Raw genomic sequence first — 71,193 nt, 5'->3', positions numbered from 1 at the left:
TTCGCTCGAAATTAGCTCGGGCAGCGCGGCCAATTATTACATCTTCGTTGCATCCAGAGACATTGCATCTCCAAATACTCCCCCGCTACACCATATTCCTTCACAAGGTTGAACGTTATGACAAGGACGTTCTGCCGGCGAGTTGAAAGATTAGCTCTGCTGCTTCGTATGCTTGTTGTCATAAAATGACGATGCTCATTTACCTTGGAATCTGAAGGTCATCCGTTCCCAATATGGAAGCGACGCCAAGCGATATTGCATGCAGTTACTCGTTAATGTTCTGTTAATTTATTCCCTTGGGGTCCATCATGATGTTCGCTATGACGCCAATAGGATGTGACATCTATAGACGCCATAGAATAACTGCATCATATATCTGCGTCTGTTTTGAGAAAATAATCCCACCGGAGTACTGACGAGGATTGTGGTTTTGGCTCCTGGAAAGGCCGAACACAGGTCGCGAAGCATAAATGTTTCTTCAGAAGCATTTTACATGTGCCATTTATCAAAACAATGTACGTATTTGGTCAGACACTCTCTTTTACAGTTTGAATACATAACGCGAAACCAACGGATCACAATGTCTCATTTTTTTTTACGTTGTAATGTTGATATTTTTAATTTCAATCGACGACCTTTCAAATCAGAGATAACGTACCGTGAAGTAAAGGTTAAAAGCAGATTAAAAGAAGACAACAAGTAATTTAACTGCAGACAAATCACTTTTGTAGTTTCTCAGTAATTAGCTCCACGGACCAAGGTTATTATGGTGACATATATCCCAGAAGCATGCACAACTCAATCAAAGACCAATGTCGACAGCTGACATCTGTAACGCAAACTAACTACGTCATCATTGGATGCCGGATCATCGTTCTGACGCACCTGAACCACAAATCCGACGCGCTTACGTCATTCACCTAGACTTTTTGCCAGGCTCATCGCACAATATGCCGCGCTATTTATATTTCAGGCGCGCAGAACGACCAACTCCAATATCCACCATCGTAATGAACAAAATAGATAACAAGTCATCTGCAATATCTAAATAAGGAGGTCTAAATATAACACGCTATGCAAAACAAGCCATCGAGCGTGAAACAGTTAAAATCTCTAGCTTACCTTCGACACACACAGCTCCATTGGGGGTGTCCTGACAGATATAACCAGCCGTCTCACACAGTTTGTTGCCCATAGAAGCACAGTCCGTCTTCACTGAAACAAAAAAGAACAGTCGTTAGTATTTGCAAGCGGAGTTCAATGTTTGCATTTCTCAATGATTGTGATAAAAAGTACTCAATGAATGAGTGGCTATCAATTAATTCGGTCATCATAATTGCGCGGTAGTGCAATCATCGCTATGGCTATACAAACACTGCGGCTTTTTTACTACAGCTCAGTCATTATTCGCGCGCTGAATGTTGTTGCACAACACGTTCTGTACACCGACACACCCGCGTTTCTAAGCGCATCAACACACTCCGTTCATTACAAACTTCCTGTTTGGGCGTCTGTTTGGGTCGCGTCGCACACACGGTCACTCGGAAGTTGTCTTACCCACCCACTTATGATGCGCATAACAGCGTTTCTTCACCACCCGGGCACATTCCTCGGCCCCTCGCGGCGCCTCATTCGGCAATCGCATGACTGCACACTCTCACCCGCCTCTTCCTCCTCTTTATCCCTCGTCTCCTCTTCCCTACTTCTCTCCCCCGTGAACACTCTGATGCTCTCTCGCTCGCAAAAACACCACGAGTCCGTGTGGGGTCGCCCTTCAGTTCGGCTGACCCCTGACTGAGGCCGGGCGACCCGTGCCTCTCACGAGAAGATGAGCTTAATAGCAAGGCCGGTCGGCGCTAGACGGGGTGGGACGGGGAGGGGGGGGGGGGTGTCGGCCAAATACGGTCAGTGTCTGCCGCAGCCAGACCCGGTGGAAGCTGCCCAACCGGCCAGGGCACTCGTAGTTGTAGAGGTATCTCAAATATCCCGTCAGCCGATAGTTTTATGACTAACTGATAGGAAGAGCCGAGAGAGTATCGCTTTCAGTAGTGAGCATTAGAAACAGGTTCATGACAAGCGAGTTTTGGCTGTCTTGTCAAAACAGTCACCTAAGAAGTGTGCAGTTTGCATAGAAAGGTGAAAATCACATTCTTGGGCTTGTGGAAAGTTTACTGGCTGTGACACACCTTGTTGTTAACTATTATGCATTTCAGACCCTATGGAACAGTCCTTTTCGGCTATTTCTCGTTGTATATGCGTTTGATCTTAACCAAATTTTGGCATTGGTAGTTTGAGAGCCCTACCTACTGTTAACGCCAGACCCCTTGAGACCCTAATTTTTCGCGATTACTTTTAAATGCGTGAAGGAATTTCAACCAAGCTCAGGACATGGCCGTTTCAAGACAGGCCGAAACTTTTACAATTTAGATATTTTATCGCCATTTCAATATTTCAGGCACTTGTCATTGACTCGTAATGTTAAATTTCGAGCAAGATTTTCATCCGGTGTGTAGAGGCTATCACCAGTCAGTCTGTGATACGTTATGACGTCACAGCTAAGCCCCGCCTCTGTGGTCTTGGCCTGCGGCGGTTTCGGGCCGGCGCGCGGTCACTCTCGCTGTGGCGGGGAGCGGGGACGGGCGACGGTCGAGCGGTGCCGAAAGCTGGCGGAGTTGTGCGTAGCGTCTTGGCTGACAGTGCCCAGAGAGCGACATGATGACTAAGGAGTCATAAATGCTCAATGCGCATTGCTTCTACAATGCTGATATGTTCGCTGATATATATATATATATATATATATATATATATATATATATATATATATATATATATATATATATATTTTATAAGCTGCAAATGACGGGCAGATGGCATATAACTGACATAAGGTTAGGAAATATTCACCTGTATTTAAAGCCTATGGCGTTGCAGATAATGCGATAATGGGATGTCGGATGTCACCAAGTAGCTGCCGATTTGTACATCGCTATGCAACCATCGAACAACGCAATAATAAGTTAATTGCCTGAGCTTCACATCATACGGCTCGCTCGTATTTCAAACAGATACCCTACATCGAAAATCGTATTTGTTAGGAATCGTTAACGTTTGTTCGAAGCACGACTGAGTAGTAGGTTGAGGAGTGATGGTCCTCTTGGTCCTATATACGAGTACAAGAGTCAACAAGAGCCTAACATTTACTTGACCGTCTGCTGCAATTGACTCATAGCACGTGAAGCGTCAGCGAAATTCATAGTCCTTCACAGATGGCAGGGGTGTCGTTTGTACAGAGGTCGCTGATGGGCACGGGTCAATGCCGCAGTCGTGGGCGGAGCCTAATGTCATATGACGTAGAAAGCCTCTATCCAGGATGGAAAAACAGTTAACATTACAAGTCAATGACAAGTGCCTGAAATATTGAAATGGCGATAAAATTTCTAAATTGTAAAAGTTTCGGCCTGTCTTGAAACGGCCATGTCCTGAGCTTGGTTGAAATTCCTTCACGCATTTAAAAGTAATCGCGAAAAATTAGGGTCTCAAGGGGTCTGGCGTTAACAGTAATTTTTATCAATATGGTCTATTAACAAAAATGGAAATATTAAGGCACTTGTCATTGACTGATAATGTTAAGGTCGTCAGAGCCCTGCTTAGAGGCTGGCACAGACTGGGCGCTGTCTCCCCTCTGATTGGTCGTCACTGCGGCTTGGCTCCGCCCACTTGCGGTCCAGCCTCGGGTCATGTCGGCGGCAGACGCAGTCTGGCCGGCCGGCGTGCGGGCCGCGCGCGCAGCGCAGCAGCGAAGTGGAGCACTTGTTCGCACGTCATGAACTTTTATTATTAAGGTGTTCTACGACAAATAAGGACGGAGGAAGAAAGAAAAAGGAAGATGAGACAAAGTGACAATGAGACTAACGGTAGACGGTGGCCAGGCTAGTGCACAGCAAACAATGTGCATAAACGCTAGAGCAGAGACAGGAGACCCGAGACAAAAACGGTAGACGAAAAACATCTTTCTCTGTTTTAATGTTTTTCAGCCCTAAGATCTATCAACGATATCCTCAAAGCATTGTGGAACTATTATGGAAAATTGAATATTTTCACACCCAAAAATAACACAATTTTATTCTAAAAAAAAAACACGAAATGCAAGTACATGTGTGGATATCCTCAATTAAATAAGGCCGTTGAATGTCACATTCCATAGCAAATACGTATCTAAAGACAATCCAGTAGATTCTGTTTCGTTGCTCCTTAACCCTATTCCTGGCGGGGGGGGGGGGGGGGCCTCAGGAGCCCCCCCCCCCCTGAGGTTTTTTGGTTATTTCTCCCAAACGCGTTGAGCTAGGAAGCTCAAATTTTCTGACTTTTCCTAAAAGGCTTCTACGCAACATGTCTGAAAATTTTGAGTTGATCTGACCTCAGGTCAGGTCACCAGAGGCGGTTTGGTGACCCTACCTCAGAAAAGTTTGCAATCACGCCAGAGCTAGAGTTTTTGACCGATCAATTTCTTCTCTTCAGGCTTTAGTTAGCGTACCAGTATGTGCAATTTGTATATCTCGGAATTTTGATATCGGTGACCTAAGGTCAGGTCAGTTTCGCGACCTCCCCATTATAAGTCAATGGGGGAAAAATCAACTGCCTGTTTTTACCACTAAAACGGGTCGGAATGGCCCCATATACCATACATGACTTCATATACGATCAACCTTCACTACCTTGAGGTCTGTTTTGCTGTTGGGCAGCTGTGAGGTCATGTGACGTCATCAAAGGTCACCAAAGGTTTTTGGCCAATAACTCCGTACAGGAACAAGATACAGACGCGTGGATGGTCTCATTGTGTTCAGCTCGTCAAGACGCATCGAATGATATACATGATGACCTCGAGGTCACGTGACCTGAGGTCAACCTTTGACCTTGACCTTTCGAGGTCAACATCTATATCATTCGATGCGGATTAACGAGAGGATCACGATGATGCCCTTAGTTTGTTCCTATCTTGACTAATTCGAAAGTTATTCGAGAAAAACTCTCTCCATATCTAGCGCCGCCATTTTGACTTTTTCGACCCCTGTGACGTCATCTTTGACCTGACCTGAAAATGACCTTAGTAAAAATTGTAGATCTTGACCGTGCGTATCCGATGCCGTTTACCGTTTGTCGCTGCGATGTGTAGTTTTTGAGATCTGAAGGGGGGCCGAATCGGCCCCCCCCCCCCCGCCAGTTTCTTGTCCCGGCGGAGCCCGCCAGGAATAGGGTTAAATGCACCATAGCCTGTAGGAAAACAGGGCAGCGGAGAAGCTCGTTATAAATTATTGAAAGTAAGATTCCTTTAATTTTGTAGGCAATAACATTCTGGAGCTTACTCTGTAGTTGGAAGGAGTGCTTATCGCTTTATACATGCACCGATCTGCATTGCATTGCGTTCTTCATCCTCATTCTCTCCGCGCGAGATGACACATTCACGCAAGGGCACCTGCGTTAGCGTGCGTCTTGTTCCAGTCCGCCAGAGCTCCGCACCGCCCTGACCCCGAGAGGCGAATGACCGGTCTCTGTGTCGCGGCGCAGTGGGCGGAGCTTAGCTGCGGCGCAACAGCTGACGCTGCTACGCCATGCTAGCCTCTACCACGGCGCAGACTTTTCCGATCAATTTTTACCATTACAAGTCAATGACAAGAGCCTTTCATTTTAACAATTTGTTAAAAGACCATATTAGTAAAAATTAGGTAGGCCCTTGAAACTCATTGTGTCAAAGTTTGGTTGAAATCAAGCGTATAGGTAACGAGAAAGAGCCAAAAAGGACTGTTCCAGGGGGTCTGAAATCCATAGTACGTAGCTGAAAATAGCTGGCCGTGGTCGCACTAGCATTACAAGCCATACCAGTGGCAGGAAAGCCGCCTTTTGCGCATGATATTCCGCAGTCTATTCGACTGTAGGTGCTTTCACGCAAAGGCGTTGTAATCAATTGAAATGAATATTTGGCATGTGAATACGAATCACCCATACGCAGTGAACTTCATGTCATGCCGTGAACCCATCATTCAAATGCGTTCTCTTATGTAGTTAAAGGGACCCTCCCACCTTCAAAAAAGTTTATGAATTGGCATGAAAGTGATGTCGCTCGGTTCAGAAAGAGCAAAAAGGAATACCTACCAAATTTCACCGAAAAATATTCACTGGTTTTCAAGATATTAGACTTTTACTTTTGTTTACTTTTTGGGATCTCCGCTGTTCCTAGCGACTTTATTTGGAAGCAATAGTTTGGCAGCTGAAAGTGCGGCACTTGTTGCGCGCAAAGCAGCATATACCACCGCGTGCTACAAAACGTTTTAGTCAAACATTTAAAAATCGTTAGATATCTGCGCTGACGTCACACATTCAGAGGGGTATTCCTATGCATTAGCCCCTCTGAATCAAAATGCTGCAATTTTGAAATTCAATATATCCGATTTAAGGCATTTCTCGATGTTGTGAGTGCCGAAACCGGTAATTGTGAGCCAGGGACCCCATTTTGGCTATCTCAACTCAAATCTAATGTTAAGGTGGGAGGGTCCCTTTAACCACCTTAGCTATACGGGCGGTAGTATGAGTCTATATGGCCTGACACTCGCCCCTCGTGGGACATGGTTTGACACAAGTATAACGCGCACTTACGTGGTTTGACGCACTTCCGGCTGCACCCAGCGGTACAGCAGATGTTGCCTCCTTCACAGTCCTCATCCTTCTGACAGAGAATGCGGGACTTCTTACAGGGTCGCAGCGGGGTGGCCGCCAGCGGACACTGGCCAACCTTGGTGTGTGCTGCCGGACAGAGGTCAGCGGGTCAGTTGAGGTCACCACGAGGTCACGAGGTCAGCAGGAGATCGAGATCGAGATAAGGTCAGTAAGCTCACCAATAGGTCAGCTGAGGTCACCGCTTAGGTCAACCAAACCGGATAGGTCACAGGTCGTGGCACCAAGTACGATGCTTGAACCTGTGTGGTGGGTTTAGTGAGACGCGGTATTTAGCACAAAACGGCAGGCAGAATACGATGTTGTTGTTTAGCAGGTTTGGATTAAAGCATGGGGAGAGTTGCTGGCATAAATATGTAGATAAGAACTGGAGGAATGGGAGCGGTTTGCGGCTCACGGTAGATCAAGAGGATTTGAGTAGCGCAAAAATGAAACATGCTCGTGGGCGGGCTTACGTGTAATAGGGATACGAATTGTGAGGATTTCAAGAGGCTGTATATGGCGAGACTCATGGCGATGCATGAATGAACAACCGTTTAAGTTTGGCGAAATTATCTCACAGTACTCTAATCCGTTAAATTATCTCACTGCGAGTATTATCCCTCCCAGCAATTATAAATACGACATTTACAATATCGTATCAACGACTCACTTTGTTCCCCGTACGGAATACCAGGAAGAGCGTTGCTTCACTAATCACCGACTGGACTAACTCTACTCTCTCAGTACGACCCCGGCTGTCTGGCGTTTACACGTGTCGCGTGTCATGAACTCACGGACACAGACGGCCTTGTCGTGTCGCTGCAGACACGACGAGTTCTCCTCACACTTGATGTCGGCGCACGTCGACATAGGCTCTGCAACGGGGGAGCGGCGGTCAGTGTCGGACGGATATGGAAGCTACAACTTACATACATGGACTGGAGGTCACAGGTGTTCATGGGAGGACACAGGTGTTGACTGGAGGTCACGTGTTGACTGGAGGCCACAGAAAGAGACAGACTGGAGATCATAGAAATAGAATGGACGTCTCCTTTGTGGACATGAGGTCATAGGCGAGACTGGCCGTGATATTAACAGAACGAAATGCATAACTAAAAATGATAATTAGAACAGAAAAGATGCCGTCTATGACAGTGGTGCCTCCGTAACACCGAGTAAAAAGTAAAACTAATGGAATAGCGATGAGTGGACCTTGCGTGTAGGCAGTACATGTCTTTTATTCAATGGTTTGCGAATTACATTATAACTGTAATTCACTTACTGTTGACACATTCGGGTCCTTCCTCCATATCCACGCAGTAATATCCCGGCTTTGTGCACTGCACATTCCGACAAGTGGTCTTGTATTGAGCTGAAAAGAAGAGCAATTTTTATGGTGAATTCGAACACAAGATCTGGTATAAGCACGTTACACAACCAAATCTCAACATTATCGAATCGACACCAACCATACAGCTCAGCACGCATTTCACTATGGCTCGAAGCCATGCCTCTCTCCACAAACCCCTTTATCACCCATCTCACAAACGTCTAAAACACTGCCTTCCACATTCAACCCAACACCTTTTGCCGCACGCTGGATGACCCTTTGACCCTACGTGAACACCCTAAACGTCGGACCTCTGGCAGATACTGGGTCATCTCGGCTGACACCAGAGGAACGTGAGCGTCCGCGTTTGAAGGGGTCAGGGGTCAACAGTTGGTCTGGCCGCCCACCATAACCGATTGAAGTCGGCAAGGACGTTCAAATTATGCACGCCTCTCGAGTTAGGGTTGAGTAAGTAACGACATGTAGATATTTTAGACTTTGAGGAAGATAAATGTTGATGAGCAGCGTCGACGTACCAACACCATCACGGAAAGCAGTTTCTACACATAGCTATCCTATCACCAAACTTTTTTTCAAGAGCACTGCGTATTTGCGTGGAAACCGAGAGGTAAAATGTCTGACGCATAACACCACTCTTATGCCAGTGCTTCACGCAAATAACAGCGCGCCAGACACTACCGCATATGGATGAAAGAATAATAACACTCAATCGTACAGTAAAGCATCGACAGTACGAGAATTCAGCCAGCCACTGATTACTGGCATGGAGGCCCAAGAGAGGATAAGTGACCATGCATAGTAGCATCATACTCACTGGGCTGCGTGCACCCTACGTCGCCTCGTTTGTTTCCGCAGCATTTGAGGTCGCGGGGGCAGTGGTGGTCGCTCTTGCAGAAGACTCCCTGCTCGAGAGTCAGCTTGTCCGGGTTGGGACACAGACCAGGCTTCTCCGACACTGAAACAGCGGGGTAGACAGCATTAGCGGATTCTGAGAATAATAAACACATTGCCTACGCCTAGTTGGATATGGGGAGCTTACCTCGTCCTTTTTCTGCCAATCTTTGACGGATACATTGGCTCAGGATGCCGTGTCATTTTTCGTGTAGGGTTATTCTGAAAAGTTCGCACACCGGTACTTGATGTACGACATTACCATTCCACCAAGAGGATTTGGTGATCAATGAATGCAAACAAATAAATGTCAACACCAGCCGCAAATCTTCTTAGGACTGTTGCAGAGCATAGCAACAGATGCCACTTCCTTTAACTTGATGACATTTACTGGGTTGAGGGGATCAATGCCGCATTGATAGGCATCCTATAATGCCGGGTAAGCCTCGCCGGCATGGGATGATGTAATTTATTAGATACTTTTGAGCCTTCAGGGGGCATTCAGCAAATCTAGAAAACAAGAGATAAGCTCGAAGGTTTTTGTCGATGACTTTTGGAGACGGACGGCCAATGTAATATGCAATCCATTTCTGGACACAAGAATCGCAACTAACCACCAAGTGTTCATCGGGGATTATACATTTACATGGCTGAGCCTCACGTGCGTTCTACGGTGGGCTTATATCATAGTCATGAGTTCACTAAATGGTATGATGTCAGTATGACATAAGCAGACCTTCCAAGTGCAGATTTACTAAGCAAGTAGTGTATAAGAATAATCAACATAGGTACGCTTAATGGGAGGTCCCTTGGCACTAGAAGATTATATCGCAAATCCGACGGTATTGACAACTCTACCATCAGTAGTGTCAGCAATATATCCTTCATATCTGGAATAAACAGGTAGCTTGGAGAATCCACATTGAATTCCACTTAATTCATCCGCCGTCAGTCACTAAGAACCCACATACCACTTAAAAGTCCGTTCTACGCTAAAGCAGCAACACGAATATCGAGTCCATCGTTGTTTCAATCATGAATTTTTTAAGAACATTTTTTAGAACATTCTTGTCATCGGTACCGGGGTAATAATTGGACCAGGAGCCTGGGCAGCTGGCCTGACATTCTACTCATCAAATTATTAGTTAAAAATGCGCCCGCCATCTCATGAATTCCAGACCATCAAAGAAACAACATGTGAGCATAAGCGCTTTTTTGAAAATCAAAGAAACAAAGGTTTTCGAAACTTACCTTTCTTGGAGCACTTTTTGCCGCACGATGTGTCGCAGCACACCTGTCCTTTTCCGCAGTCGAAGTTCGACGAACACTCATTCTTACGGAACAAGCAGTTAGGGGAAGCCGTTTCGGCTGGGCAGAAACCGGGCTCATCTGAGGGAAGAACAAACGAATTAAGATGTAACATTACCAGGATACCGTTATATCGCATACTGTCATGTCGCTCCTTTCCTGTCCTAATGAAAGCTAACAGCAGTTCTTATAGCATAATCATCTAATGCAAGCCCTCTCAGGCAGCTGAACCCACCTGGCGGCTTGCAGGTGCGTCCACAGCCGGTGAGACAGCACTTGGAGCTCTGTGGACAGTCAGAGTCGGTGTCGCAGAAGTCGCCGCACCGATCCTGGCCCTCAGCGGCTGGACATAGGCCCGGCTTCTCCTCCGCTGCTCGGGAGAGAGGAGGGAGAGGGGGAGATATTTGAATTTAACTGGGCACGGACATTGAGTTTGAACTGTCGGTGTCAGACTTAACCCTCGCCCGTAAACGGCGATCTGCCACCTTCGCCCATGCAGGGGGGGGGTTGGTGCGACCCCCCCCTTGGCGTTTGAAAACGGAGCGTCGTAGAGCTTAGCGGAAAAGACCAACGGATTGCTCTCGCCGAGATCTCGCGATTGGTGGTATATTTTTTGGTCCTCGGTCAACATTTGACCTACTTTTGACCGGTCAAAGGTCAAATTTTCGGAAAAATAGACTTTTTTCAACTTTCCGCGGCGATTGCGGCAAAACGGTGGGAGATATCGACTTGAAATCTTCACTATCGTGTTCCTTGATCAATTCACTATCGTTTGGTATGTATTTCGTTTCCCTAGCTCTAAAAATGGCGCGTTGGGAGCGCCGGAAGTCTGCAAGGTCACAGTCGGCGGCAGAAATTCGAAAAATCAAAATTTAAATTTTTGAAATCTGATTGTATTTTTGGATTTGGAAGGTCCATTTGCTCCCTATAGAAGCTAATATGGCTGCATATTCCCATTGAGGTGACAAGAATTAGCAAAATAGTGGTTCGGGCGATTTTCAAAAATAGTACCGGACGCTGTTCCTCTTGTGACGTCATAGCTCCGTGACCTGACCTGACCCGGTCAAGTTTCTTATACCATATGATAGCCAATACTTGCCCCAACATGCATGGGAAGTTTCATCACGATCCATCAACCGATGTCCGTACCACCGGCAGGAAACTTCGGGCGTTGGCACTCAGTTTGTGAAAATCCGGCCGGAGGCTGTTCCCTTTGTGACGTCATAACTCCGTGACCTGACATGACCCGGTCAATTTTTTTTTATCAAAAGATGCGCAAGGTTTGCCCCATAAGGTACCCAAAATTTGGCGGCGCTGCGCGCCGCCGTTTTTGCACTATTTCCGAAAAACCTCAGGGGGGGGGGGGTTGCACCAACCCCCCCCCTACATGGGCGAGGGTTAACTATGTAGATTGGTTTCTGCAGTCTTCACATAAAACTGCAACAAGATATATCATTTTCAATCAGTTTCATTTCTGGAAGGTGCAAGCGGTTTCAAAGCCACTAATGACCATGTTTCTGGATTACATCGAGTCGGATAAAGGAAATTCCACTCTTGATATCTGACATGTCTAAAATATTATACCCGTACACAGTTTCAACCACTTAATACCCTCTCGCCCAATTTGAAGTAACACCATGGCACTAACGCCCATCCTACAACAGAATAGAAAAAAGGTCACAAATAAAACCTGTAAGTGAAATAGCCCAAATAGCTACCAGGCTTTAGGATCCAAAAAGACTGTTATCTCTGCCAGACTAACTCGCTGTCATAAACCACAGAGTGACGGTGGTCCGCCTCACCTTAGCAGAAAGATAATATCTATGGCTGGAACATCACTGGCCATTGGAAATAAAAGACAACTTCGAGGAATGTCAGGGACAGTCATTAAGGACAGAGGCTCTGAGCTAAGACGTTCTCGTTACCTCATCGCAACAAACATGGAGATTTAGCACAACTAAGTATAAACTCAGTTCTTAGGAAACCTACAAGTCACTGCAAGTGGGCAGCTACCATAAGCATTATCGAGACATTTTTCTAGATTTAAGTCCTTTTTTAAATGCTTGGTCCTACTTGTGATAGAGTAAAAAGTTGATTTTTTTGCTTAAACAGCCTTATAAAAAAAGTCAAAATGAGAGAAAATGCATGCCAAAAATATTTACCTGGCGGGGTGCAAATCGGTCCACAGCCGTCCGCCTCGCAGCACTTGCTGTCGCTCGGACAGTCGTCGTCTCCATAACACTTGTTCCCGCAGCCTCTGCTCCTCAGCTTGGCAAGGAACGCCTTGTTCGGACAGGAGCCAGACTTCTCTGAAATGGTCGGTCAAGTTGGTTTAATGAGTTTTGGGCGTGTTAATCGCGCGGTTACTGTGTTCAGTGACGATTCCGCAAGGCATGATTCTGGTCCGACATACATAGATGAAGGGTGAAGTAGCTTGTTTGGATTTTCCAAGGATTATAGCAAACGTATCCCGACTCTTCATATAATTGGGTGGTGATATGAAACAGGAACAACAATTATCTAATACCAGTAAAACGCCTTTTGGGCGAAGAACGAGCGAGCGAGATAGTAAGCCCTCCACGTGCGGAAGGGCGAGAGGATACTTCCAACGGGCTTAAGCAAAGCACCCTTTTAACCGGTCGCTAGCAGTGTGCCAAATTTGAACGCAATCGGCCCAGCCGTTCCTGAGATCTGGAAACAGCATTCTGCACGTGCGCACGTGCAAACGGGGTCCAAATTGACTTTCGCACGGCACCCTACTAACCGGTCCCCAACCGTGTACCAAATTTGAGCGCAATCGGCCCAGCCGTTCTCGAGATCTGGAAGCGCCCCCTGAACGTGCGCACGTGCAGTAGCACCCCGACCGCAACACATGGGATTGGGAATGCATTGCCTGGTGGGTGCCTACCTGTATGCCAAGTTTCAGCGAAATCGCCCCAGTAATTACCGAGTTATAGAAATGGGAACAAATTTGGCACCTCTTCTTTTTGTATTTTGCACGTGCAGTGGGGGTCACTCACATAGATCAAGAGTATCCGAAATTTGGTAGAAGGGATGCAGCTACCCTATAAAAATTACCGCAAGACAATCGCTCAAGCCGCTGCTGAGATATGGGCCTCTCAAAATCATTACTTTTGCAAAACTGCTTGAACACCCTTGACTTTTCACGTGGCACGTGCCACGACGGTCACTGAGATGTATCAAAAGTAGTCAATTACGGGGTAGAAGGGATTTGACTACTTTTGAGCAAAAAAACTTAACTTAACTAAAAAACTTTACATTACCTAGCAAAAAAAGACCGCAGGCCAATCGGTCCAGCGGTTGCTAAGCCTCTCAAAAGCGTTACAGGCCGGGCCGGGCCAGGCCGCTCAACTGAGATTTTTCCGTTATATTGAAAAGACTCGCTTCGCTCGCTGCGCTCGCTCGCTCGTAATTACACTCGTGTTTGAATCAGTTAAGAACTGCAGAATCGTGCTGGGCTGGTTGGCTGTGAATGAAGCTGATTCCTGACGTGAAGTTGAAGCTTGAGTGTAAATACTGATAAAATTAATCTTGTTATCGGTCAACAGCAAACCACTTATTTAACAATGTCCCATAAAATACGATAAAAATGATACCTCTACTGTTGCTTTTCATCGGGCAGTCGATCATACTAAGACACATTGTAAATACCCAAAAGTAAAATTAGTATGACTATGCTTTTGGTAATTAAATGTCGACAGAAGTATGAACTTTAGGTTGCATTGCGATTCTCCGAAGCAAGCGATTGCGCTCCCTGGCATTAATTAGCATCCGGCCCTGTCACATTGACAAATAACCGAAATATTTGCATTACTACCAACAAGCTCTTTCTAACAAACAATTAAAAGCATCTTGCTAGGAGATGTAAAACGTCGAAACAACTTGTGAAAATGTCTATTTGTCGTACCCTTCCTGAAAAGTAATTGCTAAAAGTACATAACCCCAAATATTTGTGTGTGATTATACGGCAAAGCATATGATAATCGACCGCCGGCTTTCAGTTGCAAATTCTATCAAATGAATTCCTTTCGTAAATCTCATCAAGCCACCCACTCCCCGCTATACCTCGACACACTCTCCCCATCTACCCTGCCTCCTCCAACTAACCTTTTGCGCAGATGTTGGTCTCGCACTCCACCTTGCCGTCAATACAGGTGCACCTGTTACACTTGTTGTAGAAGCTGGTGCCGTTGGGACAGAGGGCTTCGTCTGAGGGCGCGCTGCACGTGCGGCCACAGCCGTTCGAGCAGCACTTCTGGTCGGAGGGGCAGTCGTGATCGAGCGAGCACTGGACGGCGCAGCTGGCGCCCCGCAGCTGAGGAGCGGGGCACGACCCGGGCTTGGCCACGTCTGGGGACGAGAGGGATAAATGCTGAAGAGAATGCGTCTGCATTATTCGGTGGTTTACTCAGTAGTTCCGTATCTAGTTCCACACATCATATTTACGCAGACTGATCTTTGGCCGTGGAGAGTGGCTTCGTCTAACTGCCCACTATCTGAAAAGTTAGATGATAAATTTTGGGGCAATAGCATTTTGGATAGACTAAAAACCAGCCCATTTTTAAGAAAAAACGAAGCAAAAAATGATTATTATATCAACGAATGATGTAACAGATCATCTAATAGCTAAAGCAACTATGATAATCCTATAATTGTATACGTGCACTGCGCACAAGAAACATCCGTAACCCAGGGTCGTTCGCATACCAACATCATAATTCATATCGTTATATTAACAGCACGCATCACAAGTCAATACAGGAATAGTCTCACTTCTCAGCAACCGCACCTTGTGGTTATGCTATTCCGCACAACACTGAATTCTGCGGCTCGTGTGCGGGATGGATGCCGGCGAACATTCAAACTGCAAAGCTAATCCCTGTTTTACTGTCGGCATGATAATATGCAGGCTTGGTTATTGGTATGATGTGATTCATACGCTAAAATGTGATCCACCGTCACTTGGTGATATTGCTAAGCTGGTATTGCTAAGTTCGAAATCTTTTATCCTTTTGTATTCTATGATCACTTCGTCTTTTTTCTAGAAAAGAAGAATATCGCAGTCTCAGTATTCAACACTCACAGGGAGAGGAGCAGACGGCGCCACAGCCGGTGTCGCAGCACTTGCTGTCCCCGGGACACTCCCCGTCTTGGGAGCACACGGTAACACAGGGGCCGAACGAGAGCCGCGCCGGACACAGGCCCCGCTTCTCCACCCGCTCCTCTGAAACAAGAGAGGAAGGAAAGCCAGTGGGATGGCGCTGATGAAAACAATGAACGATTGTACTTATGCTTGGAACATAACGAATGCTGAAAAATACGAAGCAATTACAAATGTCATATGGCGTGTTGACTTTCAGCGGTCATTTTGCAGACAAATAGTGGAAAATACTTTTTGCAGCTTGAGTGAAACGTCTGGGTTTTGAGTAAATTCAAGCAAAGCTGTGGAACTTCGTGTAGCATAATTATGTCTCAATTAGTTATCAGCATTGTCCTCGGTAGTGCGGTATGCTGATCTCCCTATAGCAGCCACAACTTCCTGTGGCCTGCGCTCTAAAGAGTCACTCGTAGTGCGCCTAAAAATTGATGACCGAGCTAGCAGTCCTAAGACGCACGATCACAATTTCAACAGCGACAAATTACGGACATCTTAGCCCGGATGTGCTAATGGAGAGGCTATGGACTTCAAGATGAAGAGTTCCTCAGAACGCTGTTATATGAAGGTCGACCTCTCACCGCTCGGAGACGGGAACAGCACAAAAGTCAAGGCTCAAATCGTGAGTTATAGCCCATGATTCGTCAGTGTTTTGCATTCTCGTGAGGAGACGTTCCTGTGTCGGAGCCATGCAAAGTCAGCCATCAATAAAGCCCTTCGTGAAGTGGCTTTCCCTGATCTTCACGGCTAACTGGTCGTGAGACAACGCGACCTTCATAAAGATAGCCTTCACGAGTGTCCAGAGGGACCGTGACGGATGAGGACCGGCTGAAGAACTGTGACGTGGGAATATTATTAAAAAAGCAAGTAGGTGCGTCGCGTTTTTTGTCTGGCAAAAATAGAAACGAACACCCGCATAATGAATAGCCTTTTTTCGTATTTTTCGTATATTTCGTATTTTCGTACATCGCATATTTTAGTTGTTTCTCTCGAAGCTGTCAGATAACAAATCGCTTCTAGCAATTCGAGACCATCACACGTTATTGATCGTGCTATCCATCCCTGACTTGTGGTTGCCCTTGCTTCATTTCACTCATGAACAAATCAAGGTTCCCTCAGTTTATATTTTTATTACCAAACAGCCTAAAAACCAGTATAACGCCTTTTGGGGCGACTAACAGAGCGAGCGAGAGGGTGAGCCTTGCACGTGCGAAATTTCGAGGGGGTACCTCCAGCTGACTTGTGCACGGCACCCTACTAACCGGTCTCTAGCGATGTGCCAAATTTGAGCACAATCGGCCCAGCCGTTCTCGAGATCTGGAAGCGGCACCCTGCACGTGCGCACGTGCAAAATGGGTCCCAACTGACTTTTGCACGGCACCCTACTAACCGGTCCCTAACCATGTGCCAAATTTGAGCGCCATCAGTCCAGCCGTTCTCGAGATCTGGAATCGACCCCTGCACGTGCGCACGTGCAGCAGCACCCCAACTCTGGCACATGGATATGCATTGCCTAGTGGTGCCTACCTACATGCCAACTTTCAGCGCAATCGGCCAAGTAGTTACCGAGATATTGCAACAATTGCAAAAGTGACATCTCTTCGTTTTGCACGTGGCACGTGCATAAAGGGTCACCCACATGCATCGGGAATAGTCCAATACTTGGTAGAAGGAATGAAGCTACCCTACAAAAACTACCGCATGTAAATCGGTCAAGTGGTTGCTGAGATATAAGCGTCGCAGAATCGTGACCACGGCCGGCCGGCCGGCCGGCCGGCCGCTCATACTCAGAAATTTCCGTTATTCTACGTACCAGTATAACGCCTTTTGGGGCGACTAACGGAGCGAGCGAGAGGGTGGGCCTTGCACGTGCGAAATTGCGAGGAGGTACTTCCAACTGACTTGTGCACGGCACCCTACTAACCGGTCTCTAGCGACGTGCCAAATTTGGGCACAATCGGCCCAGCCGTTCTCGAGATCTGGAAGCGGCACCCTGCACGTGCGCACGTGCAAAATGGGTCCCAACTAACTTGTGCACGGCACCCTACTAACCGGTCCCTAACTGTGTACTAAATTTGAGCGCAATCGGTCGAGCCGTTCTCGAGATCTGGAAACGACCCCTGCACGTGCGCACGTGCAGCAGCACCCCAACTCTGGCACATGGATATGCAGTGCCTAGTGGGTGCCTACCTACATGCCAACTTTCAGCGCAATCGGCCAAGTAGTTACCGAGATATTGCAACAATTACAAAACGGACACCTCTTCGTTTTGCACGTGGCACGTGCATAAGGGGTCACCCACATGCATCGGGAATAGTCCAATACTTGGTAGAAGGAATGAAGCTACCCTACAAAAATTACCGCGTGTAAATCGGTCAAGTGGTTGCTGAGATATGAGCCTCGCAGAAGCGTGACCACGGCCGGCCGGCCGCTCATACTCAGAAATTTCCGTTAATCTAAGGAAAGACTACGCTCGCTTCGCTCGCTCCGTAAAGACTCCGCTCGCTTCGCTCGCTCCGTAATTATGGAATGCAGAGCAACAATCACTCAAAAACACTGATGTGAATGAACAAAACCCACATCTTTTGATAATGTTTCAAAGGTTCAAAGGCTCGTCTCCTTTAGCTGAAACCATGAGCCGCGATCGGATCATTCGACTCTCGGCGTTATTTTACACACGATGGAGTAACTATGGCACCTTACTGGATCGGATGAGACTGTAAGATTCATTAGAACGGCGAGGCCCACAGCCATACACACATCGGCGCCGCAAACGCCCGTACGTACTCGGCGGCGGCATCGTGCGAACCCATGACTCATATGAAACACCCAGTGACACCTAGCGGTCGGCCAGACATTGCACTGACGTGGAAGTGACTACAGGCGGCGGCGCCCCACGAACTGCACCCTTCCCTTTGCTGACAAACCATCACAGAGGGAACATCTTTGTGCTGCCTGCCGACGATTGCAGATTGCCACTAGGCGCAAATAAGGTGGGTCGTATCCTGCATTTCCGCTGACGCCCTACTGGCCGCCATGACCGACTGGCCCTAGGACAGGGTTGCGCGTCGGCAATTATTGTTCAGGCCAGAGCTCTCCAACGGCCGACAGTATCACCGACCGTATACGCAGTTATGCTCGTGCCCCATTTCAGGGAGATACGATTTATGCTGCCACCAGACTGCTAGCCTCGCATCTTGTTGTGTTCATAGACCTGTCCACGTGCATGACCTAATGTCTCTGTGCACCCAAGGCCAAGCCACCCTGACGCCATCTTGGCGGGAGCGACCAGCAATCGTGTGACCTCTGCCCAGCGATCGCGTGATCGTGACGTCAGTGGTAGGTGTGGACACCTCCAGCGCTGGTGGCGCCGCGGCGGCAGCGACAGCAACTGCTGGTAGCCACGTGGCCGCCAGCGGCGCAGGCGCGGGCGTGTCACGTAACCGTCACTGCGCTGTGAGGCGGCCCGGGTGACTCATCCGCCGTGACGTCAGCTGACCGTGACCGTGGCGTAGCGGCCTTTGGCCTGGCGCCCGGACCGCAGGTCCGCAGCTGATCGGGGGTCGTCTTGCACCGGGTCTGCAGCGGGCCATCTGGGCTGGAGTCAGGTCACTGCTGGCCGTATGCCGCTCTGTGGGTGCTAGAATGACTGCATGCTGCATTGCCGCCACGAGCATGTCCACTGACCGTCACACCTACACCGGAGTCGCAGTGTCGCACTCCCACTGAACTCATCTGTCCGCTGGCAGTGTGTATGGTACTGAGAAGCCTGTCCATCGACGCAGCCTGTATTAAGTCCTGGCGCTGACTGACCGGCGCGACTCACCGGCCGGTTGCGATCGGCCACCGTGTGCCCGAGGCGCCGGACGTGCACAGCGGTCAGCGTCCACGCAGGGACGCGGCAGGGGTGTGCACAGATGTCAGTGCACACAGACAGGCCGCCAGCCGGCACCAAGTCCCTACACTGCCCTTCCCGAAGAAAATGAGCCATTGCGCCGCACACCAACACATAACTATGAAAAAAATCAGTTTGTTTCCGCAATCGGCCCAACCGGCGATCACCAGCTTCGCTAGCACCCGACTCCGCCGGTACGGACGTTAACTGCTTCGCAGCCGTCAGCCCGCCGCTATCGGGGGGCACCGCCACTTCGAGACAATCATCGCCTGATGGCGCAGGCGCCTTCGCTAATGGCACCTGCGTGCCCAGTCACAGAAGTTTCCACCGGCAGCCGCCGTGCGGCAGGATCCAGTCCGGGTAAGCAGGTCGGCGGTCGCTGGGAGGCGGAGCTCGACATCCTGAGCAGAGGCGCGTGCAGCTGGGTCGGCGGCGTCGGCTCCTCTGCAGCCACACTCCTGGTTCGGCCACGGTCTCGGCTGCACCAGCAGTCATCGCAGGAGGTTCTGTAACCGTGTTTCCGTTTAGTCTACGTCTCAACTGATCAGTATGCCGTCGCCATATCCTGCCGTCCTCTAGCTCGATCGCGTACGATACTGGCCCGTCGACACCAACGACCACTCCAGCAGCCCATGGCGACCCAACACCGTAGTTTCTGAAAAAAAAAACACGAGATATGACACACCAAATCTTCTTTCAGATCTTACCTTCCTGTCATGAATTCCTTCTGTTTCACCCGATGCTCAGTCACTCCCTTCCGCATGTCCGGGTGAAGGAGATCCAGCCGGCTCCGGATGCTGCGTCCAACCATGAGCTCTGAGGGATAAACTGAGGTCGTGCTGTGAGGTGTGATATTCTGACAGCGCAGCCAACGAGACAAAGCATCTTCCCAGTTGTCGTCAGACCTCTGCTAGGCAAGCTTGACATCACGCACAGCATGCTCAGCCAGTCCGTTGCCTTGGCTGTGGCGGGGTACTTTCGTCCTGTGATGTCTGCCATTTCCCTGCATAAAACATTGAAACTCGGATGAGGTGAATGATGTGGCGTTGTCAGTCACAACCGTGTCTGGTAATCCCCATCGGGAACACATTTCCCAGCCTAGTAATCGTCGACTTGGAGCTGACAGTGGTGCAGCACTCTGCCTCAATCCACTTAGAATCAGCGTCTACCACGCCCATCACGTACCTTCCTTTCGTGGGCTCGGCAAAGTCGATGTGTATCCGTGACCAGGCACGATCCGGCCAGGGCTACATGCGGAGGGCAGCGCGATCAGGTGCTGGCCTGCTCTCCTGGCATGCCCGACACAGGCTCCCGACCCGCTCGATGACCTTGTCCATGAGCGGCCACCAGACGCAGCCTCTTGCTAGAGCCTTCATGCAACGTACTCCAGGTTGCGCCACGTGGAGCTCGGCCAAGATCGCTTTACGTGCCCTGCTCGAAATAACGACTCGGTGACCCCACCTGAGCACGCCGCAGCATACGGACAATTCCAGCCGTTTACCTGCAATGCAGACAGTTCCGAGTCCGTGCTGAGAGGCCGGCCACCCCTTTTGGACAAGACGCTTCACTCAGGACAGCACTGGATCCCGTGATGTCAGCACCGCTGTGAGAATTTGCTTGGCGCTGGAGACTTCGGCCAAGGATGCACACCTCATGTCCGGCAGCGGCCGTGCGGCAATGTCAGGTGGTGTATGGTACTGAGAGACTTGTCCATCGACGCAGCCTGTATTCGGTCCCGGCACCGACTGACCGGCGCGGCTCACCGGCCGGTCGCGATCGGCCACCGTGTGCCCGAGGCGCCGGACGTGCACAGCGGTCAGCGTCCACGCAGGGCCGCGGCAGGGGTGTGCACAGATGTCAGTGCACACAGAAGGCCGCCAGCCGGCACCAAGTCCATACACAGTGACACACACCGGTCCGCTGACCGTCCCACTTCCCCGGCCCGCTGGCTGGATGCGACCTCCTCTGCCCGCTGGCAGTGACACTCAACGGTCCGCTGACCGTCCCACTTCCACGGCCCGCTGGCTGGTAGCGCCCTCCTCTGCCCGCTGGCAGACACTCAACGGTCCGCTGACCGTCCCACTTCCACGGCCCGCTGGCTGGAAGCGCCCTCCTCTGCCCGCTGGCAGACACTCACCGGTCAGCTGACCGTCCCACTTCCACGGCCCGCTGGCTGGAAGCGCCCTCCTCTGCCCACTGGCAGTGACACTCAACGGTCCGCTGACCGTCCCACTTCCACGGCCCGCTGGCTGGAAGCGCCCTCCTCTGCCCGCTGGCAGTGACACTCAACGGTCCGCTGACCGTCCCACTTCCACGGCCCGCTGGCTGGAAGTGCCCTCCTCTGCCCGCTGGCAGTGACACTCAACGGTCCGCTGACCGTCTCACTTCCACGGCCCGCTGGCTGGAAGTGCCCTCCTCTGCCCGCTGGCAGTGACACTCAACGGTCCGCTGACCGTCCCACTTCCCCGGCCCGCTGGCTGGAAGCGCCCTCCTCTGCCCGCTGGCAGACACTCACCGGTCAGCTGACCGTCCCACTTCCCCGGCCCGCTGGCTGGAAGCGCCCTCCTCTGCCCGCTGGCAGTGACACTCAACGGTCCGCTGACCGTCCCACTTCCACGGCCCGCTGGCTGGAAGCGCCCTCCTCTGCCCGCTGGCAGTGACACTCAACGGTCCGCTGACCGTCCCACTTCCACGGCCCGCTGGCTGGAAGCCCCCTCCTCTGCCCGCTGGCAGTGACACCCAACGGTCCGCTGACCGTCCCACTTCCACGGCCCGCTGGCTGGAAGTGCCCTCCTCTGCCCGCTGGCAGTGACACTCAACGGTCCGCTGACCGTCCCACTTCCACGGCCCGCTGGCTGGAAGCGCCCTCCTCTGCCCGCTGGCAGTGACACACACCGGTCCGCTGACCGTCCCACTTCCACGGCCCACTGGCTGGAAGCGCCCTCCTCTGCCCGCTGGCAGTGACTTTCACCGGTCCGCTGGCCCGCTGGCTGGAAGGGCCTCCTTTGCCCGCTGGCAGTGACACACACCGGTCCGCTGACCGTCCCACTTCCACGGCCCGCTGGCTGGAAGGGCCTCCTTTGCCCGCTGGCAGTGACACACCGGTCCGCTGACCGTCCCACTTCCACGGCCCACTGGCTGGAAGCGCCCTCCTCTGCCCGCTGGCAGTGACACTCAACGGTCCGCTGACAGTCCCACTTCCACGGCATGCTAGCTGGAAGCGCCCTCCTCTGCCCGCTGGCAGTGACACTCAACGGTCCACTGACCGTCCCACTTCCACGGCCCGCTGGCTGGAAGCGCCCTCCTCTGCCCGCTGGCAGTGACACACACCGGTCCGCTGACCGTCCCACTTCCACGGCCCACTGGCTGGAAGCGCCCTCCTCTGCCCGCTGGCAGTGACTTTCACCGGTCCGCTGGCCCGCTGGCTGGAAGGGCCTCCTTTGCCCGCTGGCAGTGACACACACCGGTCCGCTGACCGTCCCACTTCCACGGCCCGCTGGCTGGAAGGGCCTCCTTTGCCCGCTGGCAGTGACACACACCGGTCCGCTGACCGTCCCACTTCCACGGCCCACTGGCTGGAAGCGTCCTCCTCTGCCCGCTGGGTCTGACACTCACTGGTCCGCTGACCGTACCCATTCCGCGGCACGCTGGCTGGATATGGAGCAGCGCCCACTGTCACCGGTCCGCTGACCATACCATACCTGTCTGCTGTCTGTCACGTCTCCCTTACTAACCTGCTGGAACCCATACTCACCGGGTCGTCAAACGGTCCACTTTCTCGAGCCCCCGGCGGCAGCACCAACTACCGATGAGTCACCTATTCATTTGACTAACGTCAGGGGCGACTTACAGGTCCCCGTGCCGCTGCGGCAGCGGCGGTGAAATCAGCCGCCATTCCTTCTCTCAACGCCGAAACAGGATTACCGACTAACCTTCAGAGCCGCCGCGGCGCCCGCACCGGCCCGCGCAGAATGAACGATGATGCACCGACCGGCCGCCGCCGTGTGGCGTGTCAACAGTCTGCCTCGCCCGTGCCTGTCCCATCTGCACCATGCGCGATACCGCTCCCCGAGCTGGGTCTACTCGGCTCGTCACAGCGTTCCCGACAGCCGTCTCGCGGGCGCCGCGCTCGAAGCTGCAGCAGCAGCCCGGACACCACCGACTGGGCAAGCAAAGACACCGCCGGCAGCTCCGAGTGCTCCTCTAGCTCCGCCGTCGCATCACTGCGCGGCCACAAGCGGTCTCGGACGTCATTATCCCTCACCCCTCGACGTCGCTGCCTCCCCACCGGAACGGTCGGTTTCCTTACTTTCGGCACCATCCCCTCTACCTCCTGCCAGCCCCCTCCTCCCCGTGGCCTGAAACTGCCCACCGTCAGTGCCACCGCACTTCGCGCGCTCGCCGAGCGCTCCTCGGTAGTGTCGGTGGCCGAGGTAGTCCTTCCCCGCCTACCTCCCTCCGACGGCCTCCGCGGTCAGCCGAGGTACCCGCCGCTCACCCCGGCCGGGTACCTGCGTGGTGTCCCGGCGATCGCGACCTCTACGGCCTAATTTTCCCATACATTTGGCAATTTCTTTGGCGTCTTTCAGCGGGAAATCACGGCACTGACCCTATGCAGGACGCTGATCGACAGAGGGCGTGAAAGGAGTCGAGACCGAGTCGCGCCAAAAGAAAATTGGTATATGAAGGTTACGCGTACCACCGATTGCCGAGCACGTGCTAATGGCACCTTACTGGATCGGATGAGACTGTAAGATTCATTAGAACGGCGAGGCCCACAGCCATACACACATCGGCGCCGCAAACGCCCGTACGTACTCGGCGGCGGCATCGTGCGAACCCATGACTCATATGAAACACCCAGTGACACCTAGCGGTCGGCCAGACATTGCACTGACGTGGAAGTGACTACAGGCGGCGGCGCCCCACGAACTGCACCCTTCCCTTTGCTGACAAACCATCACAGAGGGAACATCTTTCCCCACCTCCTCCCCACTCCCCCACTATTACATTATCTTCCCTCCTAACCCATTGTCTCCTCCTTTCATCAGTCCGTCTCGTCTTTCAGCGGGAAATCACGGCACTGACCCTATGCAGGACGCTGATCGACAGAGGGCGTGAAAGGAGTCGAGACCGAGTCGCGCCAAAAGAAAATTGGTATATGAAGGTTACGCGTACCACCGATTGCCGAGCACGTGCTAATGTCAGCTGGCGGTGGGGGTTTTCCGTTTGTTCGGATATACTCTCAGCGGGTGGACATCCCACAAGAATTTCCATCTCCTTATGTATAAAGAACCGTGGCACGCTTCGGCAGGTGCCCGTGAGGCGTGGGGAAACAGTAGTCAAGAGAGATGATCTGTCTTTTCGCCATGTCCACCAGTATAAGTCGAAAAATGTCCGCTCTTGTTGAGTAACTTCTCGGCTGTAAGACGGCCGGCTGAGAGGTGTACAGCGCGGCCTTGGAATGGATTGCCCGTACTGATGACAGGCGGTGTTATGTTCAGCCCGTTGTTCTACGGTCATTTTGCGGTGCTTAGCGTTTAATCATAGCAAGCGAAGGAGCCACCAGACAGTGAAAACCCAATACAGAAAATGTTTGATGGCCCTGTCAATAATTGAAAGAGGATATAAACCGGCCGGTGATGTCGCCTGTAACGCCCGCCGCGGGGTCTGTCTTTTTCCAGACTGATCCGACCAGCAAGATTTTGGTCACGAGATGATTCACCTGGACCAGCGTGCGCCACCCGCTATGACACCAGCATCTGCCGGCACTCGACGTCCAGGATGAGATGACCTCACGGAACTAATCAGCCCCCTCACGTCCCCTCCCCAAATCCCATCATACCGCCGTACCAGGCACCGGTGGCTTCCGTGCATGGCAACCTGACCACACGTCATCAGTCTATTCGTAAGCTCCACGCCGCTAGCGAGCCTAAAGTGCCGCTAACGGGTGCTGACTGCCGATCTCACGGCACTTTCCACCGAGATCGTGATCTCCCCTCGGGGCGGAGATTCTCTCACTGAACCGGAGATCGTTCCAGAGATTCCACTGATGGCGAAGGGCGCCCGTGGAGCGGCACTGACCTTCGAGATCTACCGGGACAGTGTCAGGGTCTCTCAGGTCGGTGTCAGGCTCCCGGGTTCGCTCGGATTGTCCGACACGGCTCATAGCTCGGCCCAGATCTGACGCTGGATGACGGTAATCTATGTGTAGGTGTGGGTTGCCACAAGTCGGCACGGACGGATCAGAGGAGCTCAGACGCGATTGTTGCGTGTTGACAGCGCAAATATTTGCCTGCCGCCTCGTTTCGTAAGGCGGCGCGTGACAATGCCGGCCGAGATGTTGGAATCGGGGCTGGAACGTGTGAAGTGTCCTCATGACCTTCCTTCCGATGGTATAGACACCGCATTAGCGGCAAGGTGCCAGATTTGGCTCAAAGAGTCGGAGCGTAAAGTTGTCAGGCTAAGCCAGTTAGTTAGTAACCTGGCACTAGGTTTTCTGGACGTGTTGATTGGATGAGTCATCACTGATATTTATATGTAGGTATTTCAAATTAAACGCACCAAACTAGTTACATTACATTCCTAACTCCCAAATCCGTTGGTCTGAAACAACCAACAGAGATGTGCATTGTGCATTCCATTTCAGTTCACAAATAAGTGCCGTTCACCCCGTGAGGACTCACCTGGTGAGATGCAGGTCCTCTCGCAGTTGACCTGACAGCAGACCTTGTCTCCGGGACAGTCATCGTCTCCTTCACAGAGCAGCCGGAGCTCAGAGCATTCGCCCGTCTCTGTTACCGGGCAGCCACCTGGCTTGGTGCGCCCTGAGAAAACAAAAAATAAGATGAGTTATTTGTATTTATAATAAATCACATATCGCCGATTCAAATATACCTACCAGAGGCCTCTTGCACCAAAATCCTCTTGCACCAATGCTTGGATTATTTTGCATCGTATACCCAGTCCAAGCCTCAAATGTAACAATTTGCGTGCAAAATTTAGCAAGCTCATGTAGGATTATGTACTGGGCTATTGCAAACAAATTTACCAACGTTAGGTTAGCTTATTCTGAAACCGGTTTTTCGATTTTACCTAGCTAGGTAGTTTGGTGCAAGAGGCCTCAGTACTTTTAATTTGGTTTGGAGGACAAGTGTCATATGAGTGAAGACGAAGATTTGCGAATAGAGTCTCGTCAAAATCGAGAAGCCCTCAACCCTGTAAAACTCAAAAGAACATTTGAAGACTTACGGTTAGCACTCAGTAGTAGGCAATGCAATTTCAATGTGTCAATAAAACGACAGCCTCTCTAAAAATGGGCAAACATAAAGCAAAGTCCTTAAATTTTGAAATGTAAGTAAGCATTGTGTGAGACGCTATAATAGCTATCGATTTCCTTGACGAAGAAGATGTTCAACTCCGCCAATGGAGCTTCTACAGGGGATCGTAAAGCCCGGCCGGGAGAGCTGAGCAAAACCGCAGATCCGAAAGGCTGTCATCCGAGGTATCCCAGTTGAAATGTCTTATGATTAATATCTTTCGGGAAAAAATTGGCTTCAGAAGTGATAAATCAATCACGAACGGGATATGGGGATTGGGCGGGACAAAAAGTATCACGGTGAACGATGAGGACATTTTCTCCGCGTTCTAAAAACACGCGACAAAGAAAATCACACCATTTCCAATGATTGGTTGTCCAATTTTCTCCCGAAAGGTGTGCGTTATATAAGAAATGGTTAACGAAAAAGGTCGAAACAATAAATTCTCGTAAAGGCGGATACTTGCGGTCAGCGCACGATTGCTGGAGTCAAAGATAAATAATGTTCAACAGGTGTTCTTGGATTATCGTCACCTTGTATAAGACATAAGGAGGACAAGGAGAAGCACAATTAATACATACTTTACGGTGCGTTCACTGCAGATTAAACGTGCGTTAATTCGAAGGTAGCCGTGCACCAATTTAAATTGGTGCACGCGCGTGCAGTGATGACTTTCTCGACTGAAGTTTTTCGGAAGGGTCATTGACTTTATTCTAAGATTTCCCATAAAGGGCCCTTTTTAGTGGCATGGACTAGGTTTAATTTTCATTTAAATTCGCACCGTTAAGCATGTATTAATTAGTTTAACACATGGTTTCCGTGCATAAATGGTTTTAACGCACTCGTGGATGGAATGGAGCACTTGTGCGTTAATGCACTCGTTTCACTCGTGCATTAACACACTCGTGCTCCAATCCATCCACGTCGTGCGTTAAAACCATTTACACACGGGAAACCATGTGTTAATATATATTAATTGTCGCGATTAAGACGTCACTGTAATTTTAAACGTCTTAAAGCTGCCTCAAATCTGCCCATGTAAAATATATGAGACACATAATAATGTTCAACAGCGACAAATCTTGTCTCTTTTCTTTCTCACTTTCCTGCAAAATATCTGGTGACTGCTGACTTGCATAACCAGATTATTCCAAAGGAAATGAACAGGAAGGTAAGATCTAGGCATACATTTATGGCGGGGTTTTGTTTTCCATGAATGGACACGAGGAAAAATGAGCATATGAAAGCATGTGCAGCTTAACATCTCGAGAGCAAAGGATGTATTGCTTAGCTTTAGCACACCACACATAACTCAACAACACTACTGTTATGGGTAAGAGCTATTTAAGCACACTAGTGCATCTCGCACCGGCATTTGACGACGCGATTAACAACGGCTCTAGCACAACCAGAAAATACTCTTATTTTTAAAGTTCTGAGTCATTAAACACCTGCCTACGTGAGCCATTACAGTAAATTGGACGCAGCAACAGCGTAATGCAGTGTTCGTGGGACTTACATGACCCAAAGCGCTACTATCCCGCGAAATGACGCAGTCGTGACTCCACGTGCAGAAGGTACTTGGTCCCTACCCCTGCACGCATCTCCGCCCATGGAGAAGGGCCTGCAAACACTCCTCGTAAAGAGCTTGATTGAAAATAACTTAGAAGGTCATATAATATGAGTCGACAAATATAACTGCGATGGTGAAACGACATATCATTCCGAAGAGTTGATGCTCATTGAATATGTTAGGAAGCAGCCTATGCGAAACGCTCATCATGCAAAATAAAACTCAATTATATGCAGGCTTAATTGTTACAACAGCATCATTGCGCCACTTAGGTGTCCGTTATTCACAATTCATCCAGTCCGTTACAGCTTCCCTTCGACTGCCGACTGCCTCTATTTGACATCACTGGATCTACGATGGGCCCACCCGCCCGTCTCAGATCTACCGTGAGCCATCCCCTAACGGACTACAGGGCAGAAATCCGCTAGGCCGGCGCCACGTTCCAGCCACCGAGTGCTGCACTGCACAATCAGGATCGAGTGATAACACTGCCCCGTGTCAACAGACCACAGAAGGCAAATCTGACACCTTCTTGACGGATGGATCCGGCAGGCGCCTCGCGCTGCGGTCGGTGCTCTGCCCGAGCGGCCAGTGACGTCACTACTCCTCTCCCTCCGCTCTCGCCAAAGAGTGAGAGTGACCAGCACGACCTGGTGACATCCAAAACTCGTCGGTTGGCTCGACTGGCATGCGGGTCATTGTGAATCACATGTGGCTCGTGCCAGTCTCACGCGCGGAGAGATTCGCCGCGAACCGCCTGACGCCACGCCGGCCGGCGCTGAAGAATTGTGCTGCATGTGGAAAGCTGTCTAAAGGAATGCTGCAGTGCAGCATTGCTCTATTGACGCATAAGGAAGACGATGTTGTCGAGATGGATCGTAAAACACCGTTTCTCATGTCGTAAAGATACAAAATGGTGAACATTTCAGAAACTTCATAACGCATTGAGGCTTATGTATAGTTTCCAATAGCTCGACGCACATATGCGAGTGCGCAGCCCTTCGACACACCTGTCTGTGGGTGCCAGCTGCATGATTCAGCAGGATTCATTGGCGCAAAGCTGACAGGAGACTTTGAGCTAAGCTAACAGCCCTGACTCCTAATCCTTGTTATGGGCAGTCCGCTGCCCAAGTGGCCACCGCACGCACCGCCACCGGCTTTAGTTGTCGCCGCTATTTGCCGTGGGCGATACAAGCCAGCCAAACTGTCCGGCAATCGGGTACAATTACCACCGTGATGCGAGTTGCAGCCGGCTCAGTGCATCTGCGTCATTAAAGCGCTGATTAACACGATTTTCAGACCATCTGACAGAGCATATTAGAGTCGCCGATTATACCGTGGACGGGTCAGGGTGCTTAGCAAGGTCGCGGCTCTAGGGCCGCACGGGACGGGTACCTACTCTACGACCAGCAGCCCAGCAGAAGTCTGCAGTATTGCGCAAATTAATGTTAAATATTCCTTTGAGGGTGGTTAGGTATTACTTATTATCGAGGAAAGTCTATTTAGATTTCACTGTCACACGCTTATAACAGAAGGCACATTCTGTATGGTCCTGTTATCGGTCGATAAATAAAGCATATGCCCCTCCGATACCAACGAGCGTAGCTACAAATGTAATTCACAATATATCCTCAGACCTCAAATAACAGCCCTTCAAGTGGTTTCAGAATGATGACTATATATGATAATATCCTACGAGCTAAATAGTCATATTAATATCTCAAACGTTTACGATATCTACCTAAAATATCATTTACCTGCCTGTTTTACAACAGACGTTTTTTGCCGTATTCACATAGTACAATTTTATGATGTAAAAGTAAGAGCAACGATGCTCGTATGCTGCAAAGTACTCGTATGCTGCAACGATCAATACAGTTGGAGTGAACTCCACCATTTCGTCATTCTGAGCTAAAAAACACCACACTCCATTCTATTACTCCATAACAACGCGGGACATGCATATTCATATCCATGTGGCTCCAGCATAGCCATGACCTAACGGAAATCATTTACTCAAGCATGTGAAATCACGGTAAGATTCGCCATATCAAGCCGTAAAACGTTTCAATGCATCGCGTTCGAATCTCGTTCCGAGCGGTCACGGCATTTTGACCGATAAATGTGCGCTAGCACAGCCCGTGACCCGCTGACCTGACCTGACCTACAGACGCTTGGGCGGAGTATGTTAAGATTTAGTTAGGTCTCGCCGAGTACGCACAAATCGTGACGTTCTGAGCGGCAATCGTGTGCAGTTCTGTCGCCAAGCACAAAATGAGTTATCGACGGTCAATTAAAAGGATGAACATAGATGTTGATGTCCGATTTTATCGTCAGGTCTCAAGCATCCGCAATTTCAGTGAGTTATCCATTAAGCGTTCTCAGTAGAACGTGTGTTCTGAAGATAACGACTTTCAAAAGCACCACTTCGTGTTCGGTAACTTACCGAAACAAGCATTGTCATCAAACTGCCGTTAAACTTATCATAGCAGAACATGTGCAACAATCGATTCGACATGTTTATCATCCAGGTAAATCAGCTAACGCTATGACAAGGCGATGCCATCGTGATGACAAATTGTGTATTATCAACTTCACCCAACGTAATGCTCCGGTTACACACAGTAAATGGATAACCTTGAATCATGCTCTGCAAGTAGATTGCAGGGACACCGGATGACCATTTTAATTGTTAAGTAGCGTTTAGAAAGCACAGGAAGGAAAGGGCGACCCCAACTGCCCGCTGGGGCCACGAGAAAGTCGTCCTTGCACCCGCTCCGTATGGTGAATAGGCAGTCGACATGAGCCCATACATCACATGGCTGGGTCAAGGCAGCCTACTGTGCCATGGCATTGTCATGGTGGTCTGGCCATTGTCACCCTGACTTTAGGGGATCATCTAGAAAACCTGCCATTTTATGAATCAGCACAAATGCGCTAACGCTGGTGGCCTCTATAGAATATCCTTTCATTCATTTAAGGCCGTTAGCAAATAAGGAAATAAATACACGCTCTCCTAAAACTCAGCGAAACATACCGCACATACATAGAAATAAGCTCCCAACGTAATAATTAGATTAGGTAAATTGTGAAACACAGTGATCAAGGTCGTATGTGACCGAAAGCTTTGTGTATTTAAAAGTAATTTTAAAATAAATATCGGTTGGTAATCTTGAGTTTCTTGAGTTGTCGTTATCCAAATGCCTACTAAACTGGTCATCATTCCGCAAACACTTAGCCCTGATAAACGGTAGCCCTAATGAAACGACATGCGAGTCGTGCTCGTACAACTTTTGTCACAACAAAGGTGTTGTGAACATGAATTCCCACACATTAACACCCGCCAGACACATGCAGGCTTTGTGTAACAGCCGAGAGGGACACGAAGGTAGGGACTCGTGTTTATATGCTAACCGCCTATTGTCCTGGTCGAGACAAGCGGTTTGATGGAGAAAGGATCATGATACAGTAGCGGCGGAACACCTTCAATTAAGGGGGGCGCTGCCGACTTTTGGTCCCATTCTTTCCATGTGACGCCCATAGGGGTAATGTTAAAATGCTAAAATCAAAGGGGGCACGGTGCCCCGGTGCCCTCCCCGTTCTGCCGCCTATGCCATGGTAAACATTGAAGTACTCACATCTGATATTTTGGAAATTGGAACAAATATGATAAAGCATGATGATTGCTTCTAACAAAGGTCCACTTTACTCGATGCTGTGTATTACTTATCATGAACATAATTGCGAATACTTAATCGCCCATGAACAAATATGTGGTTTTGAGTAACGTCTGTCGCACGTTGATATTGAAAGGTGCGAATGTTTTCTTTAAAAAGGGAATGAGTCAATAGCCGCGTTTACATAGGGTTAGTTTCCAGATAGTGGAATTCCGATACCGAGACATTTATTCCACTAACGACTTAACGAGACATTTCAGGCACATTCCGCTGGTTCTGACGACTTATGCGGCCTTCTGGCCGGATAGGTCGTCAGAACTAGCGGATTGTGCCTGAAATGTCTCGTTAGTGGAATAAATGTCTCGGTATCGGAATTCCACTATCTGGCAACTAGCCCTATGTAAACGCGGCTAATAAGAGAGGTTCCAGACGGGACATAACTCCGCAGTTAAATAGCTCATCTTATGCCTTTTGCCCTTTATCTCCCCATTTCTGTCTTATTCCGATGCATCTTCGCTGCCGGTGTCACCTCACCTATGCAGTCGGGCTGGCCCGAGTCGACTCTGACGATGCACGTGGCGTTTCCCGGGCAGAGTTGTTCGGCGCACGGAAGAGCCAGCGGCGAATCCGGCGCACCGACGACGGTCGTCGGCGCCGACGCGACAAACAGCGTCAGGAGAACGCCGACCGCCGCGCGCCGCAGCTCGCCTCTGCGGCAGGAGCGGCGCGGCGGTCCCGTATCTGCCACCATTGCGGCGCGGCGCGGCGGGCGTGAGTCGCGGCGCGTGGGTTGGGTCGGGGATGTCTCCGGCGCCGAGTGCTGAGAGTGCTGAGCTCTGAGCCGGATCCGCGGAGCTGCCGGCGCACTCCTCTCGCTCCCAGAGACGGGCACCGTTTGAGCCCCCCGAGCGTCGCCGCTCCGTCCCCGGCTTACGGCAGACGAGGCCTTGGCGGGCCCCGCCGGTCGGCCCGGGGCGACCAGGGGATCACGGGCTCTAGGGGAGTGCTGCAGGGTTCAGCAGTGACATTAAACCGCGTAACGAGGGGGATCGACCCGCCATCGGCAATTGATGGCTTCATCAGGGAGACTCGGCTCAGGCTAGATGTTAAGTGGGATCTTTTCAGATCTATCCACTTTGCGAAGGCGGTCAGGTTTGGCAATCACTTTATATTTGGATTGTATCAACAGAACAGGCGTATGAATATGTGTCACCAATGACTTATTTTTTTTCAAGTTTGACATGCTCTAAATAATATATAAATAAATACAACTTAAGTTGGCTGCAATTTTTTCCCACCTGTAAACATCAGATAGTAGCAGAGGAAACATATTACTTGACCTTTTTTCTTGTCATGATAATGAAGATAATTTAGGTTGATTGTGAATCGATTTCAAATGTATCTCTAGGTACATACATATCACTATCTGCAGTAAAACAGGCATTTCTTATTCCCAAAATGCCATCAGATTATTATTAGGTAATTCTTTTTGTCAAGTACCGTTCTGATCAATACCGACGTCAATGAAAACGCATTGTCGAATAATGAATTATTCCGTACTTCATGATATCCAACTAAACAAAAAATACATCACAGAAAGCAAACGCTTAATGAAACATTTTTTTTTTTTCAAATGGCATGCAAGCAAGAGCAATTTTCTGTATAGGGCAAATATTAAAACATATCCATTAAAAAGAAGTACAACTTTTTACCACTAGCATTCATGCCTAACGTACTTATCGCAGTCCAGGTAACTCCCAGATGTTAAAAAATGCACGATAATGGATCTGGAGGAAAAACTTCAGGACTGCTCAATTTCTAAAACGTCTAAGACGTCAGCTTTAAAAGGTGCTACATTTGCACCTGTGCTGGGAACATTTCTTTTTCAAAGAACCATTAATATAGATCAAGCTCAAATCGACCCAGCTGTACAGCCATCGCGAGTAACTAAACGTACAGATGGCCGAAGCCTGATTCTTAGAACATAATTCTCCCGTCGTGTTTCACATTTCTGAGAAAAATATTATGCTTTGCGGTGCGTGATGACACTGATCACTGTGTATTTCAACTCTTTCGATATCACGAGAACATTCCACAAGGTTAAGGAGGCATCAATGCCAGATTTAATTAATACTCGGCTATCTGAAAGCACATAAAACCAAAGTGGGAATAGGCCAGCTTGATATATAATGTAGTACAAGTACCTACATAGGTATGATATGCGGTGCTTGGTAAAGGCAGTTTTGTGACGTTAACTCATGCCATGCTGGGGGGGGGGAGGGTTGAACATCCCTTCATTTTTTTGGTACAACTTATCATACATCTTTTCTGCACATGTTGGAAAATTTCAGACCAAGGTCACTCAAGGTCAGGTCGCCAGGTCACTTTAAGTGACCTTACATCATAAAAAAGTTCCAATGTTTGCCATAGCTACACCGACTGACTGATTTGAAACTTTCAGCAATTGATAAGAGCAACAGTATGCACAAAGGGTTTATCTCGGAATTTTGATAGCGGTGAACTAAGGTCAGGTTAATTTTGCGACATCCCACAATTTCAAGTCATCGGAAGAAAATTGATGATGTGTTCAGCTCAACCTTACGGATCGACTGATATGCAACATGAACTTTTTCGGTCAGGTCATAACCTTGACCTGAGGTCAAAGTTTCAAGTTGACCTTTCAAGGTCAACTTATAGTTTATTCGATGCGTCTTGACGAAAGGAACACGATGCTGTGGTAACATTGAGCTCGTGCAAGATTTGAGTCAAACGTTATTGCAAGGAACTGTTTCCGCAAAAACCGTCTATTTCGAGTTGTTTGCCACCCTTCAGACAAAAACGTTGACCTTGCGTTAACGGTTCCTCAGAAAATACTCAGAAAGAGCGTTAATAGGGCTATCAAATGCGCTTTTTCCGGGGTGCTGTCCTATGATGTCCTACGATAAAGAGAGAACGTTGTTGGAAAGAACGGTCAATTTCGGTTCGTTACGCGCCGCGCGCGGACACTGGGCCGGCTGGATCACACTAGCGCCGCCTATCGGTAAATTACGGCTACGGTACGCAACTACCGAACCATTTGTTACATTTAGGCGGAAATTGCACAAACTGGACCAAAACTTGATAATGCACCACCAGGGCAAAAAACTACAAGGAATTGCGCGTTTGTTGATGCCTCATTCGACTATTTTGATGCATTTTTAGATGCGTCATTTTCGACCTCAAAAATGCGCATTTTGTAAAAAAAAATCATGCAATCTGACATTTGTATGCATATAACAGATTAGCAGTGTCCAAACTTGAAAATGCACCACCAGTACGATGACTTCAATGAACTGCGCGTTTGTTGATGCGTCATTCAACTATTTTGATGCATTTTTAGATGCGTCATTTTCGATCTCAACAATTTGACAAGTCGTAAAAAGCATGCAATCTAACATTTATATGCCAATAACATACTAACAGTACTCAAACTTGAAAATGCACCACCAGTGCAGATAACTACAATGAATTGCGCGTTTGTTGATGCCTCATTCAACTATTTTGATGCATTTTTGATGCGTCATTTTCGACCTAAAAATGCGCACTGTGTAAACAAAAATCATGCATTCTGACATTTGTATGCAAATAACAGATTAGCAGTGCCCAAACTTGAAAATGCACCACCAATGCTGAATACTACAAGGCATCGCGCGTTTTTTATGCCTAGTTCACCTATTTTGATGCATTTTTAGATCCGTCATTTTCGACCTCAACAATTTGACAAGTCGTAAAAATCATGCAATCTGACAATTATATTTATGATCAAATTAGGTGGCTGAACAGGAGTGGGTTAGACAGTTAAAAGGAACAGTAAAACCAATGACTGGGGTGGGGGGTGATGAAAGTTGGTGGAGCAAAAATAAATGTTGGTGTAGCAAATACCAATATTGGTGGGGCGGCTATCCAACCAACTGTATACGAAACCCTGTCCCTGTACATTAGGTTAGGTCGTTAGTTTAAAAAAAAACTAACAAAGAAATTATCAAATTTAGAACAAGCACTCCAAAATCCTGCAAGCAACAGCAACAAGAACGAACCTGTCACCAACCCTCTTGTTCCTAATAACACCCAATCCTAATACACACATTGGCAAAATAAATGACTATAAGGTAATCAGACTAAAAAACAGTATGTCAAATTAGTTTGCTTAGAAGCTCAAAAAAATGTTTAAAATCCTGCTAAGATTTAAGTAAATAGGTAGGTAGATCAGTGGCTGCGGATTGGCCTCGGAGTTGGGGTGGGGGGGGGGGGGCAAAGCTGGTTTTCAAGTCCATTCTTTCCATGCAACGCCCATAGGCCTAATGTTAAATTTTGCCAGACGTGACGGGGGGCAACTGCCCCCCTGCCCCCCGAATCCGCCGCCACTGAGGTAGATACCTCTCTAGCTGACATATCATTGCCTTGCCTACATAGGTAGGTAATGCTTACCTTTCAGTCATCTTGATATTTCAGTCTTAGCACGGTTGATCTTCCAAGGAAAAGGCGTGAAAGTAACCAGGCAGACACGTACTGACAATTTATCAAAAGAATATATTATTTTAAAGCAACAACCTAACCCAACAGTAAATGTGTTGTGATCAAGGCCCTAGAATACGTTGTGTTAGCCTTGTACGCATAATTGGTGAAAAGCGGGAAATTAAAAGGTAACAAGTGCGCCAGATCTGCCGACAGTAAATCTCATTTTTGAAGGTCTTGAGTACTTCTTTTAATGCGGTCCCCCACCAATGTCCTACAAACTGTACTGGCTGGTCCGTAACGTTTAGAAGGCAACCTACTACACATTTCAGACCCTCTGGAACAGTCCTTTTTGGCTTTTTCTCGTTACCTATGCGCTTAATTGCAACCAAACTTTGACACAATGAGTTTCAAGGGCCTACCTAATTTTTACTAATATGGTCTTTTAACAAAATGTCAAAATGAAAGGCACTTGTCATTGACTTGTAATGGTAAAAATTGATCGGAAAACTCTGCGCCGTGGTAGAGGCTAGCACGGCGTAGCAGCGTCAGCTGTTGCGCCGCAGCTAAGCTCCGCCCACTGCGCCGCGACACCGGGACCGGTCATTCGCCGCTCGGGGTCAGAGCGGTGCGAAGCTCTGACGGACTGGAACGAGACACACGCTAACGCAGGTATCCTTGCGTGAATATATGTCGTATCTCGCGCGGAGAGAATAAGGATGAAGAATGCAATGCAAATCGGTGTATGTATAAAACGATAAGCACTCCTTCTAGCTACATAATGTTATTCCCTACAGACTTTAAATAATTTTATTTTCAGTAATTTATAGCGAGCCTCTCCGCAGCCGCCTTCCGTAGGCTATTGTGCATTTATAAGGAGTAACAGGACAGAATTTATCGGACTGTCTTTGCATTCAACGGCCTTATTTAATTGAGGATATCCACATATGTATTGGAAAGTATTTCGTTTTTTTAATTTAAAAGAATAAAGTTTTATTATTTTTTGGTGAAAATAATAGGTAAATCTTTCCATGATAGTTCCACAATACTTTAAAGGTAGTGTGCCAGCTTTCCTGGACCGTATGGAGTTAATGGCCCACCTAAGGAGAACCGGATTTTAGAACTTATCCATACCTTCAAAACTCATGGAAACGTCTTAAATTCTTCAAATTTTGAGTACCCCAGTGCGAAATCCGCCCCGACGGGTTGTCGGTCGTACCCCAACCACATTTCAGGCACCATTATGAACAATAAATGCACACACTGAAATCGCTATTACCGATATGCTCATCCAATCAAGTTTCGATAAACCCGTTCATCATCATCTCCTGAGGTTTCGAACACGCCTGTTAGGTGGTGCGGTAGACCGCGCCCAAAGCCAGGGCCCCGGTAACGTGAGGTAGCCGAGTCGGGGCAGCGTGCGCTGACCCAAGCTGAAGCCGGGACCGCGCGTCCTCCCGGTGTCGTGTGATAGCCCGGGGCTGCCCGCGGGGATGCGGTAGACCGCGCCCAAAGCTGCGGCCCCGGCTTGGGTCAGCGCACGCTGCCCCGACTCGGCTACCTCGCGTTACCGGGGCCCTGGCTTTGGGCGCGGCTTCTGCCCATACTTTGTGGTGCGGTCGGTGGTGGTGCGTCGGGCCGCGCGCTCTGACTTCGGCCAAGAAAAATGCGTCAGCTGATCATTGTCATTTCTGCCACTTGCGTGTGGTGAAATGGGGTCATAACTTAAGAGACGGCTTTTTCATATCAATTATTTTACATAAAATCATATTTCAAACCATAAATAATGTTCGACAGCCAAATAAAAGAAACAATACCAATACAGGCTTACAGTTTAAGGCTCGACATTGTGTTGTCTACGATTAGACAGCTGATAACTCATTCCCGTACGTCGTAATTCTATAATGACCTTTGCTTATTGTCACATGTGCGCCGCATTCGCGATTGTTGCCGACGTCTGTTTGCAGGTCAGCCCACTACAGTTGTTATACATATCGAAAAACCGATAAGCTTTTAGGCGAAAAAGGCACTATTCCAGGCCCATTTTTGATTTTTTTGCGATATTAGGTAAAAACAGAAGCTTCTTATCCTAGGAAAAATAAAATGGGAAATCTTTCAAAGGTGGCACACTACCTTTAACAATATTGTTGATAGATCTTAGGCCCGAAAAACAATAAAACAGGGAACGATATAGAATGACTCAATCTGAAAATGTAGATATGCAATATCGAGAGTTAATGATCTCCCTTCCTTCACTCCCCCTTGTCAGTCTCTCGTCTATAGGTTTATAGTCTATTGTCTCTCGTCTATAGCCCAATCTCTATCTTCGTCACTTGTCTCTGGTCTACCATCTTTAAGTCTGTCTTTCGTCTACCGTCTTTGTCTCCTGTCTCTGCTCTAGCGTTTATGCGTCTAACGTCTAGCATATTGTTTGTTGTCCACTACCCAACGTTTACCGGGCGTTCGTCTCATGGTCACTTTGTCTCCTCTTCCTTTCTCTTTCTTCCTCCGTCCTTATTTGTCGTAGAACAACTTATTAAAAGTCCATGACATGCAAGCAAGTGCTCCGACTTCTCTGTGCTGCCCGCGCGGCCCGCACGCCGGCCGGCCAGACTGCGACTGCCGCCGACATGACCCGAGGCTGGACCGCAAGTGGGCGGAGCCAAGCCGCAGTGTGCTAGTGCGTCACGACCAATCAGAGGGGAGACAGCGCCCAGCCTGTGACAGCCTCTAAGCAGGGCTGTGACGACCTTAACATTACCAGTCAATGACAAGTGCCTTTATTTTTCATTTTTTGTTAATAGACCATATTGATGAAAATTAGGTAGGGAACTCAAACTACCAATGCCAAAGTTTGGTTAAAATCAAACGTATATACAACGGGAAATAGCCGAAAAGGACTGTTCCACAGGGTCTGAAACGCATAGTAGTGTGGCTCTGAATGAATACATATTACACCGAGAACGATCAGAACAAAATGCATTGCGAGATCGGGTGAAACACGGCGACGCGTCGCCGACGGTGGTAAACGCGGGACAGCCGCTTCCGGTCTTGCGAAATATTCCCCTTGTAGTGTCAGCCATGTTTATTAACCCTCACCCCGTTGAGGGGGGAATATGCTCCCCCCTGCGGTTTTCCTGACGCAGCGCCGCTAAATTTTCAGTACCTTCCCGGGAATCAATTTGACACCTTCACACAAAATTTCAACTCTTAGGTCACCTTAAGTCAGAAGTTATTGAGGTCAAACTTAGGTAATGTTCAAGCAAAAACGAGCAAAAAACATGAAATCTTGAAATGCTCACAAAAGCTACAGTTGACAAGCAACTTCAAGTTAATGTGGTCGCGTAGAGGAAAGACGGCGCTACAAAACTGTTATCTCAGATTTTCAAAATTTTGGGATTTTGACCCCAAAAAAATAAAGAGATGATTTATTTTTTAGGTCACAATAGGTCACTGAGGTCACCCTCAGTGACCATAGCTATGTGACCTGCCTGACCTGGTATCAATGACCTCAAATAGCAAAATATGTGTTTTACGGACCATTACCCCATCGGTGATTTTCAATAACATGCCTTTTACTCGATTTTACAACACATTTCTTGAAATGCCTGTGAACGGTGAAAATTCGACCTTTGGCCTGACCTGCGAGGTCATCGGTTGGACCGAGGTCAATGAAATTGGGTCACAAGGTAGTTCCGTGATAGGGCTATCCAACACCGTTTGAATTTTGAAAATCGGCCAGTGACTTTCCGAGATATTAGAGGGGGCCGAAACGCCCCCCCCCCCCCTACGGGTGGTAGGGTTCGCCGATAGCCCCACGGGCGCGGGAAAATACCAATATTGGAGTGGTCAAAATATTAGTTGAACTACATTCAACTATAGTTCACGCATTCAATCTTCAATTCTTATAATAAAAATTCACGTGCGAAGAATGAATAAACGCACGTGAACTCTAATATGCAGTCAGATGTGAAGAAATTTCAACCATATCCCATACCGCTAAATGTTTCACCGAGACTTTGGTATTGAGTTGTGCTTTTCACAATGCTGGCCGTGTTGTGCAAGTTATGTAACAAAATTGCGGCCTATCTGGATGAAATTTGATTGTTCTTTCTAATGAGCGGCTTTCAAAAGCTGTAGGATGCACGGTTGCAGAGATAAAGTCAATCTTAGTTGGGACCGGTGGGCTCACTTTTTTATCACCCTCGGTATTTTACCATTGATGGCGGGCGTTGATGGCGTTGTAGTGAAGGGATTAAATAAAAGAATATCCGTTCTATCCAATTGTTATATTGGTTCACAGTCCTTGGTCGTAGCTATGTCTCAACTCTCTGCTAGAGCTTATTTCTCACAAAATCCATTAACAGGGATAAGAAACAGCAAAAACTCCCTTTTTCAAACGATTCCTCTCAATCAAACTGGCGTAAGCTGACAAGGTTACAAAAATATATCAACATCTTTTTGTAAAATACACTTTGGATCGGGGTCAATCAATGAATGATTACAATAACCAGGACATCAGTTGACTGCTGCAAAGGAAAAGAAATGTTGCAGCCAACCCGGATCCGATCGTCAAATCAACAAAACAAGATTTATCAATCACGAGGAAAATAGACGAACGGAATAAAAAGTAGGAGTTCATTTTTAATGGTTTTAAAGGGACTATTCCACCTTCTAAAATGTTGTTAAAACCAGTTAAATTGTGCCCGACTTTATAGATTGGATGACCAGGAACACGGTTCTGGCATTTATTTTTCATTAAACATCTTAGGCTTCCCATATTCCAAACACAAACTTTCAAATATGTGACGTCACAGCCCAAAATTACCTCCTTCCCCAGGCCACATTACTGTCATAAAGCTGATTCTTTTTACTCTGTAGGCACCACAACAAAGTTCAGACCAAGTTTTAAGCGATTTTTCAACGAACAAACCCATTCAAATCAGAATGACTAAACGAGGTGACGTCACACTAACGGTCGCTCCATGTTGAAGATAGGGCCTTGTACAAGGCCCATTTTCAAATGAAGGGAACGAATTTCTTCAACACCAAGAGGCCGCGGGGGTTGCAACCTAGATAGATAGTGGTTTCTGAACCTCGCCGCAAACTTGGCTATCTCAACTCAAACCCCATGTTAAAGGTGGGATAGTCCCTTTAACGGTTTTAACCTTTAACATTAAGAATGGCGCATGCAGGAGAATATCTTCCGTCAGCTTCCAGACAAACGATACGTCATAACATCATTTTTATTATGGCCCAGAAGTCATATGTCATATATTCGATAGTAATGAGCGGATGAAATCACTTCAACTGTTTTCCATGCGCCTTAGTAGTTAGGTACATAAATGCATAGCGGAACTTTCAACACTCGTGATGAGGATGACTGATTCCATCCTTGTATTTCCTCTCCAATTTCAACTAATCTTAAGAACATTTTTAATAAGAAGTCTCAACTGCAAAAAAAACATTGGGATGACTTTCGGCTGAATTTAATATCAACTCGCGTCCTAATTGGGGGGGGGGGGTATTTTGCCTCCCCCCTGGTTCTTCTTGAATAGCGAATAAACGGTGGCGCGCAGCTCCGCCAAATTTTCAATACCTACCTTCCGAGACATGAATTTGACACATTCACACAAAATTTCAAGTCATAGGTCACCTTAGGTCAGGAGTTAGGTATTGAGGTCAAACTGAGGTCATGTTCGAGCAAAAATCAGCTAAAATCATTAAATCTTGAAACGCTCACAAATGCTACAGTTAACAAGCAATTGCAAAGTTCTTTATGTGGTCGTTTAGAAAAAAACGGCGCCACAAAACTGCTTTCTAGGAATTTCAAAATTTTGTGATTTTGATCCCCAAAATACAAAGTTTTTTTTATAAAATATCAAAATAATCCCAAAAGTTCTACAACTTTTGAAAAACGGTATTTGTATGTCCCTACCCTCTTCCATCCACATACCAAATTTTAGATCGATACCTCCTTTTTTGGCCAATTTATAGCCAAAAAACCTGCTTAAATTTGATGATGTCAAATTATCAAACACAATGTTTTGCAATTCTAGACCACCTAGGGCAAAACAAAGACCAATATTAGACTCCCCGTGACGAGCCGCATCGAACCCATTTTATGCAAAAACATCAAGTTTGAAATTTGACCTAATTTGAACTGACCTTGAATTGACCTTCACCAGAACATAACCTGGCCCTAAAGGTTGCCTGACCCATATTATCGCATTTGTCATGTAAAATGGACCATGCAACATGCATCACACACTTCCGTGTTGTGACCCACAGTGACCTGACCTCTGTGGCCTGACCTGGTATTAGTGACCTCAAATAGCAAAATATGTGTTTAACAGACAATTCCATGTCGATGCTTTTCAATAATATGCCTTTTTACTTGATTTACAACACACTTCTTGAAATGCCTGTAAACGGTGAAAATTCGACATTTGACCTGACCCGTGACGTCATCGGTTAGACCGAGGTTAATGAAATTGGGTCACAAGGTCACAAGGAAATTGGATAGCCCCCATCGGGGCTATCCAACACCGTTTGTTGCTTGTCTCTATGTTGTGTGGTTCTCGAGATTTTAGGCGGGGGGAGGCAAAATGTCCCCCCGCCCCCACCCCTATTAGGACGCATTGCTCGGCAGACACCATCAGGGCGCGGGTTAACCCACAGGGTCTTTACCAAAAAAAAAAAAAAACTCAGAAGACGCAACACCATATTGTATTGACAAAGTCATTCTAATAGAAGTGCAGTTTCTGTCGTTTATTAGATATAAGCAAAGCAATTCTTACTCACCTAAGGGTTACAAATGTCCCAGCTTTAACATGTTTCTCCACTGCACTGTTCGGTTTAACATCAATGAACCCTTGAAGAGAAACAGCAGCTTCGTCTAGTGGATCGTGATTTATCCGATTTCGTGAGGGATTGTTTGATGCACCCCACGGCTGGCTTTTAGCGTGTCTGATTGCAGACGAGATCGCGGCCAAGGATGTCTCGTTAAGTGAAATAATCGCATTTATATTATTACCCGGCAATTATATCGCCATATATGCCTCCCAGTTACGTGCATACGTCACTTGGACCAGCCCGGATCCATGCTTGAATAAACGAGACAAAACAAATCCCATGGAGAATGCGCCAGGGGATAAGCCGCACTTCGTGGCAGGAGTGGGTATAAAAATTGGCTAGACAGCGTCTCGATAGATGAAAAACTCTTGCTGCTGTCCGGATACTTTTACAGTATTTGTTATGGAGGTTACGCCTGACAGGGATAGAAGAAGCAACAATGACATACTCTGACAATGACCAAATGCAGGCATGCGGAGATGCTGAGATATCTACCGATAATTATTCTAACAGCCTATCTACTCGCAAGCAGATCACAGAATTTTCAACATATTAACCCATGACGACTTGTTTGGTAGGCAAAGCTTCTCATTTTCATACTAATTAATTAATTATATCCTGATTTTTATGATGAGCTTGCTAGTGACTATTGCATTAGACGTGGACTTCCCACTGTTAAGCGAAGTTGTGGTGGCGTCATCTACAGTCTACATCCATTGTTTTGAGTAATTTCCGCCAGAGGCGCTGGATCATCAACTTGACATACGAGCCAGCCGCTCCCGTGTCTAGCAGAGCACGCCTAGACGCTTCAAAATTAGATACGACCGGCTTCTCTCATTGCAGGAAATGCGCTAGTTTTTCCCGCGAAGCTCTAGCTTTATCAGGGGTCAAACGGCTGGGGTGATCCTATCGACATTCCCCCTATATGTTAGCGGTTGTATAAACATTAAACGTCATTACGGGTGAGGGGTAAAATAATCTGCATCACTGGCACTTGCTAAAAGGTGAGTTTTAGCTGCGTTCGTGATAAAACTTTGCAGCGTAAAGAGCATTCATAATCGTTTACATACATTTATTGCAAGCGAAAACTTTCCAGCAGCACCATTTTTCACACACAAATGACACAGTCCCACAATCACAGGGCACTTCACAGACCGCCCACCCTGCACAGTGCACACATCACAGTCGGTCCAGTCGAATCTCACAGAGAAAGTGCCGATCTCTGTCACACTCTGTATCATTCCAGCCCTCCAGACTATTCCTCGGTCCGTAAATATGAGCACAGTGCTCTCCTCGGAATGTGGGCTCACCCCGTCTCCAGTCCGTGTAGTCCAGAGGCGATCCGTCCACCCACCCCCAGCGCCGTCCTGGCAGCTGGATCAGACCGATCCACACGCGATCCGAGTCGTTGGCAGCCACCAGCTCTCTGACGAGTCCATGGGTAGCCGGGTGGACGGATCCCAGCCGCGCACGCCCGTCCAGCTGGGCGCAGTAGTGGTGCGCCTGAAGCCAGGTGGCCGTCTGAGGAGGGATGAAGAAACAGCTGCTTCCTTGCTGCCTCCAGCCGGGTGGACAGGACGGCGGTGGCGGCTGCAGCTTCCCCAGCAGCTCCTCCAGCTGCGTCTCCAGGCGCTCCACTGGACCGCAGAGTGAGCTGCGGGCCTCTGACACGCAGACCTGCGCCAGGCCGCTCACCAGATGAGAAGCCAGCCGGTCGGGGGCGGGGCTGCGGTCGGCGGTGGAGGCACCCGATAGCAGTGGCACGCCGAGAACAGAGAGGGCGAGCAACAGCAGCATGTCTTTGGCCGAGCGCATGATACGAGGTGACCTTTGTCGGCACGTCCGCCCACCAGACTGAGACAGAAATGTCTCTGCTGCTGCTCCTACATATGTATATCAAACGATTGTTTAGAGAAGCTGAGGTGCATGGAAAATCCTTTTGCGTCATTTAGGTGTCCATCGGGTAAATATTTGGAACTTTTCTAGTATCTACCATGTTTCAATTTCCACCCTCGTGACCCAATCTTGCCAATCTGCTCTTATTCATCGAGCTACGTTCTTATCCTCGGGAAAGAACTGCAGCCGTACAACACACCAAGTAACGAACAATCAATACAAGACAAGTACCTGATACCCTGTTAGTTAGAAATAAACACAGATTGCAGAAAGCTCTCCAGCACGCAATGGCAGCTGATACGGCCGGTTTTCTCGGCGTTCCCTCGTCAGGTATGAACAAAGCTACACCAGTATTGGTGTCCTGAGGCTTACCAATATCGCAGTAGCATGTCACGGTAGGCAGCAACTGGATAGGTGACTGCCTATTGAACTGACTCCATAATACGGCCTCACCCGAGACCCATTTCGTTTGTGCAACTTTTCAAGCGATTACTCACTACTTCGTCCAGTCCGTGCTTCGCCCTGAAAAAATGCATCTACTTCAATAACCAACGCTGCGCAGCAGCCGATAAATACCGACGTTTCAACATTTGTCCGGTATTTCTGAGCTACGGGAGGCGAAGCAGGTAAATCCCCTAGTATTTTCCAGATCAGGGGCGCCCAGGTAGCACACCTCCAATGGCGAGGGGAGGCCTCCCTGGGTCCAGGTGGTTAAATGGGTAGTGCCACAGGACTGGCTGGTGGTGAGCGGAACTTGGATCGGCGAGTGGGTGACGAGCGGCGGCGGAGGAGACAACGGCTGGTGAGGCAGCCTCAGAGACAACACCGAGGCAATCCGAGACGACACTGAGGTGGGTACGGGACACAAGGCGATAGGGATAGTGGTTTGCTTAAAAGTACTAACGCATCTAAGCAGTTGTGTCACTTCATATTTTGTCATCCGAACAACTGAACAACCGGAAATAAATTTCAAAACAGGAAAAATAGCTTTAAATTTCGGGTCAGGTAAAAAGACAAAAAGAAAGCCGCGTCCCATGCCAACGATTTGACATGGGTGATTCCTGTGCTGAAATTGAATGAATTATTTCTAAAGTCGAAAGTCCTTTCATAATGTCATATTCCGGCTACGTTACGGTAATCAGACTAGACAACGGACCCTGGACAAGACTAAAACATGCAATGTGTGAACGAGCCGAGATAGATTCATATGATTTTCAACTCCTCTTTTACAGGCAATATGAGGCCCAATGCGACTGTAATTTTTGTGCTACAGATCATGATGCTGGCTTTCGTTGTCGCCACCCCACCTAGAGGTATGTATTTGGTTTTTACGTCCATCTGGGTCATGTTATAAAGCCATATTTTATTGATGACATCTGCCATTTGGTGTAAACGGTCCGAGTCCACAAATCATCCACCAGGCTTACGAACACCCATCTCGATCGGGACCGTTCACCGTGACAGTTAAAATACTGATAAATTGGTGGTTTAGAGATTGAGATTAGAGTAAAACAATGAAATAGTCATTACATTACTTCACAACATTGAAATTCGAAAAAAACATTGATGTAATATGAAGTTATCATCAGCAATAGGTATGCAAAAAAGTATAAACATTTTATTGTCATGTTGTAGTTGGCATATATGGTACATTATCATCAACAAACCCTTCAATTATCCACTCTAACCATCTTAAATAAGCAACACAGTCCAAACTGTAAGAATTGGCGTCAATATTTATAAAGTGAGACCACAGGATATGTAAGTCGACGCCACTGGCCAGACAGCCACTATCCAGCCAGACGCCAATGCACCGTTTATAAATATCTGATATATATAGAGAACGACAGTTGCCGGGGGACTTGCTGTGCAATGCAGCACTGGCAGGTTTGAACGAAACTCAAATCTACTGGCTTCTTAACAACAACACAATGAAAAGTGAAAACCAGGCTGTGTTAGCTTTCCAGATGAAATTGCATTTCTAGTGCTAGATGGACTGTACATACATAATATTAGTGGTGTCAATCGGTTACCGAAAATTTCGGTTACCGAAAATATATGCTGACCGATTTGGTAATCGGTCGGTCAGGCCCCCCAAAAATCGGACACTTTCGGTCACCCTGCCAGTGAAACCATTTTCAAAAAGAGAAAGTATTCCATTTTTGCCTAGTTAAAATGAAATTTATTGGGATGTTAATGATAGAGTTGCAAAATTTCCCCCAAATGTCAAATGCCACATTTTGGCAACTTCATTAGCCATCCCACCCAGCAGGCAGCAGCCACCCATTGTCCAACCACAACTACAAGCAGGCTGATTTTGACTCAGTTGGCCCCACAAGTACACACAATTTTGAAACTCTATTCCAGTCTAACTGTTAAATTTCACCTGTAATCAAAGAAGTATTGCCTGCAAAAATCATTATACAGTCATCAAAAATGCAAGGACAAAAATAACTTGAATTACTGAAATGTGTTTCTGAAGACTGGACAGTTAGCACTTAGCACTTAGCAGTGATCACATTTACATTTCACAGGTGTTCTTCTATTCCACATTCTCCTTAAATATTGCAGGTACCAACCAAATGTTTGGAATCTAGATGACCACAACATAAAAACATAGGAATCTTGACAAAAACTACAGATTCGGCCCATGTCCAATTTCTGGAATCTTCCACGGTTGGTTGGTTGGTTTGGGTTAAGCACAACATCCAGTGGACCAAGGTGCTAACCGGAACTTTCACGCTGTTCCAAGCGGTCAGGTAGCGGCAATGCCACGTGCATTGCCCGGGAATCGAACCCGGATGGCCGAATCTAGAGGCAAGTATCTTACCCCTAGACCGGAATGCTCCCCAGGAATCTTCCACATTCCAAACACAAGGAAGGATTTCGAAACAGATGCGCCATAACAGAGACTTTAAACCAGCTGATAAAGTTGCTGCAAAAAATGTTTTGGATTGTTACATGCTGACTCGTGAATTATTATTATTTTTTATGTAAATGATCCAACACGATATTTAATTCTAATGAAATCAACATTGTGAGTGTAATTCACTACAAGAAAATTAATTTCCTTCCAATAATTCTACCAAAAGGGCATATAAATAAATATTACGTCATCATCATACATCCTTTCGTTAGGGAAGAGAGGATCTTAAAAATCAATCCTTGGTTCTTCTATTACTTTTGCGCCACTTTGGCGCCACTTTGTATTAGTTTTGTCTCTGCATATTTTGTTTTCTTGTAAAGATAAGAAAAACAAGAGATAAGACAAAGTGCCTGTTTAATGAATTTTCATTTCATTTTTGAGACAAAATTCAAGCTCAGAGCTACCTAGCACCTGCCTTTTCAGCTGGATTTTCAGTGTCAAATTCTTTGTAGGGTATCTCAGACCACATATCAATGCTCAAGGCAAGTTTCCAAGCAGTTTTGATGTGTTTTGTGGTGTGTTGATTCCGCCTTTTCTCCTAGGGAATGTTGTCATGAACATAGGTACCTATTACCAACCATTTGACTTACTAATTGATCGTGCTTTTGCAACATGAATGAGCATTCTTCCTTACATAGACCACAGTAGATTCTTGACAATTCTAATTAACCAAATCTGTGAAATGCTGAGGTCCATGTGTTGCTACCCTCAGCAATGTAACTTCTACCACAAAATGTATTTTGCAGTGGCTAAGGATTGACTGAACTTGGACTAAAATGCCATTTCCCATTATTTTCCATCAGAATTTGCCAAATATTTTAATTTTGGGGTAGAGTAATAGCAAATAGAATTTCGGTCAAATTTCGGTCAAATTTTGGCTTGGGATTTATCGGTCGGTATTCGGTCGGAAATTTTCCCCAAATTTTGGTTTCGGTCGGTATCGGTCAGACATTTTTGGAAAATGACATCACTAGATATTAATAAAACAAAGAGCAAGTCATATCAATTCATGATCTTTGCTTTACCGTATATGAATGTGTTATAAATCATCACAACGTAAAACAGATGCATCGAAAAATTCGAATGAATGAATGAATGAATGAATGAATGAATGAATGAATGAATGAATGAATGAATGAATGAATGAATGAATGAATGAATGAACGAGTAAATGAAGTAATGAAAAAATGGATCGATGAATGAATGACAAAATGAATGGAGACTGAATGAGTGAATAAACGAATGATTATATATGTAAATGAGCAAATGAATGAATAAATGAACGAATGAATGGATAGAAAAATTAGCTGCATTTTGACCCTCATCTTCTAAATGCTTGTCTCAGTTCCAGCGCACGGATTCTGGTTCTACAATTTTCCAGCCTCGCTGACCTGTGACATGTGCCCGCAGACACTTCGGACGCCGGAGAGAAAGCCATCGCCAGAGGCTCCCGCACCGTCCGCAGCCCCCAGTTCTTCCGGCCCGTTCAGCCTGGTCAGGTCGGCCGGCCCGGAATCCCAGGAAAACCGGGGAACCCTGGAAAACCGGGTCTTCCCGGCAGACCCGGCAGGCCAGGCCGCTTTCCGGGAACGTTCACACCCCACACGCCGCCAGGAAACTTTGGTCGGCCGGGCAACTTTGGCGCTCCGGGGTCGTTTGTGCCGCCCAAACTGCCGTTCGCCGCCACCTTTCAGATTCCAAACCCGCCCAACCCCGGCAGCCCCGGAAACCCGGGCAACCCCGCCGGCCCGGGAAAGTAGAGGCGACGCAGTGAATGTCGGGGCAGCAGAAAAGTGGTGCTACCTACAAATGCTGATGATTGAAGGGTCTCCTTAGTCCTTTAGTTATACCTGTGTAGCAGCGAGGTCACTCGAAATCAAAATACAAGTCAGAAATGGCCAGAACTTTCGTAACTTTAACTGTTACTGCCAGGGATGCGGAGCCGGAGCCGGAGCCGGAGCCGGAGCCGCCGGAGCCGGCATATTTTGCCCGGAGCCGGAGCCGGAGCCGGAGCCGTGAAACAATATAGCCCGGAGCCGGAGCCGGAGCCGGAGCCGTCAAAAAAGGGGGCGACTCCGGCTCCTTTTCTCAAGAGGAAACAATTATTTACCTAGTTCGGTTTGACAGTACAAGGCGTAAAACAATGTGGTATTCAAAATAGCCTTGTTATACAAATACAGAAGCAACGTGTACCAATCCCATCGCCTTTTTTTCACCCGTATTTAATTGATCGCATAGGGGATGTACTGAGTAGAAGCCGGAGCCGGAGCCGCCGGAGCCGGAGCCGCCGGAGCCGGATCATTTTACTCGGAGCCGGAGCCGGAGCCGGAGCCGCCATGACATTTCACCCGGAGCCGGAGCCGGAGCCGGAGCCGATTTTTTTCTCCGGAGCCGGAGCCGGAGCCGGAGCCGTCTGAAATTTCCACGGCTCCGCATCCCTGGTTACTGCATTGAATTATTCCTGTAGGTTGGTATATCAACTACACTGAAAAAAAGTCAGCCAAATTTTGGTCTCAGAGACCAGAAAGCGGTCTTTTTTCCCCTATTCAAATCAGACCACACTTTTTGAGCCATTCTGCGCGGTCTTTCTGAAACCCTTTTAGAGAGCTTAGAAACCGGTCTCGCGAAACCATTCAGTGGTCTCACGGAGAAACAAAACTGGTCTCCAAAATGCTCAAAGTGTGTTCTCTTTTGAAACTCTGAGCTGGATGAGACCACGTTCTGGTTTACGATAATACCGCTGGACTGTCTCAACATCAGCCACCATTGGATTAGACCAGAAAATGGTCTCATAGAAGAACTCAAGCCATTCTCGTTACGAGCCTTCTTTCTGGACCCTCGAATGTAGCCCGCGCGCAGCCCCGCCCTGCCGCGCGGCCATATTGCCGCCCAAAATACAACCATGTTTTCTTCTCAAAATGTATTAGTCTCGTATTAGTCGCGTCGTGCCGCGCGCTGCCGGCCCGGTCGACACAGGCCCAGGCCCTCTCAAACACAAATTTCAGTGCAGTAGCATATATGCGGAGACAATTGGCAGTCCCGTCGTGCCACGAGCTGCCGACCCGGTCACAAAAGGCCCAAGCCCTCTCAAACACAAAGCTAGTTCATGCAGTAGCAATGGGCGCGGCGAAAGCAGTCGCGTCGTGCCGCGCTGCAGTCCCCAACCAAAGAACACTCGTCACTCACCCCGGCCGCCGCTACACCGTGGTGAACGCGCGGTTGTGCGAAACGTCTTCTCCTAGAGAGCGAAATTCCTCGGCCGCCACTGTCTCTTGGTTCTTCAATTTGTAGAGGTCGGGAAGATCGTTACCTTCTTCAGAAGCCGAAGTCACTATGACATCTGCCCTTCCAATCTTGATTTCAACGAAATCTTACTGTAGCGAAAGATTAAAAGATTTCTGACCATGACTGATGAGCAAGTGTGTTGTTTCCTCTGTTATCATGCACAATATTTTATATATGGCTAAAGAATGTCTCTACTTATAACAATATAACCCCAAGCGCAGCGCACACCAACGCACACAATTTGCAAATGGCGCCTGACAATGCGCTGTATGTAAACAAGTCCAGAGACTGCACTTATCTGAAACCACCACGCTGCCTCACACCGACGCAGGATATGAGATGAGACCGGCAAACATTCTCACGGTTAGCCCTAAAAAGAGTCGCACCCATGATGCTTCAAACGCTGTTCAAAACGAGACCAACTATCAGGCTTGTCAAACAGGAGACTCGGACAGCCCTAATAAATGAGGTCAAGCAAGCACCATTTCACTATATAGACCACCTCGTGGTTTCACATGAAACCCAATCCGTAACCATTCTCATTTTGTTTTTTCAGTGTACCTCTTGATAAAAACATTGAATAATCCACCTTCAGCTTGTAGCAGAATTAGCAGTGGAGTCACTTGGTTACGTGCATGTTATCTGATGTATAGGCTTTGCGTAATAAGTGTGCATTTTATTTCGGCCTGTTGGTTACTAATACATGCGCTTGGCTAAAAAGCTCATCAATTTTTTGGGGGGAAAGGTTATGGGATAAGAAAATTGACGGAAGCAAAAAAAAACAGCTAAGTTCATATCCCTTCAACAATCCCATTCCTACACTATTCATATATAGGTTTGCAGCGTTAAGTGTCAAAGAAATCATTTCAATTGTATGTGAAAAACGTAAGGTACACGCACTTGAGACGTAAGCGCTGGTTCGTACGTTCCTTCATTTCAGCCTACACCGGTTTCTCTTGGTACTTACCATATCTTGATCATTCTACGCTTTTGTCAATTTGAACCTGATGCATGCTCACAGTCTCAAATCAGCGAACTTTCAGGTTTCATGATTCCGAAACGCTGTGGAGTGCAGCATTGTTTTGTTTTTGCTTGTTTTGTTTTTATTTACATGCCTCGACGAATGGGTCCAATACACATGCGTTATAGTTCGGAGTACTGAGCATTATGGACATGCTAGCTTATAAAATCAAATACCCACGTATGGCAGGAAATGGACAGGACGATTGATATTGTATCATATTGATTGCCGAATAGCTCTTGTCCGTAGTTTTACATAAACTGCACGACAAACAAAAGGACACAGACATTGCAGTCGGCATGTTAAGTTCATCGCATATTCGCTACTTAAACATCTGGTGCATGGCGTTATAGAACGCTAGAGTGTCGTCGATTGGCTCTCCGAGAGGAGCATATGAAAAGCGGATATCCAGTCGCTCGCAGTCTGGTCCCGTCGGGCGCCTCCAGGGCTCGTTCACAGCGATCGTCCGCCAGAACTTGACCCGATCCTCGAACAACTTTTCGCCGACGGTGAGATCCGAGTCGAGCCTCATATGCCGCTGGCTCTGCTCCGTGAAGATGGGCCAGTCCGGAGCGGCTGACGACTCGGAACTGGGCTTCCCGGTCCTGGCGAAGCTGGTCCACAGGCTGACCATGTTGCGGATCATGTTGTGGTTCGGTGTGCCCGGCTTCTCCAGAGGTAGCTCCGTCTGACTGAAGAGGTACATCAGCTCGTCGCCGTGTCCCGCGTCTGTGTTCGAGACCTCCAGAGTGCTGATATTGCTGAAGAATAGTCGGCCCGGTCCCTTGTACTCAAACATGTACTGGTAGACTGCCGTGTGCCGAGACGCTAGACTGCTCTCAGCCAACAGAGCTGCGTTGAAGAAACGATCACTTATTACTCGAGCTACCAGAAGGAAGGGGTTCAGATCAGCAATGACCAAATCAGTGTAGAAATCTCTTACTTTGGTTGCCTCTGCAGTTGGGTCAGCGTCACATTCAAGAATACTGGATGCCGTTCTGGTTGTAAGATCAGACATCAAGCCCCAAGAGAACGTGTCGCCCTCCATGACACCTAGAAAAATTGACTCAACAACGGCAAATATCGGCACAAATGGCCAGCCCTCTTCTTCTGTGACTCCTTGCATCCACGGAACGAGATTGAAGTCTCCCCTCTCGAGCAGAAGTCGTGGATCTTCCGGGAGAAAAGGGTGCTCCACCTCTACATCTACACGAGGCTGATACAGATGTTCAAAGGGACTTGCGCTTGCTAAAAACTGAGATGATGGCACCTGGGTCAGACAACCGACCATCTCAGTGATGTTAGCGACCGGACAGCCCAGTTTCTCAGCCAGTTCATCCGTGAAACCCATTTTTCTTCCGCTGGCACCAAAGTTGGCCAGCGCCGAGCCTGACTGGCTGATGGCGTGGTGGAACAGTCCTTTAGTAAGAGGACTCAGTACCAGAAGTGAAACACTCACTCCGCCCGCTGATTCACCAAAGATCGTCACCGCCTTCGGGTCTCCGCCGAAGCTGGCGATGTTGTCCTGCACCCACTGCAGCAGCAGCACCTGGTCGCGCAAGCCAGAGTTGCCTGGAGCTGCCGCGTCGTAGGTCGTCAGGAAGCCGAACACTCCGAGCCGGTAGTTGAACGTCACCAGCACGATGTCCTCGTCCATCAGGTACTTGGGGCCGTAGTAGCGGTCGTTGCCGCTGCCGCGGATATACATACCGCCGTGAACGAATATCATAACGGGCTGACTGCTGACACTTTGCATGCGGGTGCGCACCTGCCGAGTATAGACGTTCACAAAGAGACAGTCCTCGTTGCCAATCAGCGGCGTCTCGCTAAACGTGTCGATCTGCGGACAGACACTGCCGTGTTCTTTGGCATCCAGCGGCCTCTTCCAGCCCGGGTGGCGCTGCGGTGGTTGGAACCGAAGCTCACCTACCGGTGGCCGCGCGTACGGGATACCCCTGAAGGCGAAGAAAGCTTTTCCAGATGCGCTTCTTTCGAGGTAACCGCGGACAGGACCTTCCTTGGTGCGAACCAGACGCGTCCTGGTCGGAAGACCAGTGTAGTAGCTGGTAACACCCGCCGCTAGCAGCGTTGTCCACAGCAGCAGCCGCAGCATGGCTACAACGTTCCGTTCAGCCAGACAGCACCGACCTGACTGCCCCCGCGCGCTGCCCCTCGCTCGCTGCAGCGTCCCGATAAACTGCAATGCAGCTGAAACCAGTTGGAATCATAACATCTGCCCGAGTCTGTTGCAAGTCGACGAAGGTATTCTGTCGGAAACTACTGCTGCATACCTACATAAACACTGGCAGCTGCAACGCATCAGAAATGAGCTCTCATAGATAGCCGTCTGGTTAGTGCATATATCAAAGGTTACATCTGTTCAGGTCAGCTAGTCGTACAAAGTAGACGTGCGCTGAGAATGACTTACCAAGATCTTGGGGACTGCTCTAATAATAACTGCACGAGGTGCCACAACAGAAAGAAAGAAGACTGTTTCTTTCCATATGCTTTGCTAATCTTGCTTTGCATGTTTTGATTCAGTTTTGTTTCACTATTCATGGCACAATAAGCTTAAATTTGGGTGGCTGTGATAAAACAAATTGGTTATGTGTTCTCACCTCAAATTTCAATGCGTCGCTATCCCAGCATAAGTTAGCAAAAACCTAACCATTCAGATCAGCGGTCAGTTTTAGGCTCTGTTCTTTATGTTAGAAAAAAGGGCAAACGGTCAGAACAAAGCAAAAACGTAAAAGAATATTGAACATTTACACGTACCAAATTCCAGGATCCTCATCACGTGAGGTAAGGAAAATGCTAAGAACGGAGTGATAAATGCACATGAAGAGTCCGCTTAAATCGTACGATGAACAGAAGCTACCCGTCAGGTGCATTATGAGACAAGCATAATTCATGTTGCCTATGTTCGTTATTGAACAGTGTATGGCATAGATAAATAACTCTGCGTCCAGACTGATCAGTGATCATTCATGAAATTCGTTATCTATAAACGCCAGTCCGGCAGACTAAATCATTTGGAATCGAAACGACGTGACGCTGAGTGCTGCTTTATGTTAGCACATCGCTGTTTGATGTTTATCCCATGAACGCAGATCAATGAACAGCCAATCCACCGACCGACTGCATTACAAAACAACACCGAAGAGGGCGTGGAGGGACGCGAAAAACTAAAGGAAGGTCTACTTAAACTTCTCATCTCATCATGCTAAAAGCACAGTTATACGCGACATTGCTGTTGGTGATGAGATGCAGCGGTTTCCGCTACACATCTCTGGGACGTCCTCGGATAGTGCGCACCCAGGAGGGCCACATTCGAGGATACACGTCCAAGAGCGCATCCGGAAAGGAGTATGTCGCCTTCAAGGGCATCCCGTACGCGCGGCCTCCAGTAGGGGAGCTGCGCTTCCAGCCGCCGCAGCGCCACCCAGGCTGGCGGGGAGTGTTGGACGTCAAAGACCACGGCAGTGTCTGTCCTCAGATCGACATGACCGGTAACGTAACATTGGTCGGTGATGAGGACTGTCTGTTCGTGAACGTTTACTCGAGGAAAGTGAGGACGTGGGGGAGCGGCGTCGGCCGTCTGCCGGTAATGGTTTTCGTTCACGGAGGAGCCTTCATTCGCGGCAGCGGCAACGACCGCTACTACGGCCCCAAGTACCTGATGGACGAGGACATCGTGCTGGTGACGTTCAACTACCGGCTCGGGGTGTTCGGCTTCCTGACCACCTACGACGCGGCAGCACCAGGCAACTATGGCTTGCGCGACCAGGTGCTGCTGCTGCAGTGGGTGCAGGACAACATCGCCAGCTTCGGCGGAGACCCGAAGGCGGTGACGATCTTTGGACAGTCGGCGGGAGCGGCCAGCGCTTCACTTCTGGTGCTCAGTCCTATGACTAAAGGTCTGTTCCACCACGCCATCACTCAGTCAGGCTCGGCGCTAGCCAACTTCGCCGCCAGTGGAAGGAAAGTTGGGTTTACAGATGAGCTCGCTCACAAATTAGGCTGCTACAGCACAAACACCGAAGCCATGGTTGCCTGCCTCAAGAAGTTGCCTACCCAGTCGCTGCTGGCGACGGCAACACCAGACAAGCATCTGTACCAGCCACGTGTTGATAGAGATGCCGCCCGACCACTGCTACCAGAAGACCCACGAATTCTTCTCGAGAAAGGACAGTTCCACCATGTACCATGGATGCAGGGTGTCACCAAAGAGGAAGGCTGGTTCTTTGTGCCAATCGTCGCAGACGACAAACAGCTGTCGGCAGGATTCGCCGCTGGTAACGTCATAGCATGGGGTCTAGTGTCTGACATTCTATCCTCTTTGGATTTCAATCCTCTGGATTGTGGGGCAGATCCTATGACAGAAGTGCACAAAGTGAAGAAGTTTTATTTGGGCTCGGAAGGCCATAATACTGTAAGTCGTTTGCCGATTGCCCAGATCATCAGCGATCGTTACTTCAACGCTCCAATGGCGGCAGAGGGCAACCTGGCGTCCCGGAGATCCCCGGTTTACCGGTACGTGTTCGAGTACAAAGGACCAGATCGCCTGTTCTGGGAAAACATCACTCGCCTAAATGAGTTCAACACAGACCCCGGGCACGGCGACGAGCTGCTGTATCTCTTCAGCCAGGCGGAGCTACCTCTAACGAAGCCGGGAACACCGAACTACAACATGACCCGCGACATGGTCAGCCTGTGGACCAGCTTCGCCAGGACCGGGAAGCCCACTTCCGAGTCGTCAGCCGCTCCGGACTGGCCCATCTTCACGGAGCAGAGCCAGCGGCACATGAGGCTCGACTCGAATCTCACCATTGGAGAACGGCTGTTTGAGGACCGCGTTGAGTTCTGGCAGACGATCGCTGTGAACGAGCCCTGGAGACACCCTGTAAAACCGCCCTGTCCTCAAGGACGACTGGCAGGTGGTGATAACAATATTCCGGACGATCTTAACCGAGCCTTCTACGGGGTTCTCATCACAAAGTTCAGTTAGCTTCGAGACATGTGAAATCATTCGAAATCAAGCGACTCTGGTGAGTTGGTTGCGTTCTTTTTGTTTTATGTCCCATGAAATAGAAATGATATGAAAACTTGGTTATTTTAAAGACGAAATATTGTTATTTAATGATGAAGTCTACTGAACGAATTGCTAAGGATCATGTGCGGCGGAACGGGGGGGGGGGGGCACCGACCGGGGCACCGTGCCCACCCCCTTCATTTTGCCATTTTAACATTAGCCCTATGGGCGTTGCATGGAAAGAATGGGACAGTCGGCAGTGCCCCCCCCCCCTTAATTGAAGGTGTTCCGCCGCTCATGCTAAGGATAAAATGACCAACTAAAACATCGGGCGATGCGTTCACCTGCATCACACTTGGCCATATATTTTGTCGTAAGGTTCTGTTGTTACTTCCCTAACGATCATGAACACATTTATGATTCAGCCACGATGAAAATGTTTTTTTTTTTTTTTGTTGGACCATGTACGGCGTCGACGATCGACACAGGCCGACTTTTTAAGTTTGTTTCCGGGATTGCTTGGAGATGGAAGGCGTCAGCGACAGAAGTTGAAACAGAAGAATTAGCATACCTATCATTTGATCAAAGCCCTACCCTACCGTTTGACAGAGACCAACTTTTAAAGTCAGCACTGACCTACGAATGACTTCATATCTTTTGAACCGTCGGCAAAAAAAGTCGCAAGCTCGCAATGTGCCAAGGAAGATTAAACTTTCAGAAAGTAATAGCCTTCCGAGTCTTTAGAACTTGCTAATTTCAGATTTTTGTGAGGGTGGGTCACCTTACCTAAGTCAGGACGGTCACGTGATTCAACCGGCTCACCGGGTCCGGCTGAGGGAGGAGGGGGGGGAGGGGCGGCGGCGGATATCATTCAGTGCGGCAAAGCATGACGGACATGATCATAGGGAACCGGGGGGGGGGGGGGGCAGTGGGGGCAGCTTGCAGCTTGCCCCCCCCCCTTCCCCCAACTCTGGGGCCGTGGGGGCGGTGCCCCCACAACTTTGAGACGGAATACCCACTTCTTTGCAAATGCTTTATTTTTTGTTGAAAAAGACAGGGGATGAGAAAAGTGGCCTAAAACCGTTCAGAAAACAAGATTTTGGGGTACCCTAGGTTGATGATATTATAGGTACTTGATAATATGGCGTGCCCCCCCCCCCCCCAGTCTGAAAGTAGTTCCCGTGCCCCTGGACGTGATTATACCAAGAACGTAGTTGAGGTGATGTTTGGGCAAAGTTGTTTACATATTTAGTGGTGAGGTTATTCCCACACACACGTACACACACAAAAAAACACGACCCAGACCTTCAGGCCTGACCTTGAAGTCGAGCTGACCTCGGAGGTCACTTGTCACCAGCTGCCTGAACCTTTGAAACCGGGTACCCACCCGGGCCGATGCGACACTGCGTCTCTAATGCAGATCCAACGCTCATTGTTTTTCTTTTTTGGTGAAGCCGTAGATCATGGGGGGAACGAAGAGGCGAGGGGGGTCGTAAATTGAAATGTCGTTCCCGTCGCCCCTTCAGTTCTCGGTCGCGGGTAGAAACCGTACGTAGCACGTAGAAACCCGATGGGACCAGCCGGGGTACAGCACTGGGGTACGCCGTACGTACATCAAGGTCAACAACTCAAGCTCTAATTAACAATTGGCTAGGAAACTAGCTCACTGAGAGTAGAGAGATCTAGAGGCAAAGGATGCTCAGAAACGAGCCATGCTGCCCAGCTACATACCTTGAGTTGCTTTCCGATGACTTCAGTCAGCTGCGCTCGCAGTTATTTTGCCGCCTGCCGCTCACCCTATCTTGATCTTGATCTCCCAAACTTGACGTTCAACGTTTCCAGAGAGGTTACCCACTACCAGCCAAATACCACTACTACCACTACTTTGCTTGAAAGCCTAGCTTCGAGCCTTCGGGGCTCCGGCGGCGACACTTGCAACACCGGCCGCCGACCGTCAAATTCCGTCGCCGGCCGTAGTCGGAATCCAACAACGAAACACGACACTACGCCAGACGAGTAGTAAAGTAATCTTGCGCCAGACAGCCTTGTCCCGCCGTGGTTCACATAAACGCCGCCACTCAATGCACCAGCCACAAATCACGCCAGGATTCACGAAAGTGCACCCACGCACCACGCATTTGTCGATTTTTCTCACCCCGCGCACAACTTCCCACGCGTCCGGACACGCGGGTTCCCGGTCGATCAGCTGACTGTCGGCCGGCGGGGAGGAGTAACAACTGCGCATGAGCGGAAATGACGTCACAGTTATTCTCCCGGCGACTTTCGAGGTGGAAGACGAGAAATGCGTGTGCGAGGCGCGACGAGGCCCGTGGGCCGTGAGCGTAGGTGGCGGAACGGAGAGGGCACCGGGGCACCGTGCCCCTTTTGATTTTGGCATTTTAACATAAGACTTTATGGGCGTTGCATCATGCATGGAAAGAATGAGACCAAAAGTCGGCAGTGCCTTTCCCCCCCTCTTAATTGAAAATTTGAAGGTGTTCCGCGGCGGAACACCTTCAAAGTAGCGGCGGAACTTCCGCCGCTAGCTACTGTCCGTGAGGACTGCGGATACGATAATTTTCGATGACTCCAACTCTGGTTTCCAAACTCGCCTCAGACTCCGACTTCGGTCAGAACTGTCGACTCAGGCTCACGACTCCGCAGCCCTGGCGCGTGTGGCAGTGAAAAGAAGTGAGTGGACAACCGCGACCCCTTTATCAATTTCAGCGTCCCCCCCCCCCGTCCCCTTCCACAAGAGGGTCACCACCGATCAGCATCAGCTGAGAATCAGCCCGTCGGGTTATCGTTCATTCCAGCGCTACGTTGAAAAGGGTATTTTTGAAAATAAACCGGCATCGATGCATTTGCATAAAAATAGCAGCGATTGAAAGCTCGAAGATCTCCACCCGATCAGCATATCAAACAGGTCATTGAATTCCGTAGATCATCATAGGGCGCTGACCCACAAGGTCTATCGGCCAAAAAAAAAATGGCTTCTGGAAATGCCGGTGTCACATCCTGGCGCTCTTTAGAGTCGGTACTTACAAGTCAGTGGAACGGTGTAACTGAGTTGCACCGTCCACACATACCAATCCGTCCAATAAGTAAATGCCACGCTGAATATTCCAAACTATAGGTAGTAGTCTGCTCAGTCGTCAGTCGTCCCCAGTCGGCTCAGTCTGCAGAGAGCTGCATATTTAGTAGCATAAGCCATGGACTTCATGAAATCAATCATCGATTTACATAAATATTGTACGTATCGATGGGGCCAATGCCCTCGCCACCCTGCGGGACCGGGGTGAGCACAGGACATGTGCCTGTGCTCACCAAAGTGGTCAAGGCCTCCTAAACGATCTACCAAATGCACATCCAATGAACCACGTCAATGGGCAGATGGCATCACTTGATCGAGAGGTGTAAGTCATATTGCATCCGAAATTGTACGATTCGCTAAAAACAAGTGTTAACGCTTGCTCAGCGTTAACTTTCAGGAATCGGCTATTCAACGTCAGGCCATAACAAACGAGCGGAGCGATGTTTCATCCCATCGGCTTCCCCTCCTGTTAAAGGGACCCTCCCACCTTCAAAAAAGTTTATGAATTGGCATGAAAGTGATGTCGCTCGTTTCAGAAAGAGCGAAAACGAATTTCTACCAAATTTCACCCAAAAATATTCACCGGTTTTCAAGATATTAGACTTTTACTTTTGTTTACTTATTTGGGATCTCCGCTGTTTCTAGCGACTTTATTTTAGAAGTGCGGCGTTTGCGGCAGATGTTGCGCGCAAATAGCATATACCACCGCGTGCTACAAAACGTTTTAGTCAAACATTTAAAAATCGTTAGATATTTGCGCTGACGTCACACATTCAGAGGGGTATTCCTAAGCATTAGCCCCTCTGAATCAAAATGCTGCAATTTTGAAATTCAATATTTCCGATTTAAGGCATTTCTCGATGTTGTGAGTGCCGAAACCGGTAATTGTTTTTTATTTCATTATTGTGAGCCAGGGACCCCATTTTGGCTATCTCAACTCAAATCTAATGTTAAGGTGGGAGGGTGCACCTTAACAGGAATACGATAAATATAATGATCCGGGAAGTATATTTGGCCAAATAAAACGGAAGAGTTCACATATCGCGACATTGTAAGCATAAATTCATCTATAGATATCGCGAATGTGGAACACAGTACCTGATAAGAAGGAATAAACATCCCATGTCAGCCACGTAAAAGAAATAAATAGCTAAAACGCATAAGGCACATCAGTCACATTTTGATCGTCAGTTGAACTGGTAGATAGACAGCAAGGTACAGCGGAGACAGCCGCAGACACTAGCAAAGTATACGGGAAGTTGTACTTACAGGGCGAAAGATTGGTTGGTAGACAATGAGATGTTGAGATATAAAGGTGCAATCTACAGAAAATAATATACTCTTTTGATCATGATCCCCAGCATTTTGATCTAAAAAGGTCACTTCATTAAGTCTCAGAGAAACACGATTTATCAAACATGATTAAATGTATACGAAGGAGAGCATAAGACCCAAACATTGATGATAAGTACAGTACCATTGAATGCGACGAACGCAAAATATTTACAAATAAAACGTTAAATAGCTGAGTAGGAATAAAGGTAAATACATTTCAGGTCATCATTGGCACACACCGGAGTCAGCAGGATAGTTATAAAAACGGCTTACTCCATATGTCAAGGTAAGTACAAATAGTCATACTGGGAGGAAATATCATCAAACATTCCGTCAAAGCGCTAGGGTGAGAGGCGGCGTTGGTCACTGTGCAGCATCCCAGAGGAGAAGCCTCTCCCGCCGCTAGGTGGCAGTGTCGTCCACTCGCTAGATGGCGTTGACGTGCCGGGAGTCTTCACCCTGCATCAGGCGGAAGTCGGCCAACAGTCGGGACAGCTTATCGTGCGGACCCAGTCCGTGCATCTGGGAACTCTCGCACGCCTTCTGGTAAAAGTACAGCGCCGGCGCCGGACACGAGCGCTCAAAATAGAAGAGGCGGAAGCTGGGGTCGACCGCGCGGTGCACGTGCAGCCCGGAGAACTTGACGAAGGCGCCGTACAGATCGTACGGCAGGCGGCTGGAGCTGCCTCCGACCCGCGGAACTCCCATCGGAATAGAGTCCAGCGTCTGCTCACGGACTGCAGAGACAGAGTAAGAGGGGGGTCAGCGGTGTATCAAATATCAATACAGCAGGGTCAGACGGAGCCGCTAAAAAAACAATTATACAGGGACTCCCGACAAATCACATCAGCACATTAATTTCGTCCGGCACATGACAGACCTTCCTTGCAAAAGCAAAAACTACTAGGTGAGGTCAGACTCTGACCTCCATAGTAGTTTGTGGCGCTGTCGTACTTACCAATTTTGTAGTCATCCATATAGAACGACATGATGGCATAGTGTTCGCCGTCGAAGTGTCCGTAGTCCTTGCGCAGTTCCAGTTTGTCGGGCCGCAGGTTGGTGGTTCCGTAGTAGCCCACAGCCGGGTAGTATTCCACCCACGGGATGGGGCAGAACACCTCCCAGCCGCGGATCGTCTGCATACGAGCCTGAAGGGAACACCAAGGGGTTAGTTAGGGATGAGATAAGCTGGGGTACGGACACGTAAACGACGTAACAGCGTGATCATGTGCCGACAAGGAGCTACCAAGAAGATAAGGAACATACGGGTAAATGGACTTGGTTTGAATCCAGTGAAAATACAGGAATGAGGTACTGGGTGGTCATCGACTTATAGTCCCCTAAATAGTTATTAGCGTATGACGTAGGCTATCAAATCGTCATTGCAACACATCAGTCAATATACGCACACTGAAAATGCCGTTGAGTTCCTAATTCATCAATGCTTAGGTCACGACACACAAAGTACAGGGTATGCACGTTAATGAGGAATCGAGATGCCCTAGCACTGCTACAACCAACTGTCCAAGCTCTATCATCCCCCACGACCCGCCCCTCCAACTCCTCTTTCTCAGCACTCACCCTGTTCAGCAGCTCCGAGTTGAACTCGACGGGTTCGCTCAGCAGCAGCACCAGCGCCTGCTGCCACCGGCCGCGCGTCTGTTCCCCCACCGTATCCACCATATCGAACTGGGACGGCGGCTCCCGGTGGGGCCACACCACCGCCTCGAACCTGTGCGCCGCCGCCGAGCGCCGCTCGTTGGCCTGCTTCACCAGTCTCCTGAGCGGCTCGAACAGAGACGTGTCCGCTTCTCCGGGGACCAGGAACAGCATCAGCGCCACGTTCTCGTTCTTGTTGATGAGCTCCTGGACGAAGGTGTGGGCGCGGTCCACGTGATGAGGCTGGACGGAGAGCAGGATGGACACGGTGGGTTTCTCGGTGACGAATGGAATCGGCACTAGCTCGGCCTTCAGGATCGGACGGTGCACCTCGACACGGCGCGTCTGAGTGGCCCCGCCAGAGTCGGGCTGCACCTCCATGTCGAGAATGTAGTCCATTCCGCGGGTGCCGTCAAAGCGTCGGTATCCGGCTCGGAGTTTTACCAGCTGTACGGGCGCTGTCTTGCGCAGCTCGGCCATGCCCAGCTCCATCACGTCCTGGGGAGATGAGGCGAAGGGTAAGTAGATGTTGCACATTGAATTGACGACGTGGTCGCAGCTGATGACACGGATCGTGACTTTACAACTGTATAACTTCAGTACCAGCCGGAGGGATAGAGGCAGGCATGAATGTGGTCAGTACGAGACAGTGATACTGACCGCATAAAGAAAAAATGGCAATGAAACGAGATGGCCATATCCTTGCACCACTACCCAAACTAATAATGCATTAATTGCAAATGGCAAAGGTCGATTTTTCACCATTTCCATTATAACATCCCACAACTCATTTCGTTTTTCATCATCCAATCATTTATCCATATTTCCTCGCTCATCACAACACCCCCACAATATCGCCTCTATACATTTCCCTTCCCACACTCTCAATCCTACGTCGCCTCTCAGCCCCCATTCCACACTCACCTGAATATCCAGTCTGTCCACCTCGGTGTGCGGGTCGACCACCTGCTGCTCGGATCGGAGGAACATCTCCGTCTCGGAGAATCGCTCCCACATGTTAATGTGGTGCCGGCTGGCCGTGCGGACCGGGGCCGGGGAGCCCGTGGGCCACGGCAGCGGCTCCGGCTCGCCGGACTCCTCCTTGGAGTCATCGCCTGTGGGAGGGGAGGAGAGGTTAGAATGTGGGGAGAGGTCAGAATGAGAGGAGAGGTCAGAGTTTAGGAGACAGTGAGAGGTTAGTCTGGGGAGGGAGACGTCAGCGGGACAGTCTGAGAATGAAAGGTCTACTGGAAAGTCTTGTTGGGAAGTTAACGGCCTTTATCTGGAGGTAAGGATGAGACAAACTATGGTCGAGGATATACTTTGACGTAAGATGTTATCGGCCTTGGGGTCCACTAACGAATATAGCTAGAATGCTGTCAAAAAGAGCTTCAAACATTATCAGCAGCGTCATAGATCGCGGAAAATGCTCTCACAAAGGAAACATCACACAAATGTCTGAGTACCTAACAACCCTGTCAGCACTTCCCAAGTCCAAAGCAGCATTTCTACCGCCCAACAATCCCACTGAGCCCTTTACTAACTCTAACTCCTATCGTCCCTCCACTGCGCGGTCCTCACCAGCCTTAGCCCTGCTGAGCACATGCAGGTTCCTCTGGTTATCCTCCAGTGCACGGCGCAGCTGACCGATACGTTCATCAATCTCGGCGATCTCCAGCCGTGAGAAGGCGGCGTGCAGTCGGTTGTGGTCGGCGGCAGAGTGGACTGCCTGGATGGAGACCAGGCCCGGCAGGTCGCCCTCGGCCGACGGGTCGTACAGGTGCGCCTCCTGAGAGACGAACCACTTACCCTGTGGGAAGAGGGGTGAGGGATGAGCCACACGCCCTACTGAGGCGAGTGGAGCATAGAATCACGGGGTTTGATGGCGGTCAGAGCTGAACTTTACTGAACTCTGCTAGAAACAGTATGGTGAGCCGTGAAGTGAAACAGGGGTCGGTCGGGTGTTACCACAAGAGAAGATGGGGAAGGATGGTTTGGAAATACACAGATAACAGGAAGACAACGGCAGTTTGTTTAGACAGAGAGGTGACACCAAATGAGATAACGTGCTTTGAGAGAATAGTCCTAAACACGTAGGTAGTAAAAAAGCGTAGGTAGATGCATAACCCGCCTGAATCCTGATAGCAGCTACCTATACCTACATAACTACATAACGCATTCTAAAAAAAAAACGTGCGCTCTGATAAAGGTTATAACCTCTCTTTTGGATGATGCCTATTGCAGCAGTAAAAGCTGAACAAGCAAGCCTCCGTGCCAAGTGCTCACGCACAGCTCAAGGCCGCGAAGGCAACGGAAGTAAAGCCGAGCGGTCATCTAATGACTGCTAACGACCACTAATGACACTCGGACGACCTTGTCTGTGTGCGGCCGAGGGAATGGGCTCACTGGTCTGTGACTGGACGGTAGAGAACTAGAGAGGAGTGACGCGCGGGAACTGAACTCATATAGTGCATTTAGGAAATGCTGAACCTTTATAAGGTGCATTATGGAATCGGCCCCAATAGTGCATTTAGGATATACTGAACCTTTATATGGTAAGGAATCGTCTAAGTTCAGCTGATATCAGAACAACGAGTAAAACGAAATTTAGCCACTACCATTGTTCTCGTCTGTGTCAAGTGCCGTAGATCGGCATTGGCTTTTTCGTGAATTCTCAGGCAATATTCCATTCCAGGACACACACCCTTCCTTCCCCACTTTTCCTCGATCCGTTGTATACCCCTAGCCTTTTGCCTATTCCGTGTTCACCGTCCATCCCATTCTCTCCCCTGTCATACCTCCCTCTCTCTCTCCCACTCCCCGGCTTCTCTCTCCTCTCCAGCCTCGGGCCAGGCCCGGCGCCGGACGGCCGCCGCTGTACCCTCTGCCAAGGTCACTGCACCGCCGCCTCCGCCGCCGCCGGTCCCAGACCGGTGTTTGCGACATCGCCCACGCGTTGAGCCCACGGCGGCGGCGGCGGCAGCGGAGGCGATGACGGTACGGAGTCGGTAGCGTTCACAGGTACGGGGTCCAGGTAAGGTGAGGGGTCTCAATTGACAGGAAGGTCGTCCAGGACAGCACACGACAGTGCTGGATAACGCCACGAGCTAACTACATTGAGCGTTCGTACTGCCGGCACTATGATTGAATAAATTGTTTTTACTTACGTAGTGGCAAGCGTCAGGCTGCTATCCAACATGAACGGTATACAGCAACAGAAAGGTAGAAATATAGCCATGATTTTATCTTAGCGCTTTCTTATTAGAATGAATGGCAATGAAGCTGAGGAATCTGGAATTCCTCAATATCCACTCCAACCTAATTAATTCAGTTCACCTTCAAAGGGCATCAGTAGAGTTCGACATGACCTAATTTAGCGTTCAGTCCACCTGAACTAAAATCATCAAACCGGTTTGTGACCAACGTCTCCACCCCATGTAATCCAGACCAGAGACGGCCACTCGAAACCGTAAACGTCCATGTAGGTAGACGCTTCAGTCATCATATCTGACCAGATATGAACCCTAAACCTCTCTGAAGAGTGAAGACACTATAGTCATCATGTCTGAACAGTATCTTTAAACGCCTACTTGTCCTCCATGGCCCCTAAGCCCCACATCCCCTCCCCTGCTGACCTCAGTGAACAAGATGCCACATGACCCCTGATGACCCCCGGTGACCTCGGTGACCTCGGTGACCTACCTGGGCGCGGTCGGTGCAGCGGATACCACCCAGCAGCTCCAGACACGAGATGAGCGCCTGATCACCAGTCAGAGCAGAGGTCTGGAGACGGGCCTCACACTCGGCCTTTCGTTCGGTGTTCACCAGCAGCTGACGGGAGAGCAGCAGACCGCCGTCTAGAGAAAGAGAGAGAGAGAGAGAGAGGGGAGGGGTCAGGTAAAAATAGAGGCTAAGACTCGATCTTGAGATATGAAGAAATAAAAGCCAGGGGAACCAGGACCCGGTGTGAGACGATTACGGGTCGGAGAGCTCGTACATCGGTTGAAATAATCGCATGACGTCTCTTCACCGAACTAGCATCATAACGGCCATCACTTAACTGGATATGTGACATCAGTAAATGACATCAGCAGCCGATAGGATGCCGCAATGACGCTGATACACTGTGAGAACTCGAAACTCCGTATAAACGATGGTGACGTCGGGGTCTGAGCACTGAACCACTCATACAAACTCGGAACTCCTCGTTTATGCCGTCACGTAGATCACCTTTCTCCATCCCACAGCGTCGAGAGCAAATGAAAGACAGGTGGCCAAGAGTAATATTTCCCAGATGACGCCCACGTTAACCACATTTCTCTCCGCCGTTACCGTGATTTAGTGCCAACACATGTCCGAGCGCCAACTCCCGCAAACGTGAGAGAAAGTACTGGCATACGGAAATTTTCTGTCGAGATTCAAATACAAACACAATATGTGAATCCATAAGGAAGGCGTCCAGCATGTGACAGCAGCGCTAAACATCCCGTGAAGTTCAGCAAAAAAGGAGAAACTATTGATTTCAAAACAGGACGTGGCCGTCCGAAACCAGCCGTATCTAAACTACAGCAGCTCAGCTCAGCGTTCACTCAGTCTTGAGACATCTGTGTTACGAGACGGCCATAGCTCTGCGGATTATCCGGGCAGGATCTGGTCACCGTTACACAGAGCGAGGCCAGACTTTGGTCCCATCCACTGCGATCAAATCACACCGGCCACCGGCAGAATCAACAGGCAAACAGAGTCAGAGAGTCCAGCGGACTCTATACTTCAAAAAAAACAAAAAAAAAACAGGAACCCTGGACTTCTCTCCCGCTCACAGACAAACCGACTATCACATCCAGTCACAGTAGGGGTCTGTGTCTCGTCCCCTAGTGGGGGAAGGGACACCACGGGGGCGGGGTAAACCCAGCGGTTCTGCTCGCTTCAGTGGCGTGTCGACCCCGTACGACACCTGACCTGATGGCTCGGTCCACTGCACACGCCGATTTGGCAACCGTTGCCAGATCTGGTCGCACAGGGCTGCCGCCCGACGCCTTGACCCCATTGCAGGAATCGCAGAGAATGAGATTATGCGACAGGGCGCTGCTTACCGCTCGGCTAAGCGCGACGGCTCGTGATCAATACGCTAGCGGCTAGGGTTACAATATATAGCCGGCTTATAAATAGACAGTCTTGGATTTTCGAGTCCTGTACCATCGCCGTACAACGAATGCAGCACACAGTGACCGACTTGAAGCTATGCTAAACCAAACGTGCGCAATGCGTCGGACTATCATCAATCATCGGCAAAATTTATCATATTTTTATTTCTGGTCATGACCATCATTCCTGAGTCACTGACCGGCTGACAGTAGCTCATCTGCCGTTCTACCGGCACAATTTATGCCCATCCAAACGGACCGTGGGCAGTGGGCACCCGTGGCCGACGACCCGGCTCGCGGCTCCGTTCCGGCTCCCGACCGTCCCACCAGGCACCAGCGGCTCCCAACCGCCCGACCAGCTCCACTGCCGACCGGCACGACGGCCCACCAGCTCAGCGGTCGACCGCGAGCCGGCACCGGTCGGCCGGCAGGGTCACTGGCCTTCACCGTGGCCGCTCCCAGCACCGCCGCTGTTCCGCCGCGGCGACCCGAAAACGAGGAGCAGCACGGCGCAAACAAGGGACAGGTATCGAGGAGTGGTCGCCGCGTTCGGGCCTCGGGGCCGGTCGGCAGGGAGGGTAGGCGAGAATAGTGTAATAACCATGAAATAGGTTTATATCTGGATAAAAATAACCGAGTTGCGCATCCACTGGATTATCTAAAATCGTACGCCTGCAACCAGGTTTCATCATCCGATGTAACGCATGCTCTTCACAAGGACTAAATCGAAAACCGGAAACTTCAACAACTGGCAAGGAAAAAAAACCTGGCAATCAACTTCCTGCACAAACATCCAATCACAATTGAAAACACTACAGTCCATACAAACACCACCCACTCCTCCACCGGGAATCGATCCCGCGCCCTCATCACACACAGTACTCACCGAGCCTGCACGAGTCCTGGTGGCGTGCGCCGAGGAGCACATCAGTGCTGACGCTGAGATCCTCGGCCAACTCCTTCAGCCGATAGCCGCGCACGTACGTGTTGTCGCGCACGATGAAGAAGAAGTCGTACATGTTGCCGAAGTGGCTGGCCACGTACTCGGCCGTCCGCATCGGAAGGTTGTCCGTGCCGTCCTGAGGGAAAATGGAAGAGGAAGCGTTATAGAAGGGTTTTATGGTAGGGTCAAGGGAGGAGTTATGAATACTAAAGCCGCTCTACTGCATAGAAAGGTGAAGTGAAGCCCTCACAAAGCATCAATCCCGATGGCAGTACCGTTAGGCACAAATTCTGCGCTAAAACAAAGTATTGTCCTAGCACGACCATCCGGGTCTCAGTGCTCCACAGCCCCCGATATGCACAATACGCGCTGAGTATAGCTGCCGTGAAAGCAGGTCACGGCCACTGTCGGCCACGTCTGCGTCGGACAACACAGTCAGTGTCGATTCAAAGAAGCTTGGCATTGGTGACGCTCCAGCAAATCGTGCGAGTGACGGTCCAACAATGCACGCTTTCAGTGACTTGCTATTAGACGTTCCAGCACTTGCGCATCATCAGTGTTGAGCTCAGTCATGGCGTACCATCAGTGATATGCCATAAGAACCACCATGATATACCATAACAACCACCATGTATTACCATAACGTCAGTGCTACCACCACACGCGTACTATCAGTGACGTTCCTATGTGGCACACGATTAATGACGCACCATCAATAAATTACCATCAGCCGCAGTGCTATCGATATCTATCACCTCCCACGCACCGCGCTGCTCCCATGTCAAACCCGGCCGGTCCTGTCTCCCAGGCGACAGCTATCACACAGTTATACAAATCACCCCCAATCAGCAAACGGCCTACCATAGAAGCCGTCCTCTTTATACCGATGACGTGCAATGGAGAATCGTGGAATCTTTATGGCAGGTATATAGACATGATTATCTCAACGTTCGTGGCGGCGCTGATGACCTCAACGCTGACGTCAAGCTAGGAGATGAATTGAAGGACGAAGTCCAGGAGAATTCGTGGGGTGGCTGACGTGATTTCGAATCGAAGGTTGGACGTCTTGTCTTGGTATTTGTGACCCGATTGGATGGACGGATAGCAAGGCGGGAAAGAGGTCCCAATTCCAGAAGGAATTAACATTAGTCGTCTGATCATGAAGCTACCTTGCAGAAAAGAAAAATGTGAGGGCCAGTAACGGTACTGTAGTCCAACGGGACTGTAAGCTTTTTCATTGCAAAGTCACGAATTGGCAGGCACTGTATGTGGAAAAATTCGCGCAATGCTCAAATAATGGACCTCATGTTGATCCGTTAGGAAAGCATCCACGGATCTGTCAGACAGAATGAGGGGAGAAGTTTCAAGATACGGCGTTTCAGTAAATTGTGTCTAGCCAACTGGCGCTGCGTAAGATGAATTGGCGACCAACGAGAACCCAGATGAGAAGCTTTATATTCGACGTGTTTAAGCAAAATATTGATCAGTAGTGTGGCGTAGGTCAATTTATTTCCACATATAATTCTTCAGAAGTAAGTCCTCGCAGTCGCAGTCCACACAGATAGGAAGGCAAGAAGTAGTCCGTGACTGTTATAGCGTATAATCGCC

The 71,193-nt window shown here is 48.9% G+C and overlaps 5 protein-coding genes and 1 long non-coding RNA gene across 6 annotated transcripts in view; 2 read left to right on the top strand and 4 right to left on the bottom strand.

Annotated features, from left to right (window-relative positions):
- Positions 1-36,543, bottom strand: part of LOC122375493 (neurogenic locus notch homolog protein 2-like) — a 60,146-nt gene extending 23,603 nt beyond the window's left edge. The window contains exons 1-13 of the mRNA XM_043354903.1: positions 36,369-36,543; positions 32,436-32,611; positions 26,019-26,159; positions 15,366-15,506; positions 14,390-14,632; positions 12,424-12,570; positions 10,497-10,631; positions 10,205-10,342; positions 8,877-9,017; positions 7,994-8,083; positions 7,506-7,586; positions 6,652-6,798; positions 1,123-1,215 (exon numbers count right to left, since the gene is read on the bottom strand). Coding sequence (XP_043210838.1) covers positions 1,123-1,215; positions 6,652-6,798; positions 7,506-7,586; positions 7,994-8,083; positions 8,877-9,017; positions 10,205-10,342; positions 10,497-10,631; positions 12,424-12,570; positions 14,390-14,632; positions 15,366-15,506; positions 26,019-26,159; positions 32,436-32,611; positions 36,369-36,379 — 1,684 coding nt within the window. The 5' untranslated portion in view covers positions 36,380-36,543. The remainder of the gene's footprint in view (positions 1-1,122; positions 1,216-6,651; positions 6,799-7,505; positions 7,587-7,993; positions 8,084-8,876; positions 9,018-10,204; positions 10,343-10,496; positions 10,632-12,423; positions 12,571-14,389; positions 14,633-15,365; positions 15,507-26,018; positions 26,160-32,435; positions 32,612-36,368) is intronic.
- A 7,886-nt stretch (positions 36,544-44,429) lies between these two features.
- LOC122375489 (C-type lectin-like) lies at positions 44,430-45,065 on the bottom strand. Its single transcript, XM_043354899.1, has one exon. It carries the CDS (start codon positions 45,063-45,065, stop codon positions 44,430-44,432), a length of 636 nt encoding a protein of 211 aa, XP_043210834.1.
- Positions 45,066-45,740: 675 nt separating this feature from the next.
- Positions 45,741-49,993, top strand: LOC122375497. Its single transcript, XR_006255410.1, has 3 exons — positions 45,741-45,772; positions 46,379-46,459; positions 49,483-49,993. It is a non-coding gene; the product is annotated as an uncharacterized LOC122375497 (long non-coding RNA).
- Positions 49,994-50,975: 982 nt separating this feature from the next.
- Positions 50,976-54,872, bottom strand: LOC122375494 (juvenile hormone esterase-like). The gene has a single exon (XM_043354906.1). It carries the CDS (start codon positions 54,489-54,491, stop codon positions 52,701-52,703), a length of 1,791 nt encoding a protein of 596 aa, XP_043210841.1. The 5' UTR covers positions 54,492-54,872; the 3' UTR covers positions 50,976-52,700.
- LOC122375495 (venom carboxylesterase-6-like) lies at positions 54,865-57,483 on the top strand. Its single transcript, XM_043354907.1, has 2 exons — positions 54,865-55,180; positions 55,489-57,483. Exon 2 carries the CDS (start codon positions 55,599-55,601, stop codon positions 57,384-57,386), a length of 1,788 nt encoding a protein of 595 aa, XP_043210842.1. The 5' UTR covers positions 54,865-55,180; positions 55,489-55,598; the 3' UTR covers positions 57,387-57,483.
- A 4,012-nt stretch (positions 57,484-61,495) lies between these two features.
- Positions 61,496-69,746, bottom strand: LOC122375490 (chondroitin sulfate synthase 2-like). Its single transcript, XM_043354900.1, has 7 exons — positions 69,529-69,746; positions 67,201-67,355; positions 65,080-65,308; positions 64,423-64,613; positions 63,421-63,996; positions 62,798-62,987; positions 61,496-62,576 (listed from the first exon to the last, which is right to left on the bottom strand). The coding sequence occupies exons 1-7, from the start codon at positions 69,698-69,700 to the stop codon at positions 62,266-62,268; spliced, it is 1,824 nt and encodes a 607-aa protein (XP_043210835.1). The 5' UTR covers positions 69,701-69,746; the 3' UTR covers positions 61,496-62,265.
- Positions 69,747-71,193: the final 1,447 nt, after the last annotated feature.

Source organism: Amphibalanus amphitrite, unplaced genomic scaffold (genome assembly GCF_019059575.1).
Source record: "Amphibalanus amphitrite isolate SeventyFive unplaced genomic scaffold, NRLGWU_Aamphi_draft 001853F_arrow, whole genome shotgun sequence".
In the NCBI taxonomy this organism is placed as follows: Eukaryota; Metazoa; Arthropoda; class Thecostraca; order Balanomorpha; family Balanidae; genus Amphibalanus; species Amphibalanus amphitrite.
The sequence above is the reverse complement of the archived record's forward strand: the minus strand, read 5'-3'. Positions and strand labels throughout refer to the sequence as shown.

Excerpts from the sequence above, each read along its gene's own strand:
- LOC122375494 (XM_043354906.1), bottom strand. The coding sequence starts at position 54,491 with ATGCTGCGGCTGCTGCTGTGGACAACGCTGCTAGCGGCGGGTGTTACC.
- LOC122375490 (XM_043354900.1), bottom strand. The coding sequence starts at position 69,700 with ATGCGGACGGCCGAGTACGTGGCCAGCCACTTCGGCAACATGTACGAC. Across the intron at positions 65,309-67,200 it reads GCTGCACCGACCGCGCCCAG|GGTAAGTGGTTCGTCTCTCA; the intron begins GTAGGTCACCGA and ends CTCTTCCCACAG. Across the intron at positions 62,577-62,797 it reads TATGGATGACTACAAAATTG|TCCGTGAGCAGACGCTGGAC; the intron begins GTAAGTACGACA and ends CTGTCTCTGCAG.
- LOC122375495 (XM_043354907.1), top strand. The coding sequence starts at position 55,599 with ATGCTAAAAGCACAGTTATACGCGACATTGCTGTTGGTGATGAGATGC.
- LOC122375489 (XM_043354899.1), bottom strand. The coding sequence starts at position 45,065 with ATGCGCTCGGCCAAAGACATGCTGCTGTTGCTCGCCCTCTCTGTTCTC.